The sequence below is a fragment of the Stenella coeruleoalba genome (genome assembly GCF_951394435.1).
Source record: "Stenella coeruleoalba genome assembly, chromosome: 9".
NCBI classification, from domain to species: domain Eukaryota; kingdom Metazoa; phylum Chordata; class Mammalia; order Artiodactyla; family Delphinidae; genus Stenella; species Stenella coeruleoalba.
The window spans coordinates 99,368,411-99,438,174 of record NC_137155.1 but is presented as its reverse complement, the minus strand read 5'-3'; the positions used below and the strand labels follow the sequence as shown (position 1 = coordinate 99,438,174).

The following is a 69,764-nucleotide window of genomic DNA, read 5'->3' as shown; positions in this document are numbered from 1 at the left end:
AATGGGGCGCCCCCCAAACGGGGCAGCTGGTGGAAATCCTTTCCTGGGACCTGCCAGAGAGGAGCCTCTGAGACGGCAGGGCCCTTCACACAGAGAGGCGTGGGGCTCAAGCGCCACGACACCACGTGGGGGCTGGCTGCCGGGGCCAGGAGAGTGTCCACCTTCCTCAACAAATCAGATGGAAAAGGTATATGACGGAATCATTGGACTTTTGAAAAAGAAGAAAAAAGGTGAGGCCATGGTAAGGTTAGCTTCCACAATGCTCTATGTAGCAAGCAAACTCCAGATTCTTTGCTGGAGAGGGACCCCGGACTGGGCCAAAGCAAGCAGGGAAACAAGATCGATTCCATGAGGCCAAGTCCAAGAGATAAACCCATTTCCCCAGAGAAGCACAGCGATTCCTGGGACTCCGGCCAGAAATGAATTTCTTCCCTGGGTCCTCAGGACCCATGCTGATCATCACAAGCTGCGTCCTCAGCAGATCCCTCCCGCAAAGAAAAGAACAAGTTTCTTAGGATTTTTTTGCTAATCACATCCCATAGGGGTAGGCCAGTGGCATCATGCCAAAGTAAACTTTCTGTGGGGGAGAAGATTTTAACATCACTTGTTTACATAGGAACATTCAGCAAATTCTAAGCGAATCTAATCGGGCTGTTGAAGCAGGGCCTGGCCATACTTGGTTATCAGTAAATACTAGTAACGACAACACAGCGAACATTTATTGAGCAACTACTATGCCCAAAACACTGTGCTAAACTATTTTTTACTTATAACAAGGTGGGTATGTGGCTCTTGTCTCTTTTACAACTAAAGAAGTAGACTTAACAAGGTAGCAGTAACTTGTCCAGAGCTGCACCAGAAGTGGCAAAAGCAGCAAAGAGCTCCAGCCGGCCGACTCCAGAGCCCGTACCTAACTCCTGCCATCAACCACAGCAGAGGTTTTCCTAGATTTCAGACCCAGACACTCACATCTTAAAAATATTCTTCTCTTTGTTAAGTAGTGTGGGGTTTTGGTATCTGATTTATCATTTAGTCCATAGGTTATAGAAGATAAGACAGTATCTCAAAACAGAGTGACAGACTGAGAGAACGACCTTATGGTTTCCGGGGGAAAGGTGGAGGGAAGGGATAGTTAGGGAGTTTGGGATTGACACGTACACACGGCTATATTTAAAATGGATAACCAACAAGGACCTACTGTGTAGCACAGGGAACTCTGCTCAATGTTATGTGGCAGCCTGGATGGGAGGGGAGAATGGATACATGTGTATGGATGGCCGAGTCCCTTTGCTGTGCACCTGAAACTATCACAACATTGGTAATCGGCTCTACTCCAATATAAAATAAAAAGTTAAAAAAAAAAAAAGACTATCTCGATGCGAGTGAACATGCCTCATGCTCTTGGACTCAGAGACCAGCCACCCTATCACAGCACTTAGGGGCATGGGAAGCCGGGTGGGCGGGGGCTCTTTGGACTGTCATCCGTTGGGAGTGGGGCGATGCATTGAGGTTCCCACAGGGCGGTCCCTGGGAGGCAGGGGCCTTTTTCATCAGCGACCATGGAGAGAAGGGTGTTTGTGTATGAGCAGTGGGCAGCAGTCACAGGGTCCTGCCAGAGGGTCGCCGGCAGGGAGCAACTTGGACCTACTACAGCTGCCGTGATTCTGCTGAGGCAGCAGTCACAGGGTCCTGCCCCCAAACAGATGAAACTCGAGGTAGGGCAGTTAATTCTCTCTCCTTGGAAATGAAATCTGGTACCAAATCACCCCAGGAGAGAGGAGGGCTGGGGCCAAGTAAACTCACAGCCACATCCCAGAGATGCATTCCTCAAGTTCTGGCTGCCGAGACGTTGGCTTTTCCCGAGTTCTTGACCTTCTTTAATCTGGGTGTTCATCTCTCCTTCACTCACTATCCTTCCAACAAATCCCCCTTTCTTGCTTAAACTCCCCAAACCCAGTTTCTTTCGTTTCAGCCAAAGAATGCTGACTGACACCCCTGGTCGACCACCCTTTCTGCTCCCAGCAAAATACAGGCAGGTGTGGAGTTAGGGGTGAGCTGGCCCTGGTCTCCACTCGAAAGAACCCGAAACTCATGTAAATACCCTTTGTAGGATTAGCAACCCCGGTACGAATTACACTTGGCTTCAGAATCCACACAGAGAGCAAGCAAATGCATGGTTTTGAGGGAAGCTAGAAATCTTCCGGAATGAGTGAAAACAGATGTTGCTACAGCAAGCTCCCTGACGTTCCCTCCGAGCCACACACAAACACACATGCAGACACACACACACGCACACACAAACACACATGCAGACATGCAGACACACACACGCACACACAAACGCACATGCAGACACACACACACACTCTGACCAGGCTGCCACAGTGTGTCAGATGCAGAGCACGGGGGCCCACATGCAGAAGCTCTGAGGTCTCTGACGGCAAGTGTGTCCGCCCGGAAACTGACTGTCGCCTTGCTCATCTCATCCTCAGAGAAATGCTCTTAGGATATCACCCACATCTGAATATTCGGGGAAAGGCACTCTTGCCAGATCTGTGCCCAAGATCTCTCTAGGAAAATTCAGCGGGACTGGAGCGAAAGGCAGGACCACCAGCCTTCTATGTGTTAGCACAGAGGGTGGGCCTGCTCCTTCCAAGCCACTGACTCTGTCATTTGGTGGACACGCCCTTAGACTTGGCGATAACAGATATGCAATCTCCACTCACCAGCTGAGCGACTTTGCTTAACCTCTCGAGGCTTCAGTTTCCTCATCAGTAAAATCAGGAAGATGATAATTATCCTGAGAAGTCGTTAGGGAAGCCAAAAGTTATTACCCAACGTGTAATTGTGCCTGCCTTAGGACTGTCACTCAATTATAGTGGAATAAAATAAAGATTACAAAAGCACAGAATTTTTGTTTGTTTAGTGCTGTTTGGGGGTGGGGTGGGGAATATGTCAGAAAGTTTCTACCACCCTTGTAAATCGTCACTTTCCCATTGGCCGGCGAATACAGAGACCTGGTTTTACCTCTTCGTAAGCTGGTGCAAGCAAGATGCTGGTGAAGAGTATGAATGATGGGTTAGTTTCAGGTAATTACTTGCAAGGAGTTGGCAAAGTCGGTCTGAAACCATAAACCAAAGATGGCTGCCACCTGCGCAGGGAAAAATCAGGATGCTTGGGAAAGCCTCTCTGTCTCAAATATCTCTCCTTCTGAGGCTGAAATCTGGAATGTAGGGGGAAGAGCTCCCTTGGCCCCCTTAACAGCAAATGGAAGCCTAGTAATTCCACTTCAAGAATAATTGTGCTATATTTAATTGTTGAGTAATGGGAGGGACCGTGGGCTGGGGCCGGAAAGGGTAGAAGGGATCAGACCAGGACCCTGAGGGAAGGAGAGACGGGCCCCCTGGAACAGCAGGAAGGTCCCTGGAGGCCCCCCGGCCAAAAAAATGGAGGCTGAGGCAGCATTAGCTCAGCTAAACTCTTGCCTTGACATCTGGGGGTGTTTCCAGTTTTGACTATTGGAAATAAAGCTGCTATGAAAATTCATGTGCAAGTCTTCACATGGACAGATGCTTTTGCGCTCTTGGCTAAAGAGGAATGGATGAGTCATATGGTAGGTGTATGTTTAACTCTCTAGGAAATTGCCCAACTGTTTTCCGAAGTGGTTGTACTGTTTTATATTCTCATCAGATGTGCAGGCACGCCTCGGAGATGTGGGCTCTGAACCAGATCACTGCAATAAAGTAAATCTAACAATAAAGTGAGTCACACAAATTCTGGGGTTTGCCGGTGCATATAAAAGTTATGTTCACACTATATTGTCATGTACTGTGTGCAATAGCATTATGTCTAAAAAAAAAGTACATACCTTAATTTTAAAATATTTTGTTGCTAAAAAATGCTAACCATCATCTGAGCCTTCAGCAAGTCATAGTAACATCAAAGGTCACTGATCACAGATCAGTGTAATAAATATAATAACAATGAAAAAGTTTGAAATATTTCAAGAATTACCAAAATGTGACACAGAGGCACAAAGTGAACAGATGCTGTTGGAAAAATGGTGCCGACAGACTTGCTTGACACAGGGTTGCCACAGACCTTCAGTTTGTAAAAGGCAATATCTGGGAAGTGCAATAGAACGAGGTGAGCCTGTATATGAAAGTTCCAGTCGTTTCGTATTCTTGCCAACAAGAATTCTTGAAATGATCAGACTTGTTCATTTTAATCATTCTAATAGGTGTAGTGGTATCTCATTGTGGTTTTAATTTGAATTTCTCTAATGATTAGTTTATGTTGAGCATCTTTTCATGCGTTCATTGGTTATTTTGTATTCTTCTTTGGAGAAATGTTATTCAAATCCTCTCCTCATTTTTAAATTGGGTTATTTGTGTTTTTATTGTTGAGTTGTAAGATTTTTAAAAAATACATTCTGAATACCAAAGCCTTGTCAGAGATATGATTTGCAAATATTTTCTCCCATTCTGTAGACTGATTTTTCACTTTCTTGATAGTGTACTTTGAAGCACAATCGGTTTTTTTTTGGCTGCGTTTGGTCTTCCTTGCTGCGTGCGGGCTTTCTCTAGTTGCTGCAAGCGGGGGCTACTCTTCGTTGAGGTGCGCAGGCTTCTCATTGCGGTGGCTTCTCTTGCTGCAGAGCACGGGCTCTAGGCGTGCAGGATTCAGTAGTTATGGCACACAGGCTCCGTAGTTGTGGCTCGCGGGCTCTAAAGTGCAGGCTCAGTAGTTGTGGCGCACGGGCTTAGTTGCTCTGCGGTGTGTGGGATCTTCCCGGACCAGGGCTCGAACCCATGTCCCCTGCATTGGCAGGCAGATTCATTTTTTTTTTTTTTTTTTGCAGTACGCGGGCCTCTCACTGTTGTGGCCTCTCCCGTCGCGGAGCACAGGCTCCAGACACACAGGCTCAGCAGCCATGGCTCACAGGCCCAGCCACTCCACGCCATGTGGGATCTTCCCGGACCGGGGCACGAACCCGTGTCCCCTGCATCGGCAGGCAGACTCTCAACCACTGTGCCACCAGGGAAGCCCTGAAGCACAAAAGTTTTAAATTTTGATCCAATTAAAAAAATTGTTTGCTTTATGCATCATATCTAAGAAATTATTCCCTAATCTAAGGTATGAAAATTTACACTAATGTTTTCTTCTAAGAGTGTTATAATTTTAGCTCTTACATTTTAGGTCTTTGGCCCATTTTGAGTTAATTTTTGTATATGGTGTGAGGTAGGGGGTCCAAATTCATTCTTTTGCAGGTGGCTATCCAGTTGTCCTAGCACCATTTTTAAAAAAGATTGCTCTTTCTCTCATTGAATTGCCTTGGCACCCTGTTGAAAATGAACTGACCATACTTGTGTAAATTTATTTCTGGTCTCTCAATTCTATTCCACTGATCTATATGTCTATCCTTATACCATACATTGATTTTTTAAAATAAATTTATTTATTTTATTTATTTATTTTTGGCCACATTGGGTCTTTGTTGCTGTGCACAGGCTTTCTCTAGTTTCGGCGAGCAGGGGCTACTCTTCGTTGCAGCTCGCAGGCTTCTCATTGCAGTGGCTTCTCTTGCTGTGGAGCATGGGGTCTAGGTTCATGGGCTTCAGTAGTTGTGGCATGCGGGCTCAGTAGCTGTGGCTTGCAGGCTCTAGAGCACAGGGTCAGTAGTTGTGGCACATGGGCTTAGTTGCTCCGTGGCATGTGGGATCTTCCCAGGCCAGGGATTGAACCTGTGTCCCCTGCATTGGCAGGTGGATTCTTGACCACTGAGCCACCAGGGAAGCCCACATTGATTGATTTTTTAATGTTAAACCAACTTTGAATTCCTGGGGTAAATCTCACTTGGTCTTGATGTTTTATGTTTTTTATATAATTGTTGAATTCGATTGCTAAACTTTTGTTTAGAACTTTTGCATCTATGCTCATGATGGATAGTGGCATATAATTTTATTTCTTATAATGTCTTTGATTTTGATATCAGAGTAATACTTGCCTCACAGAATGAACTGAGAAGCATTCCCTCCTCTTCAATTTTCTAGAAGCATTTGTAGAGAATTGGTCTTATTTCTTCCTTAAATATTTGGTACAATTCCCCAATGAAGCCATCTGGGTCTTAAGTTTTGTTTGTGGAAAGGTTTTAACTACAAGTTCAGTTTTAAAAATAGATACAGGGCTATCAGATTATATATTCTTCTTGATGAAGCTGTGTCTTTTGTGTTTCTTATGTTTGGGGTTTGGTGAGTTCCTTGGATCTGTGAATTTATAACTTTCATCAAATTTGGAAACTTTCAGCCCTTATTTCTTCAAATATTTTTTTCTGTTCCCTCCTTTCTCCCCACTTCTTCAAGGACTCCAATTACTCACATATTAGGCTGCGTGAAGTTGTCCCACAGCTTACTGATACTTTTTCTGTTTTTAAAATTCTTTTTTTCTCTGCTTTTCGTTTTGGATAGTTTCTACTGCTATGTCTTCAAGTTTACTAATATTTTATTCTGAAATGCCTCATCTGCTGTTAATTCCATCCAGTGTTGCTGTTGTTTAATATCAGACATTGCTTTCATCTCTAGAAGTTCTGTTGGGACTCCTTGTTTCTACATCACCTTTTGAACACATGGAATACAGTTACAATAACTGTTTTCATGTCCTTGGTGCACTACTCTCGACCCTGTGTGGGGTTGGGCAGTAATCCTTTTCCCACCTTGGGTAGTTTCCTCCTGTGCACGTGTTAATCTGTCTCCAGCTGCATACTGGAGAGGGACCTTCCATAGGTCTCCAGGGGTCTCCGCTCTCTGGTACTTTATCCAACCAACTCTAGGCACTTTGTTTGTCCTGGTTGTTCAGCTGTTTCTGAAACTCAGGGAGTCCACTGGGCTCCATCCAGGCTCCCCCTTCCTGCTCTGAGGTCTGGAAATTTTCTCAGGGCAGTAAGTTGGCCTCTCATAGGACTCACCTCATTTGTCCCTGTCTCTCAGGAACTGCTGTCCTTTGTTGCCAGATGCCCAGTGTCTTAAAAACCATTTCACATATTTTATGTGTCTGGTTTTTGGTTGTTTCAGGTAGGAAGCAGGAGGGTAAATCCAATCCCTATTACTTCACATTAGCCAGACTTGAAGTCAAAACTGGTGAATTCTGAAAGCTGTTGAAAAACTGCCTTTCTTTGTCTAGTTAGCCTCTGATATTTCTCCAAAGCTGCCAGGAAGAGTCTGTGGGGGAGATAAAATGAAATTTGGAGGGATGGGATGTTTACCAGCTGGCTTTAATACTACAGAATAGCCACGTCTTTACTAACACTGCCCTGGTCAGACACCCAGGAAAGGCCCAGACATTCCAGTGCCGGATGTGGGGTGAGCTTGGAGAGCCATGTGCGTGTTGAGTCTGTGAACCTTCCTCTGGGCCAGTCCCTGAGTGGCAACTCTCTTGTCCAGACAGCCTGACTCCTGACTTTGGGGGCCAGCAGTGAAACAGTGGCCAGTAAAAGAGATTTTCTTGTCATGAGAGGGAGATTTGGTTTTTGAAGCCTTCTTGTTTTTAAAACTTGACTCTTTTGAGAATGGACAGTGACTCCTTGGACCAGATTGAGAGCATGTCATCCTGGGAATGAGGGGGGTGGGGAGTGGGGAGACCTGAGCCCAGCGGTCCAGCGCATTCTGCTTCAGGACCCTTGCTCAGAGACTAGGGGACTCTCTAATATCCAATGCTGGTCCCATCCTTCTCTGGACCCTGGCAACACTCATAGTGTGGGACGTGTATATACAGGGTGCTAAGGGTATATGGCCATGTATTATTCCCCAAATAATTTTAATTCTCTGATAATCGTCTTCCAAGCATTAATTATAATAGTAATAATACTGAGGTTTCACAAAGCCCTCTTTTTTCTTCCAATAATACAATATGTTTTGTGTTTGTGTGTGGTAAAATACACATAACAAAGTTTATCATTGTAACCACGTTAAATTGTACACTTCAGTGACGTTATGTACATTCACAGTGTTGGGCAACTATCACCACTATCTAGTCATACTTTTTTCATCACCCCAAATCAAAACCCAGTACCTGGGACTTCCCTGGTGGCCCAGTGGTTAAGACTCTGCGCTCCCAACGCGGGGCCCAGGTTCGATCCCTGGTCAGGGAACTGGATCCCACATGCAGGCCGCAACTACGAGTTTGCATGCCACAACTAAGGAGCACGCCTGCCGCAACTAAGACCCAGCGAGGGCTTCCCTGGTGGCGCAGTGGTTGAGAGTCCGCCTGCCGATGCAGGGGACACGGGTTCGTGCCCCGGTCCGGGAAGATCCCACATGCCGCAGAGCGGCTGGGCCCGTGAGCCATGGTCGCTGAGCCTGTGTGCCCGGAGCCAGTGCTCCGCAACGGGAGAGGCCACAACAGTGAGAGGCCCGCGTACTGCAAAAAAACAAAAAAAGCAAAAAAAACTGCATGCATGAGCAGTTGGGGCAAACAGCTAGAAAAGACCAAAAAACCCCACAGACTGCCACTTTTGAAGAGCCCGGAGCAGAAGATGGGAGTCAGGAGCAAAAGCAGGGTACTCTGCATGCCCCCTGCACACAACGCCACCAGAAGGGTGGGTAAAACACCTATGCCACCCCTCCAGCCTGACCCCCAGACCCCTACCCTCACCCCATATAAGGAACAAGCTCACCCCCACACACAGGGAGCCAGAGAGCAAGGGACCCTGTTGTGTGTTCTCCCTCCCTCCTGCTGCAGCAGGGGCCCCAATAAAGCCTTGCCTGAATTTCTTGTCTGGCCTCTAGTCAATTTCTATTGCCTGGGGAAGGCCAAGAACCCTGGTCTGGGTATCAGCTCCTCTCTGTGTAAACTCTTCCTATGTCTTCTCACTCTTCACTTCACCTTCACCAAGGGCTGCAGCTCCCAGGCATGTTCATGACTCCCACCCTCTCTGCCTGGCCTCAGCTGTAAGCCACACCTGTACGGCCAGATGCCCATCAGTCTTCACATCTGGACGTTGCAATGGCCCCTTTAAGTACACACGTCCTGAAATGAACTCATGATCAGCCTGGAGAAGCATCCTCTGAACGGGTGTCATCAGCCACCATCTACCCAGTCTCTCGGCACAGTGGGGACTCCCAGAGTCCCTCCCTTCTCCCAGCAGGCATCTAGCTTCTGAAGAGTCCACCTCTGGAATATCCCTGCCCTTTCTGCCTTCCTCTCTCCTGCTGGATCCCAGCAGCCCCCTCCTGCCTCCTTTCAACCCACCTCCACCAGTCTTTTTCCAAACGTCTCCAAACGTCTAACCCCCCCCGCCCCCCCCAAACCCTTCAGTGGCCCCCATCGCCTACGAAGTTAAGTTCCCACTCCTTAAGCAGAGCTGCAAGGTGATTCACAAATTTGGGGAAACAAAGAATGTGTTTCTTTAGTTTTGACCACTTGGAGAATAAATGGCCCAATGCCCCATGGGACCCCATTATGGGCTTTTCTTTCGGAGTCTGGACATGGTCAACCATTAGAAGGTCCGGTCGTCGTGATGAGGGCTAGCTTTCCAAAGCCACCCTGCTCCCCGCCCCCCAAAACACACAGATACAAATCCGATCTGAGATCGCCTGGCTAGCTTCTCTAAAGAGCCCTGGAGGGTTCGGGGAAATCCTGCTACCTTTAGGACCTGGAGGAGCCGCGTAGGGGGGTCACCCCGCTCCCCCCGCCCCCACCCCCACCCCCACCCCCGGCCGCCGAGCCGGCACCGGAACTGCCTGCTGGGAACACGCAGACCCGCGCTCCAGGAGGTCTCGCTGCCCGGGGCGTCGGATTCCTGCAGAGATCTCGGTGGACAGTCAGAGAGATGCGCGCCGAGCCTGGGAGCGCGGGGGGTGGGGGTTGGGGAGGGGAGGCTCCCCCTCCTCTTGCGGGATTTATTTAGGATTCGGGGTGTGCACGTGATTCCCCAGCGAGGGCGGACTAAGGGCGCTCTCCAACAAGCAGGGCCGACCCCAAGTCCCCCGAGAGCCCCTCTGGCAAGGGTCCTTAGGACTGGGAGCCTGGAAGGAGCCGACTTGCCTGGTGGTGGCGCGCAGCCGCGGGCCCGGGTGAGTTCCCGGCGTGAGCGTCTCCCCAACCCAGACCCTGCAGTCCACCTCCTTCTCCTCTTCCTCGTCCCGGCCTTTGGTCCTGGCGGGGGTGGCAGGGGGCGGGAGCCCAGAGGCGCAGGCCGGGCAGCCGGAACCGTCGCACGCCGAGCGGTCCGTAGCGTCCCAGGGGCGGGCGCGGGGACCGCGGGCTGAGGTCCGTCCCGAGAGGGCGAGGGCGGGGGCGGGGGCGAGGGCGGGGGCGGGAGCGCAGGCCAGGAAAGTGGGAGGGACAGGTTGAGGGGTGGTCTCTGAGGAGGAGCCAGGCTGAACTGTATTGTTCGCCTCGGCCGCCCGGAGCGCGCGGAGCGGGCCGGGGAGCGTACGCGGGGCGCTCCGCTTCCCGTGTTCTCCCCGTCCCCGGCGCCCCGAGAAGAGGTCCGGGCTTTCCCGCGCGCCCCGGGACGCCTCTGCTCAGGTGGGGTGCGGGTCTTCCCTGGGGGCGCGGGCAAGGGAGGCGTTCCGCGCCGGTGGGGCTGCGACTGCTGCACCCGGGGACCGGGAGTCCCGAGTGGGCCGCCCAGCGCAGCGCAGCCCCCGCCGCCTCCGCGGGCCGGGAGGCCGGGTGGGCGCACGGGGAGCGAGCGTCCGGCGCTTCACCCGCGCCGCGTGCTTCCGCAGGAGCCGGGGGCCGGGGGCCCCGCGATGGCCGCGGGACGCAGCCACAGGGAGCCGCGGCGAGGATACCCGGGCGCCCCTCCCTAGTGGGGCGCAGCCTCCTCCTAAGTCCGCCGCCCGACCGGTGGGATGGGGGGCGGAGGGTCTGCCCTGAGGGTCTGCGCGGACCACCGCGGGGGCATCAACTGGCTCAGCCTGAGCCCCGACGGGCAGCGCCTGCTGACGGGCAGCGAGGACGGCACGGCCCGACTCTGGAGCACCGCGGACGGCCAGTGCTGCGCCCTCCTGCAAGGTAGACGCGCTTGGCCGCGTCCTCCGACCTCTCTCTCTGTCCTCCTCTCTGCCGCTCGCCTGCCTCAGACCTGGGCGCTTTTGTCCGCAGACCCCTTCCCCCAAGTCCAGCCCGCGCCCATCGCGCTGGGTGGGGTGGGAGTGCAGAGGGGGCTGCGATACGGGCCAGTGAGCCGAGGGGCGAGGCTGCGAGGGCGCAGATCACCTGTCAACCGCTGGGTGAAATCCCTTCCATCACGGCAGTTTTAACAAAAAGAAATCGCAGCTCTGCCCCTTTCAGCTTCCCTCGTCTCTCACTGGCCTTGTGATCTCTGGCTGAACATTTCCTCTCTCGGGGCCTTTGTAGTCACAACGGGGGCTTGTTAATCGGCCTGGGCACTGCGGAGTGCACTCCGCATGGTGTGGTACTGTTTTCCCACCACTCGTGCAGGCAGGGAAACTGAGGCACGGAGTTAGGTAGTTCGCCAGCGGTTTACACAGCCCATGGTGGGGCAGAGTCGAAAACCCCCTCCCTCAATCGACCCCCCTGCCCTGCTCTCTCACTGCCTCATTTCACCTGCAATTTGGCATGTTTGGAAAGTCCATGAAATAGCAGGAGGTACACATAGGCGTAAATATTGTTTTACGAAAGAGCCCTACCAGTCTACCCACACCGATTTATATTTGTGGCTTACTCAAGGGGAGGTGGACGTTTTTCTTACCTCGGGTCCCTGTCACATGCCTGCAGCACAGGAGTGTGAGGTCCCTCTGTTGTCTGAGTGGCTCCTACAGCCCCTTGTGGAAGCACCAGGCTGCCTGCACTGTGTGCACAGTTATTTTTCACTGTTGGTTTTTCCACCATAATCAGCAAATCCTGGGTGGCCTGCCCCAGGCCTCCTGGCTCATCTAGGCACAGGGAGTAAATTAGCTTCCGTATTCGCGGATCCTGACCCTGCTGGGTTTCTTTTTTTCATTTCATTTCATTTATTTATTTATTTATCTTTGGCTGGGCCATGAGGCTCGTGGGATCTTAGTTCCCCACGACCGACCGAGGAGCAAACCTGTGACCCCTGCAGTGGAAGCGCGGAGTCTTAACCACTGGACCGCTAGGGAAGTCCCACCCTGTTGGTTTTATTTTTATTTTTTATTTATTTATCTTTTGGCTGCGTTGGGTCTTCACTGCTGCCTGCGGGCTTTCTCTAGTTGCGGCGAGCGGGCGCTACTCTTCGTTGCAGTGCGCGGGCTTCTCATTGCGATGGCTTCTCTTGTTGCGGAGCACGGGCTTTAGGTGTGCAGGCTCCAGTAGTTGTGGCGCGCGGGCTTAGTTGCTCCCCGTCATATGGGATCTTCCCAGACCAGGGCTCGACCCCGTGTCCCCTACTTTGTCAGGCAGATCTTAACCACTGAACCGCTAGGGAAGTCGCACTCTGTTGGTTTTACATCAAAACTCAGTAGGGATGCATTTTGGACTGCCTGCTGTTTGGGAGCTGGTGTAGGTAATGGGGAGTTGGCCACCACGCACAGATAGTCACACACACTGCCAAGGCACAGATCTGTTAGAAAATTTAAATCCAGTGTGTATTGCTTTCCAAACATGAGAAGAGTGTCTGGAGGGCTTTCAGAGATGCAGGTTCCTAGGTCTGGGTTTCACTGAGCCTTTGGGGGTAGGACTCCAGAATTGGCATTTCTAACAAGCTGTGAGGTGACTCTGCTGATCGGCTGGCCCGGGGAGCCCTGGGCCTGGGACCCCTCGTGGGAGCCCCGTTTGTAGGCCAGTTTCTGCCTCAGGAAGCTCCAGTCCTTTCCAGGGTGGTTCTGGCCTCGTGGGCACCCGGCTCCGCCCCCAGGGCCCACAGTCCTGCCCAGCCCTGCCCTGCCATCCTCACCCGGCTCTGTGCCTGGCAAGTCCCCTTCACACCCACTTTAGTGACCCTCACAGCGGCTCGTCCCCGCAGGACACCAGAACCTGCTTCCTAGCAAGGCCACGCTGGACCCTCTGTTGCCCTAGTTGGAGGCCTTCCCACTCCATGGGAAAACGCTATCAAACGGAAAAACTGCTGACAGGGTCGTTTCTTTTATAAGCGTTTGCACTTTAAGAATTGTCAAGGACAGAGGGGACAAAAGTAACCTTTGCTTATCCTGAAATTGCACTAATAGACTTGTGAGCGAGTCATTTTGGGTGTGTGATAATCCTTGTGTGGCCCCCATGGTAAGCAAGGACCTGCCAACTGCTCCTCTGTGGGATTTTTTTTTTTTGGCTGCGTTGGGCCTTTGTTGCTGCACGCGGGATTTCTCTAGTTGTGGCGAGCAGGGGCTACTCTTCATTGCGGTGCGCGGGCTTCTCATTGCGGTGGCTTCTCTTGTTGCAGAGCTCAGGCTCTAGGCGCGCGGGCTTCAGTAGCTGTGGCGCATGGGTTGAGTAGTTGTGGCACACGGGCTTAGTTGCTCTGTGGCGTGTGGGATCTTCCCGGACCAGGGATCAAACTCGTGTCCCCTGCATTGGCAGGTGGATTCTTAACCACTGCGCCACCAGGGAAGTCCATAGGATTTTTTTTGTATGAGTGAAATATTAATAAAAATGTCTTGACATTTTAGTGCCCTGTATTTTATAAATACCCTTCTAAGTACATATTTCTTATGTTATTAACCCTTGCAACTGTGAGGTGGATAGAATTGACAGCAGTTTAGGGACTTCCCTGGCAGTCCAGTGGTTAGGACTCTGCGCTTTCACTGCTGAGGGTCTGGGTTCAGTCCCCGGTTGGGGAACTAAGACAAGCTGCGTGGCACGGCCAAAAATAAAATAAAATAAAATAACAATTAACAGCAGTTTATTTATTTATTTTTAAAATTTTATTGAAGTATAGTTGACTTACAATGTTGTGTTAATTTCTTCTGTACAGCAAAGTGGCTCATTTATACATCTGTATTTATATATATTCTTTTCCATATTCTTTTCCATTAGGGTTTGTCACAGAATATGGAATATAGTTCCCTGTGCTATACAGTAGGACCTTGTTGTTTATCCATTCTATATATAATAGTTTGCCTCTGCGAATCCCAAGCTCCCATTCCTTCCCTTCCCACCCCTGGCAACCACAAGTCTGTTCTCTATGTCTGTGAGTCTGTTTTTGTTTTGTAGATATGTTGATTTGTATTGTATTTGAGATTCCACCTATAAGTGATATCATATGGTATTTGTCTTTCTCTTTCTGACTTACTTCGCTTAGTATGGTCATCTCTAGGTCCATCCATGTTGCTGCAAATGGCATTATTTCATTCTTTTTGATGGCTGAGTAGTATTCCGTTGTGTGTGTGTGTGTGTGTGTGTGTCTGTGTATACACACCACATCTCCTTTATCCATTTATCTGTCGGTGGACATTCAGGTAGCTTCCATGTCTTGGCTATTGTGAATAGTGCTGCTATGATAACACCAGTTTATAGATGAGAACAGGAGATGCAGAGGTTTACCAATATGCAGCATATTCTAAGTGTCTCCTAGACACTCACATCGGGAGGCAGGTGCTGTTGTCAGCACGCCCCAAGCATGGTGTGGCTGCAGGGCTCGTCCAGGGACTTGCGGCTGGTCGGCGGCAGAGAGGCTTCTCGCCCACCGTGTGGCCCCTGCTCTGGGCAGCACAGAGTTGCAGGGAAGCTGTGCTCCCCCGGGGCCACACGGCTGATCAGCGGCAGACCCTGCAGGTCTCCTGACTCCAAATCCAGGCTCTTTCCACTGCCATTGTAGACACTGCCACCTCGGGGTGAGTGTCAGCTCCTTGCATAGCTTGGGGCCCACAGAAGGCTTCAAAGGAGAGCCTGTTGGTGGGTCAGACCTGGATTTCTCGGGCAGAGCGGCCTGGGTTGGCAGCTCCTGCCATGCGTTTTCCTTCTGCAGACGAGCTCACGGTGCAGAAGCAGTTGGGGGCCAGAGGATCTTCCCAGATCTTCCCGGACCAGGGCTCGAACCCATGTTCACTGCATTGGCAGGTGGATTCTTGAACACTGCGCCAGCAGGGAAGCCCTATTTATTTATTTATTTTGGCTGTGCCAAGTCTTAGTTGCGACACACGGGATCTTCATTGCGGCACACGGGATCCTCAGTTGCAGCATGAGGGCTTCTTAGTTGCGGCATGCATGTGGGATCTAGTTCCCCGAGCAGGGATCGAACCCGGGTCCCCCACACTGGGAGCGTGGAGTCTTACCCACTGGACCACCGGGGAAGTCCCGTGCCTCAGTTTCATCTGTGAATTGGGGGTGATGACAAGAGGAACCTAATCTCACAAGGTCATGGTGGGCATCAAGCCAGTTAATGAAGAGTTCCTAGCTCATGTATTTGCTGTCTTATCCTTCACGCCCGAAGTGAGTCACAGCACCCCTTGGCACTGTGCCATGCCAGCTCCAAAGCTCTTCCTCATTTGCCTCCCACAACTCTTCATCATCCCGTTTTGTAGATGAGGAAACTGAGGCTTGCCAGCCCTCTGCGCTCCTCCCTCTGGGCCCAGAGCCCTTTCCCCCTCACCTGCCTGTTGGCCTGACTGCGCTGGGTGCCTGTGTCGGATTCAAAGGTGCAAGAGTCTCGGATCCCGCCCCAGGGAATTTGCAGATTGGATTGAGAGAACGACTGCTTAACTAAGGGGCTGTGTGCACTTCAGAAGAGCAGGAACTTGGTGGGCTGGGGTAGTCAGGGTTCACCTCTTGGCCCAGGAGGACCTGGAACTGAGACAATTTTTAATTGTTATAAAAAACACACAGCATAATATTCACCATCTTAGCCATTTTTAATATACAGTTCAGAGACATTAAACGCTCAAAATGTTGTGCAGCCATTCCCACCATCACCTCCGGGGTTTTCTCCTCTTGTAAAACTGAAACCGTCCCCTCTGAACAATAACCTAGTTCCTCCCTCCCCCAGCCCCTGGCACCCACTGTTCTACTTTCTGCCTCTAGGAACCTGACTCCTCTGGGTGCCTTGTATAAGTGCAAGCACATATTAGTTGTCTTTTGGGAACTGGCTCATTTCACTCAGCACAATGTCCCCAGGGTTGTAGCACGGGCCACAGTGTCCTTCCTTTTGAAAGCCGAAGGCTGTTCTGCCGTGTGGATCTCATCTCTCTTCTTTATCCACCATCCGTCGGTGGACACGGGCTGCTTCCACTTCCTGACCATTGTGAGTGATGCTGCTGTGAACATGGCTGTGCAAATATCTCTTCCAGGCCCTGCTTTCCCCTCTTTTGGGTGTATACCCAGAAGTGGGATTGCTGAATCATCTCATACGTATTTTTAAACGGGCACGTGGGAGCACAGGGAAGGCTTTCAGACACAAACAAATCGTTATTAACTTTGTCCTGGTCGAGGAAAAATTCCATCAAAAAACAGTTTGTTTTGGGCTTCCCTGGTGGCGCAGTGGTTGGGAGTCCGCCTGCCGAGGCAGGGGACACGGGTTCGTGCCCCGGTCTGGGAAGATCCCACATGCCGCGGAGCGGCTGGGCCCGTGAGCCATGGCCGCTGGGCCTGTGCGTCCGGAGCCTGTGCTCCGCAACGGGAGAGGCCACAGCAGTGAGAGGCCTGTGTACCGCAAAAAAAAAAAAAAAAAGTTTGTTTTAAGTACGGATGTGAAGGAGGCCCATACTGGCAATTCACTCTGAAGCTCTGCGGAGACCACGGTCTGGGGCAGGTGAGCTCCCCTGTGGGTGCGGATTTAGGAGAATGGGGATGGAGGCCGGAGAGAGTTTGGTCAAGGTTGTGGAGCGGGTGAAGCTGGGCTGAGGACAGGCCCTGCGGCGGCAGCAGTGAGCAGAGCATCAGCCCGGGCTGGGAGCTCGGGGGCGGGTGGCCCAAGCCTGCATCCTCAGTGGGTTTGTCAGACCCCGTCCATTCCAGCCAGGGCTTCCGTGCTCAGATAACGGCAGGAAACAACTGGCACCTCAGAATGGTAACTCGAGGAGAGTCTAATAAAGGGACGCTTGTAGAATGTGGGCAGAGTGTGGGGAACCACTGTACTTACGGCGAGTACCAGAGGAGCTGTCACCATCCCCAGGCCTGAAGGAGGGAGGGTGGGAGCGGTCACTGCCGCCTGGAAACGGCTGGGGAGGGGGCTCCCTCCGGGGAGGCGTGACCGTGGTTTGAGGGCCTCGGCCAGCGCATCCCGAACTAGAGACCCCTCCTGGGGCTCCCGACCGTCTGAACCCTGCGGGCAGCGGAGGAGACCGGGAGCCCACAGCGGGTGGGGCGCGCTGCAGGGCGCAGGCTGGAGAAGACGAGGACCCACGGGGGCAGACGAAAGACGCCAGGGGCAGCAGGGCGAGAGGAGGCCCCGCTTTTCATGCTGAGTGGAAGGCGTGTTCAGCTGGGCCGTGCCCGCTCCAGGCCCCTCTGCCCCTGCAGACCCTGGTCTCCAGCGCGGCGAGCTGCTGCTGCGTGGGGAGGGGGCACTTGGACTCTAAACCTCCGGCGAGTCCAGGGGCGTGCAAGCCGGGAGACGGGGCCGGCTACCTTGGCAGGAAACCCTGAGCCTCAGCGTATTCTTTTGAACAGAATAACCGCATTTTATCTGCGTTCTATATCCCTTCAAAAATATTTATTTTTAGTTTGGCTTTCTTGCTTATTCTGCACAATTCCAACAGCTTGTGGCCGAGGCGCTGTGGTCCCTGGAGACATGATGGGCCCTCCCTTCTCCGAGCCCTCACTCCTCCACCCCTGGTGATCCTGCCGGGGCGGTGGAGCCCTGTCGTTGGTCTCTGGATTATAGCCTGTGGATTATAGTCAGGGGCGCGCTCCGCAGCCCCCAGGGCCCCTGTGCTGCAAGGGCTCTGAGCCCGGATCGCTTCCTTGGGTTGTCAGATGTGAGATGGGCGTCTTGGGCTGGAGAAGGGGCTTGTACGGGGGAGAGCCTTGAGCGATGCAGGGACCCCCGCCAGCTTGGCCAGTCCCCTGAGGGGGCAGAGGATCAGCCGGGCCCAGCTTCGGGGATGAGTTTTTTTACATTGAAAAACTTCTTTTTATTCTCACGTCTTTTCTTCAAGTCTGTTTATATTTCTGTTGATTTGCAATCAGTGTATACATCCGTGCTTTCACTTCTACGTATCAGAAAAGCCGTCCCGCTCCCACAGTCTTGGTTAATGGCTGTAGTTCCACCGAGTCTAGGTGCCACGCTTGGATTTTCAGTGTTTTTCTTGGCCTGGTTGACGGGTTCACATGACGCTCTGCCTTCCTGCCGTCAGATGCTGCTGAGATGGGACGGAAGGAGCTGGCATGGGAGTGACACCCCGAGGGAGCCTCTCCTGGCCTTGGTTAGCACTGGGGACTCCTCATGGTGCTGCGTCCTCCCGACCCCTCCTGATGGCTGATCTGGTCTCGGGGAAAGCTCGTTGAGAATCCTCAGATATTTTATAAACATTTTGGGATTGGCAAAAAGCTGGGCTGTGTTTTGCCAAACACATTTGCCCTCGACTTTTTGTTTGTTTGTTTGTTTGCGGTACGCGGGCCTCTCACTGTTGTGGCCTCTCCCGTTGCGGAGCACAGGCTCCGGACGCGCAGGCTCAGCGGCCATGGCTCACGGGCCCAGCCGCTCCGCGGCATGTGGGATCTTCCCGGACCGGGGCACGAACCCGTGTCCCCTGCATCGGCAGGCAGACTCTCAACCACTGCGCCACCAGGGAAGCCCTGCCCTCGACTTTTAAACTGATGCGCACTTTGAGGGAAACAGTCTGCAACCTCTTCCCGTGTTTACTTAATTTACGCAAATGTTGTTTTCCTAGAGGCCTGGTATGTGCTATCCAAGAAGACGGGAAAACGTTTCTTTCTTACTTTAAAAAAAAATTGTTTCTTAGAACTCAGGAAGTTGGGTTCTTCCAAGAGAAACTAAGCTTGACCCCAGGGCCAAAAAAAAAAAAAGTAAGTGTGAATCAGCTTGAAACTACCCAGGAGATTCTAAATCCCCGTCTACAAGATAGCAGACATCTAGATGAAATTTTAAAATCTGATCGAAATCCTTAAAGTAATAAATATGACGCTCCCATGTGTTATTATTTGAATTCTTCAGTCTCCTCGTCTGTGAAGTGGCTCTTAGGTCTAACATTCCTCTGCTTCCGTTGATTTTCTGGTCCCTGAATTCTTCTCCAGTAGAGTCAGCTTCAGTTTGCTGTTGGAAGTGCTTATATCCGAGATGGAAACACTTTTACCTGAAAAACAGGCCCTACTGTGTCCAAGGATGCAGGATTCCTGGGCTGCTTAATAATGGTCGAGTGGTAAACATCGACCCCACAGCCAGGGTGAGAGTCAAAAGATCTGACAACTGCCCCGTAAGAGGATGACCAGGTGCACTTGGCCGAGACCCCAGACTGCGGGGCCCTCCCTCCGTCCCAGACCTCCACCCTCACTGTGTCTACTTAATCCATCGTTTCTGCCAAATGCCTGAATTCTGGCCCCAGGGGCCCGTCCTGCTTTGGTGTGTGCTAGCTTCTCTCCCAGCTGCTCTTCCTCTTCTCCCGACAGACACGGGTACTGCGTAGACCCTTCCTTGCCTGCCAACACCCAGGCTTCTGCTCTGTCGACCCTCGTCACGCTCTGTCCCAGCACGTATCAAGCTCGACTGACTGTCCCTCCTTCTGGGCTGGCTGCTCTGTTTGAAGGCAGGGAATGTGTTTTAATTATGTCTGTTTCTGTATTTGTGTCCTGCAGCTGCTGTGACCGGTGATCACACTGGGTTTCCTTAAAACAAGTTTATTCCGGCACAAGTCTGGAGGCCAGAAGTCCAAAATCAGTGTCACTGGGATGAAATCAAGGGGTTGGCAGGGCTGGGTTCCGTCTGCAACCTGTAGGGGAGAATGCCGTTGCCTTTCCAGCTTCTGATGGCTGCTGCACCCCTTGGCTTGTGGCCGCATCACTTCCATCTTCAGGGCCAGCACCTGCAAATCTCTGCTCTCTCTTCACGGTGCCTTCTCTGTGTCCTCAGATCTCCCTCTGCCTCCTCTATGTGTGTATTTATTTATTTATTTGGCTGTGCCGAGTCTTAGGTGTGGCATGAGGGATCTTTAGTTGCAGCATGTGGGCTCTTAGTTGCGACATGCAGGATCCAGTTCCCTGACCAGGGGTCGAACCTGGGCCCCCTGCATTGGGAACATGGAGTCTTAACCACTGGACCACGAGGGAAGTCCCTCTGCCTCCTTCTTACAAGGATGCTTGTGATGGCGTGTAGGGCCCACCCTGATATCCAGGACAATCTCCCCGTCTCAAGATCCTTAATTAATTGCATCTATAAATGTGTCTTCTTCCAAGAAAGGTAACATTTCTAGGTTCCAGCAATTAGGACCTGCTCTCTTCGGGGCCAGAATTCTGCCTACCACAGTGTCTGTCCCCAAATGTAAGAACAGCTCACGCCTAGCGTTTACACAGCCGGCACAGGAACACCGTGAGATAGGCATTGTCACTCTCCCCATTTCAGGTGAGGAAATCGAGGCACAGAGAGGTGAAATAAGTTGCCCATGGGCAGCCAGTAGCAGCACCAGGCTTCTAGCCCAGGCATTCTGGTTCCGAAGACCATGCCCTTGGCCTCTGTACTTCCTGCGTCTGTAACATGGGGTTTGTTGAATGACGGAGTGAATACAAGTAGCTGAAAAGTTTGAAGAAGCCTAAAAGGAGACGACTAAGAAGGGGGAGGGAAGGAGAGGAGGGAGGAAGGATTCCAGGGCAGGCTAAGTGCCCCCTGAATTGCTCCTGGCCCCCACGATTCCTGAGATTCTCCCAGACTTAAAGCATCATTTCAACACGCTAGTCGCTACTGGACTTGCTGCAAACACTCGCCGCCCCCTGCTTTCTTCCCTTCCTCCCCATCTCAAACATTCTCAGAGAAAAACGGGAGCCGGCATGCCCTGCTGTGCTCACATCTCCCCCGCTCATCTGCAGGGCACGAAAGCTATGTGACCTTCTGCCAGCTGGAGGACGAAGCCGCCTTCACGTGCAGTGCTGACTGCACCATCAGGAAGTGGGACGTGCTGACCGGGCAGTGTCTGCAGGTGTTCCGGGGACACACGTCCATTGTGAACAGGTCGGTGTGCCTGCCAGGCGGGGAGGACTCGGCCTCTCCTCATGGTACCCGGCCGAGTCCCAGGGGACAGAGATGTAGGCTGTGGGGCCCCTGCCCTGGAGGAACTTAGCTTCCCTGGGGAACACGTGTGGACATGCGGGGAGGTGGTCCAGAGCAACAGCAGTGGAAGGACAGCAGTGTCCCCAGCGCAGCAAGCGCTAACTGCCCGGGGCTGCAGGTTGGGGGGCTGGGAGGCGGAGGCGGGGCAGGGAGGCACTACCAACACTTAGACCAGAGCCTGAAAGCCCCCCCATGGTGCCCCCAGCGGGGTGCAGGGAAAGGGATTGAGGCTGCAGCTCCCACCAGGGAACAAATTCCACAGGAAGTGGCTTAATTGGCACCTGATGGTGGACTGGGGGCTCGGAGGAGGGGCAGAATGGGGATTGTGCTGAAGAGGGAGTCGAGGGTGTTTTTAAACCTCTCCTTTCCATGTTGCTGTTGAAGATATCCCAGACCTGCCTTCTCATGGAGGTTTGAATTTTTGCAAAAATGTATCGAGTTTGGGTCTGAGCTGAGCCATGGAAATTCCTTGGTGATCAGATCAATTGGACACTATCTCTGCAACTTGGGGCCCGTCGCAAACTCCCGAGGGAGTGCCCGGTATGAGCAGGAGTCTGGGCACCGGGGCCCTCGTGACCTCACTGACCAGGAAGGGCAGCTGCCTGGGCAGCGAACTAAGCAGGGAAAGGGCCCAGTGCAGGCGGGCATTTGGGGGGGTGGGGGGCAGGGACGGAAGGATGTTCTCAGGCAGAGGGGATGCTGGCAGCGTGAGCTTTGTGGAGCCTGGGTCCAGGTGGGACCCGTCCGGCCTAATGTTCCAGCGCACGGTGGGTGGAAGCGGTGGGTCAGCCCGATCATTAACTGCCCGGAGTACCAGCTGCCTGTAGACGGAACGGTGCTCCTACAGGGCGGGAACAGGGGAGCATCGCTGAGCAGAGAGGCACAAGGCTCGTGTTGGCTCGATGGTTCTGAGTGGGGAAGGACCCCAGTGGGGACCCCATAGAGCTCTGCCCCAGCCCCCGCCTCCTGCAGCTGAGCTTTTATCCCACCTACACCCCTTAGATAGAGCAGACGAGGCCCGGGGTCCTGGGAGACCAGCCAGCACCACGCAGGCCGGGGCGGAGGAGGGCTGGAACTGGGACCCGTATTTCAGCTCTTGCTGGCCTCTTCCACACTCTTTCTTGAGAAAGAAGTTTGTGACTGAGGAGAAGTGGGGGCCTGGGGCGCCTCCTCTAGGGAGGCTGTGAGTGGCTGGAAGGGCTGACAGAGGATGGGGTGGGTGGGAGAAAGCCACATCTCAGGTGACCAGCCGGCCCTCCGGTTGTACCTGGAAACGAATCAGTGGCTCCTCAAAAGGAAATTTGGACAATTAAGGCCGGGAATGACGCTCTGCCGGGTGTAGACACTCCCAAGTACACACATGTTCACACACACACACACACTCTTTTGAGCAGTTGGCTGTTCTAAACATCTCTGGGTGCATATCTGCATTATTAAGTAACTGCTCACAAATGCGTGATGGCCCTGAGGTGAGAACATGGGCTACAGTTCTCGTGTTTTCAGAGCCGGGCCAGGTGTGTGAGCTTCTGGGGGCACTGGCCCGGCCCGGCGTCCCTGCCGTCACAGGCCACACCCGGCAGGACTCGGGCCGCCAGAACATCACCCGAGGCACCACGTCGTCACTTTCCTTTAGAAACACACACGTGGTGAAGACCGTACCTCCTGGCATTAGGGAAGAAGCCATCAGTAGAAAGTGTGCTTTTCTTGTGCTGCATCCTTAATGACTTGTGGGACGTGAGAACCGCCCAGAGGTGAGAGGCCGCGGAAGGAAGGTCTGCTCTGTTCCGTGTCCATCTTTCCTCCTGCCCGTGCTAGGCTCCCAGGCAAGACCTTTTAAAAGAGGGGTGCCTCTGAGACTGAGATGGGGGTCCTGACCCCTCTGTGGCCACACAGACGACACGCCCCATTCCAGGTTCAGGCCGCAGCCCTTTGGGGGTGGTGTGTAAATTCGGGTCCACCCTCATGCCCTTTGAAGTTATACACAGAGTTCTGTGCTAGAGACAGATGTGCATTTTCTGCAGAGAAGGTCTTAGCATACATCAAATGAATAGTTACTGTTTGGCAGGCTCTGCTCCCCCCCCCCGCCCCCCCGTGGGCTCTCCTGGCTCCCTCACTGTTCCCCTGCTGCAGGGGGCCTCAGATTCCTCAGCCTTGAGATTTTCTCAGACTCTGGGCTCCCAGTCACTGGGGACCATTCATTCTTCTCACCCATCACCTGGGCTCATTGAACACGTAAGACGCCAGCCTGCCGGGCAGCCCTGTGCGCTCTGACCCCTGACCCTTCCCCTCTTGCCACCAGGATCCTGGTCGCCAACAACCAGCTCTTCAGCAGCTCCTACGACCGGACAGCTCGAGCCTGGAGTGTGGACAAGGGGCAGGTGGCCCGGGAGTTCCGGGGCCACCGCAACTGTGTGCTGACTCTAGCCTACTCTGCCCCCCAGGACCTCCCTGGGGCTCCGTGCACGGAGGAGGCCGTGGCCAGGGGGCTCCTGGTGACGGGCAGCACGGATGGCACGGCTAAGGTCTGGCAGGTGGCCAGCGGCTGCTGCCATCAGACACTGCGGGGCCACACAGGTGCCGTGCTCTGCCTGGTGCTGGCCACGCCTGGCCACACGGCCTTCACTGGAAGCACAGATGCCACCGTCCGAGCCTGGGACATCCTGAGTGGGCAGCAGCTGCGTGTGTTCCAGGAGCACCAGGGCTCCGTCATCTGTCTGGAGGTGAGGCCGGCCTGGCTGCCAGGGAGGCCCCTGGCTCCTCCTCTGAGCTGCCGCCCCACCCAGGGTACCAGTCAGCTCAGGCTGTGGAACAAAGTACCACTGACTGGGCAGCTTAAACAGCAGAGATTGATTGGCTCACAGCTCTGGAGGCCGGAAGTCCGAGATCAAGGTGTCAGCAGGGTTGGTTTCCTCTGAGGCCTCTCCCCTCGGCTGGTAGACGGCCATTCCCCTGGTGTCCTCACACCGTCTTCCCTCTGCTTCCAGATTCCCTCTTCTCGTAAGGACACCAGTCATACTGGATGAGGTTCCACTCTAATGCCCTCATTTTAACTGAATTACGTCCTTAAAGGCCCTATTTCCAAATACAGTCACATTCACAGATACCAGGGGTAGGGCTGTTGCCAACACATGAATTTTGGTTTCCGTCCGTGTGAAGTGAGGATTACGTCTACGCACAAACCGTGGTCCATAATTCCTAAATCCAAAAGTTGAAAAAAAAGGAAGGTTTTTTCTTAGGCTTGGCATCAAAACTCATTTTGATATGAGGCTGGTTGTAGTTAAGTTTAATCTCACTTCCTGGGACTACGTGTACCTTTGCTGTGGAAACACGAGTGTGTTCCTCAAATCCAAAAACTCCCGAAACACATTGGCCGAGGTTTGGATTAGGGATTACGGGCATGGAGCTGTGCCCGCCCCGGGTTGTCGTGAGGATTTAGTGAGGTGACAGCGGACGCAGCGCCTGCCGCAGAGCCTGTTCTTGACGCCCGTCAGCCTGTGATACTGTTGCTATGAAGCCTGTGTTGCTATGAGGATGTGTGGTCTGCACTTGGCGGGCATGCCTGCAGCATACGGTCCCTCCCTCTATCTAGATATTAGGGTCTGGATGTTCCTGGCCCGGGTCGTGGCCACAGCCCTTTCCCTTCTCCAGGCCAGTTCCCACACCCGAGGTGAGCAGGTTGGGGTGCAGTGCTCAGAGGCACCGAGCCTCTGGGGAGCCACCGATGAAGCGATGGGGGTGGCCTCAAGGTGACAGGAAGCAGTGTGTGGCAGTCCCCTGGAGAGCCAGGCCAGGAGGCCCGTTTTGGGTTCTCGAGGTGAAGGGCAGCCCTAGGGCCCCAGGACCAGTGGAGTAGAGAAGGGCTCCACTTTGCTTAGACAGAATCATCTCTGGCCCCTGGTGAACGGCAGAGGGCCCATGTTTGGTTGGATAAATTGCATTTTTCTAGAGATGGGGGCAGGGCGGGGGACTGGTTGTTACTGAGCTAAGAGTTGGCCACCTGTTTTCTTTTTCTTTTTTTTTTTAACTTTGATTTTTTTTTTAATTTTTATTGGAGTAGAGTTGATTTACAATATTGTGTTCGTTTCAGGTGTGCAGCAAAGTGAATCAGTTATGCATACACATATATCCACTCTCTTTTAGGTTCTTTTCCCATCTAGGCCATTACAGAGTACTGAGTAGAGTTCCCTGTGCTCTACAGCAGGTCCCTAAGCCACCCGGTATCTGATCCCGGGATTTGGGGAGGCGAAGGGAGGACCGGCAGGCACCTGGGTGTGATGGGGAGAGGTGTGCAGGGGGCAGTGGGGATGCGTCCTGGGCGGGGCATGGAGGGACGGGCTCTGGGTTCCTAAGGGCGCGTGGGGTCTCTGGGCTCAGTCTCCTGGTACCGCCCAGGGGCAAGTCCGTCTCCCATGTTGGAGTCAGCCTGGAGGGCGTGGAGCCCAGCGTCGCGCACAGCAGTGGGAGTGAACGTGCCCGGGAGCAGAGCTGGTGGGAGCCCTGCGGGCTCTGCAGGAGGGTACTCAGGAGACCGTGAGCAGCTCGAAGGCCAGGCCAGCTCGTAGTGTGGGGTGCCACTGGGGTGGGGTGGGGAGCTCCCGGAGTGAAGTCAGTGTTGTTCCCATGAGCACACACCGGGGTCTGTCCAGGATGGGTCCCAGGCGGGGGTGGGGGGTGGGCGTGGGGGGAGGGCCCTGCTGGGCGGTGGGATGGGGTCGGGGCGGGGTGAGGGTGGGCACAGTGCAGTGTGTGGAGGCCCCTGGGGTCAGAGTTGGAAGGAGGCAGGGCCCGCGCTGTCGGCTTGGGCGGGGAGGGTCGCCCCCAGCGTCAGGAGCAGCGGGCCCCTTGTAGAGGCCGGTCCTAGCGCAGAGCCTGGAGGGACGAGCACAAAGGCAGCACACGTGCTGACGCCACGGCAGCAGTGGCGCTTGCCTCAGGAAACACGCGGTTATTTGGTTTGTTGGTTAGTTACTTCATTAGCTGTTAAGTCACAGCCTGCTTCGCCCCACGGCGGGACTGAGGCAGAAAAGCCCCTGTTTTTCAGAGTAGTTGGGGGATAAGATTCTGCTCGATGAGGTCCAGGGCCACCATCTCCACAGTAGATGGCCTGGCGCCTTCCCGAGAAACGGAGGACCTGCCGACTCCCGGCCGTCCAGGCTTCCTTTGCTTTGATATGACGTCCCCTCAGACGTCCCCTGTAGCTTGGATGCTGTATCGTCGCGTCTCCCTGCTGTGTTTCCCCGGTACAAACTCAGATCTAGGTTACCGCGACTTGGGAGACGCATGTGCGGGTGACCTTTGGGTGTGCTGGCCTTGCCCGCTTTCCAGGGTCCCTCCCTCTCCCCACCGTGGGGTCGGGGAAGACCCTTCCCCCCGCCATCTGCCTCTTTAATAGGAGGACTTCCCCACGTCCCCGCTGCCATCAGAAACTTGCAGGGCCACCTGCCAGTCTCGGCCCCAGCCCGTGAGACCCTGGCCACGTGGGGCCGTCCCTGGGACCCTGCTGTCACCGCTGGGCGCCACCCCCCGCCCCTGCTCACCTTACCTTCTCCAAATAGGTGACCCTCGGTTCACGTCTGCACGTCTGTTTGCTTCCTCTGTCCCTTTCCTGCACGTCCACATGCAGGTTGAGCCACCTAAGCCAGGGAAGGATCTCTCCTTGGGAACGTCCCAGAATTCCGACCCCCCCAGCTCGGCGAGCGGTGGGCTGCCTTCCCAGACGCCCTGCAGAGGCAGGCAGGGTTCCTAGGGGTCTCCGGGATGGTTCTGTGAGCCCTGCGGCCTGGCCTCTGGCATTGTTCAGGGAGGAAGCGCTCGTGGCGGCAGGTGGAGAGCGAGGGAGTTGGCATCCGTGGTTTCCCGTTAGGCGGAGTGTGAGGTGCCCGCTGGGACCCCGGGGGCCTGTTGCATGGAGCTGTGGTGTTTACTCCGTCCCTGGGAAACAGGTCAGGCCCTTTTGTGTGTTGAGATAAACTTGGGGGCCACCTTTTCAGAGGTTGGGGAGAAGAGAGGAAGCTCACAGAGCTATGCAGCCTCCTATGCCCGTCTCTGAACCATCGGCCCACTGCAGCATCCTGCCTCCTCCTTGCAGGCCTGCGGCCCGCTCTGAACTTTCCGGGAGCTGAGGCGAGGCCCAAGAAATCGGCCAAGCCTTGGGGGGCCTCTGCCTTTCCTCTTCACTGTGGGATGTGTATCCAGGGTCAAGCACGTGAACCCCAGAGGGTTCCAGAAGCCAGGTGGGGGCAGAGCAGGAGTGCACAGGCCTCCTACGGAGAAGGTGGGCCAGAGCAGAGGTGAGGGCTCACTTCCAAGTAACAAACTCAAGGTCAAGCCCGCTGACCGCCGAGGGGGACCGCTCCTTTACCCCTGCTCTTTGGAGGGGCTCCAGGGTTTAGGCTCAACCGGGGGGTCCTTGTGAAGAAGGAGAAAGTGGAGACTCTTTCCTGTCCCTTCATATTTTTTAATTTTTAATTATGAAACATTTCAAACGAAGTATAGCAAACGGTAAAAGGGACACCTATGTACCCACCTTTGAAATGAGATATTAAACATTTCCAGTACAGCCAGAGAGGAACAGGAAAGGCTCTGCCAGGTGTGGGGCAGCCCAAGGGCTCGGGGCACGCACCTGCCCATCTGCAGCATCGTCAGGCCCTCCGTTCTTTTCCTACAAAACACTGTCCTGCCAAAGCCCGAGGGGCTGGAGCAGAGACTGCTGTTGCCTTTTAGGGATACGTACCGGCTCCCGGGTTAGATCAGGCTGTGTGCATTATTGAACTTATCCTCACGGCCACCTGTAAGGGTGATTATTTTTTCTCATTTGGTACATGAGAAGACAGAGGCTCAGAGTGGGCAAGCAATTTGCCCAAGGTCTCACAGCTGGTAAAGGGCAGAGACAGGACTTGAACCCAGGACTGAGCATGCAACCTGTGCTTTTAACAAGCAGCTTTCATAAGGTGTGTCTGGGCCCAAACCGTGCTGGAGTCGGGGAGCCTCTTCCGACAGGAGGCTGAGTGCCCGGAGCCTGGCTGTGCTCTGCACCTGGCCCTCTGCTCACCACGTGGCCCAGCTGCTTCTTTCCCGCTGCCCTGTGCGTGGCCTGTCGTGAGTGGAGGGGAGGGCGAGGCCGCGCCCCTGGGGCCGCAGCAGCAGAGCCCCAGGCCTGCCCTCTGCTTGGGTGGATCACACGCAGGGAGATGGCCCATAAGCCCCGTCCCGTCCTCTCGGAGCTGCCTTGGCTGCTGGGAGGGAGTCCCGCTGGGCCGGCCTTTGTGACTCGCCCTGTCAGGATCTGTCCTGCTTTCCCCATCTGCCTTGAGCCTCTCTGGTCTCCGCGGGCTGCCCTGCTGCTCCCCGTGGGTGTCCTTTCAGGACACCAGCCAAAGCACGCAGTGAGGCGTCTGCCCGCTTATCAGCCTCAGGGCTCAGGATCTGTGCTTTGAAAGTGTGCTGCTTTTTAAGCGCGTGCGCCAGGCCCTGCGTCGTCGGGACACCCGCTGTGCACAGGAGGCGTCTTCCCTTTGTCTCGGCCACTGTGGACGCTCAGTGCCTCCTTCACGGGGCGGGGCAGACAGAGCTGCAGAGGCCGAGTGGCCTAGATGTGCCACTGGGGTCTCCATCTCACAGGCTGCCCGTACCCACTCCCCTTATAGGTCTGGGAGCCTCAGTGGGTCGTTTGGAGAGTGTGGTCCCTGGAGGTCTGGGGCTGCCTCTGGGAGTGACACTTGGTGGGGGGACAGTCGAAACACTGGGGGCCAGTGGCAGTTGGCCTCGGGGGCAGGATGCAGACAGTGCTGGGCAGCATGAGGAGGGGTCCTGGAGGGTGGCTTTCCCCCAAAAGATGAGGGGGGATCAGCACAGAGAGGACTTTTAAAGGGGAGCACAGTACGTGTGCAGGGATCTCAGGGCACAGCGAGGACACGTGTGCACCTGGGGAAGCCGGGCCACATTCAGGCTCCAGGCACAGGGCTGACGGGGGCGCCCCGAAGGCCGAGAGCAGGTGGGGATGCCAGGCAGGTCCCCCTGCCCTTCTCGACGGTGGTGCAGACGGAGGGCGGACTGGGCGATGTTCTGCAGGAGCCCTCGGGTGTGCAGACATCGCACGCGGCCCTGTCCTCGGGGAGTGGACCGCCAGCGGGAGAGGCCAGAAGCCAGGCTCCATTGGCTGGGCCAGTCGTAACCCCAGTAGGACCAGAGGGCGGGGCCTGAGAGACGCAGGACAGGCCTGTCGCCCACTTGGTCCGCCCTCGGTCTCTGCCTCCAAGAGGTATACGTGTCCCTCGAGATTCCACCCCCTCTGCCGTAGCGATTGGCCCAAGGCCAAGTTTGACCTGTGCTGTGGCTGTGGGGTGGAAAGATGCACTGGGCCAGAGTCCTATTCTCCGGGATTTAAACTGGGAAGTAATGTGGGGAAACTGAGTCAGCTGTGGGAATTGGAGTGGAAAGTGGCCGAGATGGGTAGGTAGTGTGTGCTCGAGCTAGGAGGACTCGGGATGAGTTAAGGATGCTCATTCCAGGGGCTTCCCTGGCGGTCCAGGGGTTAGGACTCTGCACTTCCACTGCAGGGGGCACGGGTTCGATCCCTGGTCGGGGAACTAAGATCCCGCAAAACAAACTAGGCCCGCCACCTGCTGCCCCTGGGAGAAGGACCTCATCTTTCCTAAGCCTCCAGCGGCCCCTGGGCCCCAGCGGCGTCCTGGATGGCTGTCTCGGGGGCTTGTAGCCTGCCCTCCTCTTCCTGGGCCCTGCAAAGTGGGAGGAGCCCTGGTGCCGTCAGCCAGCTAACGGCAGCTGAGTACCCCACTCCGTCAGCCTTCGGTTCTCGTCCGTGTCTCCGATAACCAGAGGTGCTGTGCTGGTCGGGAGCTCTCTGGGCTGCGTGGTGTTTGCTGTAGGGAAATTTGCAGAATTATTTCGATTGTCTTTGGGCCTCCCTCACGCTAGTACCCCGTCCCTCTTGGCAGGGGTGCTCCTGGGAGGGGGACTTCCTCATGCCCTTCCTTTGTCTCCCAGCCCCTTTCCTAACCTCCTGCAACGCCGAGAAGGGGTGTGAATGCCACTGCAGCTGGCAGCGGCGAGCGGGAAGTGGGGGAACCTGTGTCCAGGGGCAGGGGGGAGGACCCCATGATGGCCCCTGGGTGTCCAGCTCCGGTCCCAGCAGAGGGCCACCCTACACACACCACGGTCAGTCAGGTTACGTCTAGAGCTTTCTCCTATCTCCCTTCCCCAAGCAGAAGTCCAGTGTGAAAGCCCCGCCCTGGGTGCCCTTTTCTCAGCTGGAACAGTACCAGGGAACCGAAGTAGCTACAGGTGGAGTCACATTGACCTTCCCGGGGCCAAGCTGTAGGAAACTGCTGAAGAGAGACCCCTGGCAGGAGCAGCAGCAGTGCTGGCCGACACTTTCCGGTCCTTGCTCTTAGGGTGCTGAGCGCTGTACGGTCGTGTCTGAGCAGCACGGAAGGGTCTGGCGTGATCCTTGTCTGCGGGTGAAGCCGCTGAGAGCAGAGTCACTGACTTGGCCAAGGGCCAGTCAGGATCCGAAGCCGGGTCTGCCTGAGCTACACGGCCCTGAGGGGAAGAGAGGAGCATCGTGACCTTGGGTGCTGGAGTGGGTAGTGGTGGGGGGCGACCCAGGGGCAGGGGCATTTCTGGCTTGTCCACAGTGTCTCCACTGAGACCTGCACGTGCCCCTCTCCACGTTCCAGAGAGAGAGGTTTGGAGGGGCTTCCGGGGTGCCCCCTACGGTCAGCGGTAGCCGTGTCCGGTGCCGACCCTCCCTTCCGCCCCCCCCCCCCCCCAGCTGGTGAACCGGCACGTGTACTCGGGCAGCGCCGACAGGACGGTCAAGTGCTGGCTGGCAGACACGGGCGAGCGTGTGCGCACGTTCGCGGCCCACAGACACAGCGTGAGCGCCCTCAAGTACCACGCGGGCACCTGTAAGTGACCCCGCCCTCCCCGTAGCCCCAGCCTGCCTGTCCCCTTCACGCCCCGCCCCGCAGCACATCCGCTCTCGCCCAGACCTCTCTGCACTCTTCCCTCTTTGAGCCTCGGCTGCCGCTCAGTTTGGTCAGCGGCCAAGGGCGGCGGCTGTGGCCCCTCAGTGCACGTGTTTGTTCCTCCAGCAAAAGAAGTTCCAAATAAGGGTGTAGGGGCTCCTTCCCACCTTCACCCCGCTAGGACGTGCAGCGACCTGCTTGTTCAGAGGACCTCAGGTCAAGAGCAGGTCTCAAGGACACATTCTAATTCTCGAGACAGTGACACCACTTAACTCCAGTCAGACTTGAGGGCCGCATGGGTTTGGCTTCACTCGGCATTAGGCTTGACTACAGATAAGAGAAAGTCCAGATGACGGATTTATATGAGATAGTGGTTTATTTTTCTCTGAGGTAGAAGAATTTCAGAGGCTGGCGGTCTAGGCTGGAACGGATGGCTCCACAAAGTTGTTAGACACCCAGCTTCCTTTTTTCACTTCACTTCATCATCCTTAGCATGTATCGGCCATCTTTAAGGGGGGGCCTCATGGTTCAAGATAGCTGCTGGAGCTCCAGCCATCATACGTTTTAGGCAGGCAGGAAGAAGAGGAGGGAAGGGCAAAAGGTTGTGTCTCCTAGATGAGTAGGCCCCTTTAAAGATCCTTCCTGGAGACTCCACCCAAAGACTTCTGCATACCTCTCTCTGACCACTGCCTGCAAAAGAGACAGAATAATAAAAACCCTTATCTGGGGATACTGCCACCAGGATTAATCAGGGTTATTTTGGAAAGAAAGAAGGGCAGTGTGGCTTACTGGGTAGTCAGCAAGCTCTCTGCCCCACAGGTCTCAAACTGTCACACATCTGGGCTTTCCTGGCTCTGTCCAACTAGCCAGTTGTTTACATCCCAGACACATGCAGAAGACAGGCACTGTTCAGGGGAAGCAAAACCCACAACCTCACCACACCTACATGGGAGTGGGGCTCCCAGGTCCCTGGACATCTCCTTCCTAAAACGATCCCCAATGTTATATTTTGCCATCAGTGTCCTCCCTCTCTCTCTCTCTCTCTCTCTCTCTCTCTCTCTCTCTCTCTCTCTCTCACACACACACACACACACACACACACACACACACACACACACACACACACACACACACACACACACACACACACACACACACACACACACACCTGCAGCAGGAAGCCAGCCCCCCTAGGCGAAGCTGAGCCTGAGAACCATCTTCCTAGCACAGCAGTGAGGGAGCAGACTGGGGTGGGGGAGGAGCCACAGTGGAAAATTCAAGTTGACTTCACAGCACAGGTGTTAGATGAAGATAGAATGGATTTCCGAAAATAGAGCATGAGATGCCCTCAGGATTTAGGTGTCTGACGCAGAAAAATGATTTTTTTCCTGTTCCTGTGTCCAAGCCTATAAGTGTGATTATGGCTCTGCTCCTGTCGGGGACCTCTAATTTAAAGAGAAGAACGTTGCCCAGAGCGCCTCCCCGTGGCAGAAGCTGGGATGAAACCTGCCGCTGCGGCAAATCCCACAGACCCTACCTGCTGCCCGCTGTTAAGGAACTTGGTCTTTGGTCTTTGTCAACAGGCTACAGGATGATCAGACCTAATTCTGAGCCCTCTTCCCACCCTCAGGATGCCCAGTAACCACAGTGCATTGGTGGAGGGGAAGGCAGGAAAGGAGCTGAAGAGAACGAGAAGTGAAACTTGTCCTCCAAGTCCACATTCACTAGTAGCTTTAGCAGCAAACCTGGGACTAGGCAGGTGACACAGGAAACGGGATTAGGAATAGACACCCCAAGGACAGGGGGCCCCCAGGGGGTGCTTACTGTGGCTCACTCAGGCTGCTGGGTGGCTGTAGCAGATGCTATGGGTACCACGCTCAGGGGCACTTCCTGCTGCAGCACCTGAGGTCCTCTGCCCGAGGGTGTTTTCCTGTGAGGCAGGTCATGGGAGGGCTGGGAGTTGACGGATAAGTAGCCCAGTGTCCTTGTCCCTGTGTGGAACAACTCTGAGACCCGATCCGCCCCTTCTCCCAAGGGCCCCCAGCGGTCACCTGCTCCCTTAAACACCTGCATGGGAGTCCTTCCTTCCTGTTTCTCTCCCCACTTCCTGCAATGCCCTGCCAGATGAACTTTGCACTCGAAACCTAGTGTCAGGGTCAGCTTCTGGGAGAACCCGGGCTAAGATGATAAGTGGACCAGGGAGTTTCTCTGGCCAGTGCCGTCAGTGTGGTCCCTGACCAGCAGTATCAGCATTACTTGGAATTGGCTAGACATGCAGGTTCTCAGGCCCCACCCCAGACCTCCTTAAATCAGAAACTCAGGTGGGCCCAGCCTGCGCTCGGGAGTTTGAGAACTCTTGGACTAAGTTATAATGTAGGAAAAAGCCCAAGGGAGGCAGAATCGGGAGGTTCCCCCTGGGAGAGGTTGGGCAGGGGCCCTGTAGTGAACCCCGGAGGCGCTGGGTTGTGTTTGGAGGGCCAAGTTCATTACCGAGGAGGGGGAGAAATGAGTTTCTGGTTGGTCCTTGCCCCAAGAGGCTGCTCAGACGGTGGGGGGGGGAGGGATGACCCCCCGAGGCAGGGGCTTAAGAGCTGCTAGAAACGCCCGGCAGGGAAGCTAAGCTTCACCAAAGGTTTCCACCAAATGGCCTGAGTAGGAAGCTGGGCCCAGGTGGTACTCGGGAGGGGTGGAAGCACCTGGAAGGACTTGGGAGGCTGACTTGACCCAAGGGCGGTGGGGCAGCCGAAGTCCTGCAGAGCCGGCTGCAGCCCACAGAGGGCGCCTCCGGGACCCTGGGCGTCACCCTGAACTCACAGGAAAGTACTGAGATAGGGAAGGTGCCGCCTCCTTCCTTTAAAGGGGCTTCTGCTGTTTCCCATTTGCAATTATGACATCCCTGGGAGGCGAGCGGATGGGTCCCGGAGAGGGTTCCCGGCACTCTCCGCGCCCTGTCCATCCACGCCCCCCGCCCTGCGGAGTCCCGAGGGGACGAGGGCTCTCGGGCGGGAGGCGAGTGCAGCCGTGTGTTCACAGTGTTCACGGGGAGCGGGGACGCCCGGGCGCGCGCCTTCGACGCCCAGTCTGGAGCGCTGCGGAGGGTGTTCCGCGGCCACGCCTTCATCATCAACTGCATCCAGGTAGGCGCTCCAGCTCTCTCCGGGGGCCCGTGGCTGGTTGAGCGAGGGCGAGCCCGCCTGCGCCTCTGCCTCGGAGGGGAAGTGGGGAGCGGGAGGGCCAGGCAGCAGCGCTCCCCCGCGGGCAGCGCCTCCCCGGGGCCGAGGCCCGCTGGGCTGAGCCTTTCCCATCAGGCGGCCTGGGCGTTCGCGGCTCACGCCGAGGCCCGGGCCGCCGCTGGCCCGAGGCAGGGCGGGGCCTGCACCTACGTGACCCCGTAGCTGCGGGGAGGCGCGGGGTTGGGGGCCGGTGGCGCACCCCCTCCAGCGCCGCCCACGCCCCGCGCCCGCAGGTGCACGGCCAGGTGCTCTACACGGCCTCGCACGACGGCGCGCTGCGCCTCTGGGACGTGCGCGGTCTCCCGCGCGCCCCGCCGCCGCGTCCCGCCGCTCCCAAGCGCAGCCTCTCGCGTCTCTTCAGCAACAAAGTGGGCTGCGCCGCCGCCGCTCCCCTGCAGCCGGCCTGAGACACCCCGACCGGCCGCCCACGGACCCGCGGAGGGAACGCGGCTGTCGGCCTCGGGGGCTCCGAGGGCAAGGACCGGGGCGGCGGTGGTGCCTGTCCTCCGCGTCCGCTGACTTCCAAAGCCCTCGCCAGGCCGCCCGTGGGAAGGCCATGCCTGCCCGCCACCGCGTCCCCAGCCCGCCTCTCGGTCCCACTCCCTTCGGCCAGAGCCCCTGCGGAGCCCAGCCCTCAGCCTGCTCTCTGGCCCTCCCGGGACCCTCCCGACTCTCAGGGTGTCCAGCCCCACGGTCCCGGCGCCCGAGGTCCTCCGAGGCCAAGCCTTTCCTGCGGAGCGAAGCGGACGCTTCAGAAAGCCACAGACCGGGCCTTCCTGGCGGTCCAGTGGTTAGGGCTTCGCGCTGTCACTGTCGAGGGCCCAGGGTTCGATCCCTGGTCGGGGAACTAAGATCCCACAAGCCGCGCGGCGCGGCCAAAGAAAAAAGCCGCAGACTGTCGTTATTTTGGCAAATTGTCCATTTGTGAAGAACCAAAATACAGGTCCTTAACAGTGCTCTGAAACACGTCGTCTTTTGTTCTGCCCACAGTGTCCCAGCCCCATCTCAGAGGGAGAAGGGGTGCCGGGAAGCAGGGGCCTCACACTCGCCTGGGCCTGGCCCCCTGGGGTGAAATGAGGGGCTGTGTCTTCACAGCCCCTCCAGTGTCACAGCAGCGCCACTCGAGTGGGGAGTGGCATGGGAGAGGCCAGGAAGCAAGGAACCGGCTCCTCAGCTGCCTGGGTGACAGCGGGGACCCAGTGCTGCTCCCGCCGGAATCGAGGCGGCTCTTTCTCTCAGGTGTGGAGCGGAAGGGCACCCGCACAGGGGCCAGCTTCGCGCCCCGCGTGGTGAAGGCCCTGGAGGTGTACACAGGAGGCAGCTGGAGTACCTGCCCAGAGGGGATGAAAGGGGAAGTGGGGCTCAGACCCTAAGAGGCCCTGAGGGGAGCCGCCCCCAGCAGCCCCTCTTACACCGGGAGGGGCCCATGTTCCGCAACCACAGAGCCCTCCATGCCAGGCCCTGGCTGGCTCCCCGCCCCGTGCAGGAAGAGGAAACGCTGCAGAGGACAGTGTCTGCCCTTGAGAGCTCAGCGTCTAGCCAAGGACAAGCCTCCCCGGGCAGAGGCAGCCCTTGATGCAGAGGTGGGTGCGCCAGTGTCTTCATGCAAGATGCGCGGCAGGACGGGCTTCACCTGCTCGCTGGGGTGCCCAGGTCCATGCCTGATGGGTGGATCTCACCCCCTTGGGAACAGGTACAGGGTATTGCCACCAGGGGCGGTAGAAAGGGTCGCATACCTCTGTGATGGGCTGTAGGCCCGACCCCCAAACCCTGGGAACCCAGGGGCCTCGCCAGGAAAACTGGCTGGCTTGTGAGAAGAACCTGCAGAAGCGGCATCACCCAGCCTTCTTTGGGTGGGGCTCAGCACAGAGTACAGGTGAGGGGTTCCACGTGCGCGGCCTGTGTCTGGGAGCGCTCACTTCCTAGCGGTTCTTCTTCTCCAGGGCCCGAGGCTGCGGTTACAACGGCAGGCCCACCCCGAGGGGCTTTCGGGGGAGCTGAAGCGCACTTCAGGGAGGGCAGGCAGAGAGAACCACCTTGAGTACCTGCGCCGATTTCGTCACCTTCTCAGTCGGCTGTGCTGACGGAGGCAGTCCGAGTAACCAGACTCTCTCGCTCCTTGGGGCCACAGCTCGCGCTAGCAGGGCAGGCAGCTTATCCCGCCACTGGGGGCAGATCCTAAAACGGCTGCTGCATTCGTTTTCTCCAGCCTGCCTCTCCCAGAGAAAGAGTAAGAAGTGAAAAACCGCTAATTTGCATTTATATAGCATGACATATTTGGGTAAATTTTATTTCAGTAATTTTCTTGTGTGCTATCTTTGGTTTTGGCATCAGGGTGATGGTGGCCTCATAGGATGAGTTTGGAAGTGTTCGTTTCTCTGCAATGTTTTGGAAGGGTTCCAGAAGGCTAGGTGTTAGCTCTGCTCTAAATGTTTGGTAGAATTCGCCTGTGAAGCCGTCTGGTCCTGGGCTTTGGTTTGTTGGAAGATTTTAAAATCACAGATTCAATTTCAGTGCTCGTAATTGCTCTGTTCATATTTTCCATTTCTTCCTGGTTCAGTCTTGGGAGATTGCGCCTTTCTGAGAATTTGTCCGTTTCTTCCAGGTTGTCCGTTTCATGGCTGTGTAGTTGCTGTGGCGTCTCTTATGGTTCTTTGTATTTCTGCAGCTTTTCCTTTTTCATTTCTAATTTTACTGATTTGGGCCCTCTCCCTTTTTTTCTTGACGAATCTGGCTAAAGTTGTATCAATTTTGTTGGGTAATTTTTATTCCAGTAACAGAGGGCTTTGCTAGATGTTGAGGATATAAAGACCAGATAACCACAAGATGTTTCTTTGCCTTTGATGATACAGTCTTGCCTCTGATAAATACCTTCAGTTGGGTAGGGGAAGGACAGGAAGTACTTATAGGACATATGGGCAGGAAGACAAGGACAGGACACGGCAGTGTCACCAGAGTCAAGAGCAGACAGAAATTCATAAAAGTGATGGGCATCAGATCTGACCGAGTGCAGCACGTTCTCGCCGCAGCCTCCCGTCGTTGACCCCCTCGGCCTCACAGGCCTGTGCGTGCCATCCTGCTCGGAGCCCTCTCACGGCCCTGGTATTCACCACTCAAGTCTAGACCCCCGCCTGCCTTTCAGGGCGCTTTGTAGTTGGACTCGGCAATCCTCCCAGCCTCAATCTCTTCCCCCAGCACACCCTCTCTGGGTCTAGAACAGCCCCTGCGACCCCATGAATGTGGCACACTCAGCTCCTATCTCATTTGTCCCAGGTCTGGAATGTCCTTTCCCTCTGACTCTCCAAGGAGAACCCCCCCAAACCCATCTCCCCTGTGACTTCAGGCTGAGCACACTCCCTCCTGTGTAACAGCATTTTCATCACAAATGTCCTTTGCTCCTTCTCTTGCATTCCAGAGCAGGGAGTGATTCCGGAGCAGGGAATGACACTCAGTCGCCACCTGTCAAGTTTCATACGACCAGCTAGAGGCAGAGCCAGGACGGAAGCCCGTCTCCCAGTGCATGGGGAGGGTATAGTCTGCACTGTCCCAAGCTCAAGAACTGGCTTCTCTGTGTCTCTTCATAGGAAAATGGAGCACTAGACCTGCTAGTGTGGCTTGAATTCCCTAGCCTTTTCCAAGATCATTAGGAAGCACTCTGGGAAGCTAGAAGCCACACCTGGCCCAAGCCCAGGGCAGTAACTTGTTAGCCAGAAGCTGCAACCTAGGCCCCCAATCCAAGTCTGACATGGTCTCAAATGAGGCTAGAAACCCCTCATCGCCTCGGCCGGGCCGCTTCCAACGCTGAGGAAGCAAACCCCGTCTCCCCGACTCAGTCTCCCCTCCCCCACGTACACTTCATCTTTTAACAACAGACATCGATGGTGCTTTTGAGGGCATACATTTGACTTCCTCACAGAAGACAACGGAAGCAAACGTCTCGAACTAAATGAAGCTCTAGACCACCCAGACACTTTCAACACTCACAACAGTTCAGGAGTTTGAGTAACTCATTGCAAAGTTAGGCTGACAATTTTTGAATATATTTTCCACCTTTTATTTCCATCTGTATCATCCATTTTAAAAGAATGACAAGAAAAGATTTCCACCCATTCAAACTGGACTGCTCTCCAAGCTTTGTTGAAAATGATTCCTGAAAAAGCTGGAGCATTTCGGCCAGCCCCCTGACGGCAACCACGTGGCCCACCTGCCCTGTCACAGGGGCTTCCGGTGACTCCCGGAGGCAGGGAGAGCCTTGGGAACACACCTGACACTTGATTCATCCAGCAACCGGCTGCTGCTGGCTGCGTCCTGGTGCTGGACAGGCTTTTCATGTAATACACGTTTACGGAGGGATGCAGGGTGCAATGAGAACGGTTATTTGAGCTGTTAAGAGGCTAACAACATACCTTTACAAACAGTCTTCCGTAATATACCCAAGAAACCCTACAAAGACTTGGAGAAAATATACCTTAATTTCTGACAGGTATCTTACCTTAGCCAGCAGTGAATTTAATAGGACAGAAATGCATCTAAAAATGCTAATTAAAAATAAGTTGCTTTGGTTAGCATTTAAGACTTTACCATTTAATAAAAGATTTTATTTTTGTAAAGAAGAACTTTGAATACATATATATTCTGAATTTCAGCCTGGAATTTCAAGTGCCTACTTTACTAAGCTAAGCACAAAACACAGACGTTTCAGGCTGAGGGCATCTGCCACCGTTTGGTGTGGCTGTGGGAGCCGATGCCTCATCATCAGGCCCCCCAGAGCACCTGCAGTGGTTGAGGATCTAAAGGACGTTTTCGGGACGGGGCAGAGAGGCTGAAGCAGAAAGGCAGAGCTGCATCACGGGAAGGAGGAGACGATCGAGCAGTGGGCTCAGGAGGGCAGGAGAGCAGGGCAGGATGAAGAGGAGGAGACAGGGCCCGCTTTCGCTCCCATGAGCTCCTCCTGGATCCCTTCCCTAGCAGCCACCCTATCCCAGTCCTTCCCATTTCTGGGTGGGTAAAAAACAGAGCAGGGAGGCTGGCATTAGGGTTGCAGAACCTGAAGGCAGCTGGGAACTGCAAGATCTGGCCAGAGGCAGCTCAGTTCCCAAGACGGACCCTGGGGACCGGCACCTGCCCCCCGCCGCCGGACCCCACCAAGTCTCTTACTCTTTACATCCCTGTTCCCCGCCTACCCCTCCCGCCCCCAGGTAGGAAGCACTCTGGAGCAAAATCAGATAAAGCGTAAGAAAAAAAAAAGACCTGCATTACACTCTTCATAATGATAGAATTTATGAGCAGAAACTTAGTGCTCACTTCTGTTCATCACTTAGTTTCTCTTTGTTGCTGTCTTTATACTTTCTACATAGGATAAGTACTCTGCAATAATAATTTCTTCGTCTTCCAGAGTTGAGTCAAGGTAATCTTCTTCATGTTCTGGAATATCTTCCAGGATTTCATTCACAGCCTCTGTCTCCATATCTTCATCTGTTGAGGCGCTAGAGGTCCCTGCAGTAAAGAAGTGCAGCAACAGGGGAGCTGAGGGAGGAGGACAGAAAGAGAAACCTCCACGGGGACCAAAGGGACCCACGTCAGCTCCAGCTCGGCCCTCCCGCGCCACAGCGCCCGAGCAGCCCGAAGTGTGCACGTCTGCGAACGCCCCTCGCCGCCCCCGCGAGCCTTCGCCGCCCCAAGCCCCGCCTGCCGGCTTCCGCTCGAGCAGACAGTCCCTCCCATAGGTCGGTCTTCAGAGATCGCAGACCCACCTGCAGAATCAGACGGGGATGTGGGTGGCGTTGCTGAAGAATCTTCCGCCGAGAGCCGCAGGCCAGAAGGAAGACTTCCACCGTTGTGAGCGAGGGTCTGAGCCGCCAGCTGGACGTTTCCCCGGAACACCCTCAGGGCAGCCTCAGCCGCTGCCGCGTCGAAGCCCATGTACACCAGCTGGGAGAAGGCAGGACGGCACTGGCGAGGGCCCAGGCCACACGGCACAGCGCGCACCCGGCACTCCCGCCCCCACGCAGAGCCGGGAGAGCCAGGTCTTGGGGGGTACACGTTCCCAAAACCCACCGCACGCGTGTACCACCGGCCTTCCCGCGCTAACGTGCGCGTGAGGCAGCTTGGAAAGGAAGGAGGAAGACCTGAGGCGGCCACGTTGGTGCCCAGTCGCCTCAGAAAGGCAGCCGGCTCGCAAGCCAGAGGCAGCGCTGCGTGCACAGAGCTCGTTGTCGCCGGGACCCTTAGCTAGGTCTCTGCAGCACACTAGGCAGGCTAACGTGACGGGGGGCACACGTGGACATCCCTGCAGGTCACAGGCAGGGGAACGGGAGGCGACGCACCAAGAGGCGTGTGTAGGAAAGAGGAGAAAAGCCCGAAGAAAACCTTCCCATGGCTTCCCTGTTTCCTACTCTGAAGGAAATGCCTGTGCCCCGCGTCCACCGGCTGCAACTGCTGCACGGAGGCTGCGCCCTCGGGCGGGCCGGTCACACCTGGAGCCCCGGGCGCCAAGGGCTCGGCCCTGCCTGGCCTCCAGCCTTGTCCCGCCAGCCAGTCCCACACGAGGCTGTGCGGGCGGAGAGGGGCACAAGGCGCTTGCACTTACTTGGTCAATGGTTTCCCGAGAAGGACTCTCCTGATGGCTGTTGGTTTCCGGACCAGAATCGTTTAACCACCACATCTGAGGCTGACTGAGCAGAATCTACAAACGTACAGGGACACCCGTTACTCATCACTAACATCCGCTCGGTCACTCAGGCAGAGACTGAGCACCTGTCACGCGCTAGGCAGGCACAGCCGTGGGACACACGAACAGGTGTAGAAACTGTGGTGGACGAGGCTCAGGGTGCTGTGGAAGCAGAGAACGGGGACCCCTGAACAGGCTGCGGCTGGAGAGGCGGCTGTTCAAAGGCGGCTCCCGCCAAAGGTCGTGTCTGAGTTGAGGTCTGGAGGATGAACAAGATTATTCAGGCAAAAAGATCGCATCTGAGGAAGCAGGAAAGGATTTGAGAGAGCAGGCGGAAGGATTCCAAGAAAACACAAGCTTGTTGCAGCTCAGCCTCAGGGGTGACAAGGTCATAAAGAGCTATAAACGGAAAGCTATAAGCAGTCCAGGGCTGCCCAATGTGACTTCTCTTTGGAAGGTGACATGCTCTAGGTTTACAATGTCAAGGAGAAGAGCAGAGTTCTCTGGACCCTTGATTTCTCTGTCACATGATACTTACTCTTAACCTTATAAAGCCCTTTTGGGGAACTTCCCTTTTAACACTGAATACTTCTATATCGATCAAATGCATTTATGTACTATTTGTATAATTAAAAACAAGTTTTGAGCCCCATCAGTCCCTTCACATATTCAGAATTTTTAAATTTCTCTAAGAAATCAAATTAGATATTCAAATAACATTTTGAATTAAAAAAATATATTAATACATATATTTGAAAATTCAGTCGACCCTTGCACAACGCAGGATTTAGGGGCGCTGACCCTCATCGCAGTGGAAAACCCAAGTGTAACTTACTGTGGACCCTCGGTATCCACAGTTGCTCCGCATCTGCAGATCGTGAAGTACTATACATAGTATTTACTATTGAAAAAGGTCCACGCATAAGTGGACCCATGCATTTCAGACCCATGCTGTCCAAGGGTTAACAGACCGACTAATGGGGACCTCTGAAGAACAGGACGGGAGGTCTTGAGAATAAGAGGCAAAGGCAGGGCAGGCTCCCCACTGCCTGCAGGATTCAGTGTGAACTCCTCAGCAGGGCAAACAAGGTGACGCGGCCCACCTAGCCCCTGCCTACCTGTCCAGCCCCATCTCTGGCCATTCCCCACCCCGCCCCACCTCCAGCAGGTGTAACCCAGGCCTTGGCAACCCCAGGGCTCAACTCCCCCGGCCTCATGCTTCAGCCCTTAGCGCTGCCCCCGCTTCTCCTCCGTCTGCTGGGCCCCCTCCAGTGACCCGCCCCCCAGCTCAGCTTGCAGTTCCTGCCTCCCCACCCAGTGCTGCGCTCCCACATGGTAGCCCTTACGCCACTGTGTTCTCTGCGTCTGTCTCCCCACTAGCCTGTGGGCTCCCCCAGGGCAGGCGGCATCTCCGATGAGACTCAGCACAGCGCCTGCCTCATTAAGTATCCTGTCTGCTCCTTGAACAAAAATTGGAAGGACGTGGACCCGGGCAGAGTTACCACTAATTTGGATCCCAACCTGTTTAGTCACTTCTGAGGACTTCTTTAAAAAGCCCCTTTGCCAACATGTACTACTGACTAAATAATAAAACTAAATATTCAAAGAAAACATCTGAATTCAAAAAAATTACATTAAAACTTCAATCACCTTTCTTCCACCTCACTGTTAAACTCCCGCTGCAAACAGAAACCTCATCAAAGTTCCTGCCCTGCGAGCCCTGCGGCATCGTGGACAGGCACTGAGGTGGGTGCGGCTCGTCACTCTGGCTCTGCCACTGGGTTCGAGAACAAGAGAGTTCCGACCCTTAGATCCAAACCAGGAATGAAGAGGAAGGCCCGCAGCCGCGGGGCTCCTGGCGTCAGGAAGGACAAAAGAGCAGCTTCAATGAAGAAGTGGAGGGGTGGTGCCTGGGCCGGGAGCAGGGCTGCTCAGGGAGGCCAGAGGCTGGGGAGGGGTTACCTGCAGGGACTCCTCCAGGTTCCCGCTGGCCTGGTGGAGCGCCTGCTTGGCTGCACGAGCGGAGTAGCCCATTCCTTTCAAATAGTTTATGTTCTCCAGGCGGCGTCTTTTCTTCTCTTTTTCCTCCTTCCTTATTTGGTCCAATTTCTTTAGGAAAACAGCAGAGTTACCAAGTTAGGGATTGCGGTTTTGTAGAAAGCCTTTCTCAATCCATGCTCTATAGGAGTCTCAGGGTCACCAGGCAAAGTGAAAACCACAAGGTGAGGTGACCTTCTCTCTCCCCGTCCCACCCAGCATGAGGGCCACTAGGGCAGAGACCAGGGGTGTGCTGCTCGCGGGGAAGCCCAGCGGGAGCCGGAGACGTCAGGCCAGGGAGGGAAGAGAGCACCTCGGGGACCACCACCTGGCACCAGAACAGGCCCCTGGGAACCAGCAGGCACATCCTGAGGACCCCCGGAGAGGTGGACGTGCCTTCTTCTAGGAAGCAGGGGGAGGAGCTTCCTGCATGGGTGGGAGGGCTTCTCAGCCTCTGCTGAGTCACCTGGGATCTTACCGAAATGTGACTCTGAACGTGGGGGCCGTGGAGGGGGTGGGTGGGTCCTAGATGGCGCCCAAGCTACCGATCCACCCACCACTCCCTGGGTAGTAAGAACTTAGTCCACTTAAAACCCCAAGAATGCTCAATGCCAGGTGACAAAGGTCACCTACCCCCGTGGTTCTCAACCCCGAGGCTCAGGTGCCTGGCGTTGCTCCAAGAGCCTGAGGAAGGCCACAGGTTCAGTCTCTTCTCCTCCTCCCACCCCAGCCCTCATCAGGAGAGTTCTGAGTTTGTTTTGAAAGCAAGTATCACTTTATTTTATTTCTATTTATTTATTTATTTTCTGGCTGAGCCGTGCAGCTTGTGGGATCTCAGTTCCCCGACCAGGGATCTCCCCGGCAGTGAAAGCGCCCAGACCTAACCACTGGACCGCCAGGGAATTCCCACAAGTATCATTCTAAAAGGATTTCTGCTGATTAAAACAATAAAACTAAAACAGGTTTGACAACCACTAACTGAATCCAACCTCATTATTTTGCCAATGAGAAGACAGAAATCTCTCAAGACAGTTAGGTGCCCCAGTCAAGGTCATCACCGACAGCAGAGCAGAGAGACAACTTCTGCACATTCTAGAAACGGTCCGCCCTCGGCCCAACACAGGGAGAACAGCAGAGAAAACAGCTTTTCCCTTTGATGTATCTCCTCCTACCTCCATGGTTCAGTCCAAGCAACAAGGGTCCCCTCTACGTTCTTACAGCAAGAACACGGCCTCACCTCTTAGGAGAAGAAAGGAATCCTCACCACGGAACCAAATACTCCAAGCTGGCAGTAGGACTAGGCAGAAGGGGTGACTGCCCACAACATTTCCTGGGATGAAGACAACCTCAGCCTGTAATTTCCTGTTTACAACAGTGGAGAACCTACCTGTGAGCAAGCGGGGCTGACGACGGCTGGGCAGCTCTGCCATCCCGCTGCCCACCCCCTTCCCCGGGGCTGTGGTCCGCACCCCCACCGCGCCCTCTAACTGCCTCCTCTGGGCCAGTCTCCGAGACTCCGAACCCTTCTGCACAGGCCCGGCAGCTCACGCACCTGCTCCAGTCCCGCAGCGGCCCCTCCCCACACCCAGTCAGGCGCCAGCGCTCCTGAGCTCCAGCTCCCAGGCCCCAGCTCCGCCTCCCAGCTGACCCTTCCCGCTTCACCACAAGACCCACGCAGGCCGGCGGAAGTAGTCCGTATCACTCACATTTCCACTTTGATTCACACGTACACACCATGTAAAATGCCTCTACCCCGTCCCATCCTCTGCTTGCAATTCCAGCCTCTTCCACTTATATTTCAAAAGGCTAATAAGAAGGACGATTAACATTCAAGCAGAGAAAGACCCTCCCAGCCAGCCAGCCAGCAGACACGGGCCTCAGAGCTGACACAAAGTTGGGGCCTCAAAGAACACTTTTTTCTTATTACAAATGCCTAAGTCAGTTTTCTCTTAACCATGTAGATACACGTGATATTTCTCTTTATACTAGAATTAGGAAAATAAAATAAACCAAGGAAATGACAATAAGCATTGACTGCGAAGTCTTATCGACACAGTAGGGTCAAATGTTGTGAGAGAACTGGGTTCTAAAGTCACGGCTGTGTACAGGCAAAAAGACTGAACATCCCTTAGGAAGGCCACCACGCTGCCTCTCACGGCCTCGGAACACTTCAGCACTGTCAAGTGACCTCAGTTTCATTAGTCTGTTTCTTTTGCCAGATGAGAAACTGGCCCGTACTCAGGGCCACGAGGTACAAAAAAGCAAACTTTGAGGAATCACCTATTACCCTCTACTCAGTGAGACGTTCAAACCCGGAGCTTCAGAAACTGAGAGGACAGCAGATTCACGGGAGCTCACACGCGATGGGACTCGGAGCTGGTCTTCCCACCAGCCACCCCAGCTGTCCCTAGGGTGTGGGAAGCTGACTAGTTCCCCAAGTAGGCCCTGACCAGCCTAAGCTAAGCAGACAGGCTCAAGCCAGTCAGGTCTTGACACTCCCCTGGCCACGGCGACTGGCTCAAAGGTGGCCAATCAGTGAGCAGCTCAGAACGTCTCTGAGGATTCTGGGACCCGGACCATGCTCTTGGTGTGATGGGATGACCCCGGTAACACGGAGGAGGCAGAGAGACAGAAACTAGAACTCAGCGACAGGGCGAAGCCACTGAATCAACTAACCTGAGACCCAGCCCTCCTCTGGGCTCTTTACAATTAAGTAGGCCAGTGAATCCCTCCCTTACCCTCTTTATTGGGCGTTTAAGCCAATCTGAATTTGTTGCCTTCAACCAAAAGCATCCCAACTACACATCCACTGAGTGGAAGAGTGAGCAGGGTCAATTGCCCTATATACTCTGTTGTTTTTTTATTTTCTCCAAGGGCTTATAGTTTAATTCATTAAATGCACATCTGATAGGACACTACTATTTTTTTAAAAAAACTTATTTTTGCTACTTATAAAAAGTTAGGAAGTGAAGTGGTAACGTTTACCATTTTATATTATCTTTTGGCTTTTCAGAACCTTCTGTAAAAACTCAGAATGCTATTCTCAGATGGGAATTAGAAAGTTCAGGAGAAAACCAGAGCCTTAGTTCAGGTTTTGCCACCAATTTGACCCATGACCCCGGAAAAGACAACCTCTGAGCCTGTTTTCCTCATTTGTAAAACTACCATGTTCGATATGGTAACATTCCTTCCAACTCTGAAATTCTAAAGTTTTTTTTTTTAACTGTACTTATCTCTAATTGTTTTAAATGATTATAGTTTTGAATCTTTGCTTTTATAACATAATGTTAGTTGTTCATATGATTTGACTCATGTTTCCAGGCAAGGATGACATCCTGAACTGTAACAATGGCTCCCTGGAAAACACAGACCCCTTTAAAATGGTTTCCAGAAATATACTGTGATTAAAAAAGAGAGAGAGAGAGAGAAGACTGCTTGGATAACTGTACTTACGAGCTACCTGCCACCATAGCAAGAATAAAATGAAGGAAACTGCACTGTCTGAAAACTGATGCAATTAAAAAAGACAAGTTTTTCTCCTGACTTCCAAGTCTGAAGCAATGAAGAGTTCCTTGTTAATAATACCTAGTACGGAATTTTCTTTTTCTGTTCTTTCATATCTGAGAGCTAAGGCACTTTGGAAATAATTTTGCTATTGCCTCAAGTTTCACACCTACTCAAAGGCAAAGGCCTCAACCAAGCGTTGCCAAGACCACATTAAGGTACCTCTCTGCGGTTGGTGATGTGGGCAGCTGCGTGGTCCACGTTCCCGTCACATGCCCTTAGGCCAAGCCGAGCTTCCTGGGCACTAAAACCCAGCTGCATCAAACTGTGAACTTTTGATGGATCAATATATAGCTCTTTAAAGAGCTGACATGCCTACAGACAAAGAAAAATATAAGAATCATGTAACCATAGTAACATTAAAGCTTAACACAAAGCTAAAACCTAAAGGAAATTGGATTGTACCCAATGTGAACTAGGGTGTGTCAGATTTTAGATAAAACCTCTAAATGTGACCTATTATCAACCAGTGCAAATGCAAACAGACAACACCCTCTCTGCTCACGTGACTTATATGCAGTATAACATGAGAAAACAGGCTGAGGATTGTGGGAGGGGCTGGTATCCATTATCTCCTCCTTTTTGGTAATAAAGTCCCCTGAATTTGAGCTGAGTGTAGCCAGATGGTCTAGGCCAATGGCATGTAGCAGAAATGACAGGAGCACCTCCTGAGTCACCCCTCTAAAGAGGCTTGCCCTGGACTCTCTCCCTCCCTCTGCTGGCTGGAAGAGGCGCTGACAGGACACCAGCTGCCCCACCGCCCTGGCTGCTCAACTCTACAGCCAGATGAGAGAAATGGAAACTTCTAGCCAATTAAAGCCACTGACTTTCTGAGGTTTCCTTATTACAGCACCTTGCCTGTACTCTCGCAAATACAGATGTGTTTACGGTATACGTGAAGGAGGGACTGGGAGGGAGGTGCACTTTCCTCACCAGTCACACACCACTGAGTTCATGAAATACTTAACTTCTGGGGATTAAAAAACTAAGTAGGTGAAAATGGTCACAACTTTGGAGCATCCATTGTCTTACCTTGTTGAGATAGTCATAAGCCTCTTCACCATTTCCACTGTGATAATTTCGGATACCTTGAAGCAAGTAAAGTCTTAAAAACAAGACTTTCTCTTTTCCACAATTTCCCTAGAATTTTTTGGGGGAAAAAAGATAAAACTGTCTTATTTCTCATTACAGGTCTGTAATACTGACATTTATAATTCCCTTCATCTCCACAGGGGCAAAATGGCATTACTAAAATGTTTCTGTCTTCACCATCGCTGATGGCAAAAGTAAGGATCCCAGGGTACAACGGCATCGCCTGTCCCAAACAGAACACCTATCTCCAGGTGCCCAGGACAGGGGGCCCCCTCTGGTCAGGAGGGAAGTATGCAAACCAGGAATATCTCTTATGTTGCCCTGCAATTCCCAAGCAGAATTCTGATGACCTGTGGAAACTGCCTGAGAAAAATCCTTATTCAAAGCCCAGCTCTGGAGCTGTGACTCACTCATGTGAACTGTCACTGTTCAAAATGTCTATTTTCTGCATTTAAACCTTTCATTAGACTCTAATGAATACAGTCACCAGCTCTCTCGGTCACGGTCATCAATGGGTTTCTGTGACTAGAAAACTGTGTTCCTCTGGTCACAGGCTAACTTATAAGATGTTTAACAATCCCCTTAAAATATAGCTTAAAAAGAACACATTGCATACTACTATCAAATAAATCACCTTCGGCAGCAGTCTAAACACTTTAACAGGAATAAACTCAAATTCTACAAATGGGCTCACTAATACCTAAAACTAATTACAGCAACGTACTTTTATGTGGACCAGTCTCTGATGATTTTCTCCATAACAATTTTTAAAGCATCTCTGGGCCATGTTTAATTTCTTCTCTGCGTCGTCCAGGCATTCCAGCTGTCCCAAGCGGAAGTAGCACCATGCTATGTCCAGCTGGAGTACTGCATAGTTGTCCACAGTGTCCAGCAGTTCTCTGCAGCACTCGCTACCAAAGACAAGAAATGACATCACTGACAAGAAGCAGTAAAAACCTTTTTGTGAATTACTGGAATTTTTTTTTTTTCCAGTTTTTGGTGTATTTCCAAAGACTAAGACAGAGATCGCAATGTTTATGAAGGGAACTATATTTATAATCTGAGTCCTTCCAAGGGGAAAAAAAAAAGGAGTTAGGGCTCAAGAAAAGAAGCTCAACACCACCTTCCCTGGTAGGGGAGGGAGACAGACAGACAGACGTACACACACACCCTTGCCATGTTGGGAAAGAGGCTTGGCAGGAAGCGGAAATCGGGGCCACTGTGTCAGAACCCTTCAGCAAACGTGGGGAGACCATGCTTTAAAGCAGTGGTTTCCAACCCTGACTGCAAATTAGAATCACCAGGATGTGAGGAATTTTTCTTTCCTTTTCTATTTTCTTTTGTTTGTTTTTAAGAAATACTGATGCTGGGACCCCACTATATCAATTATAACAGAAACCTCTGGAGGTGGGGCCTGGATGTTGTATTTCTAAAATCCCCCTAGGTAAGTCTAATATATAGCCGAAGTTAGAACCCCAAAGCTTTAAAAGCACACTAAAAAAAAATAAATCCTTCCTTACTATGAACGCCTCAGTTGATGAAGACTCTGATGAGGCATTCACGTCCAATCACATTAAAGGAGGGGAAAAACCATCCAGACAAATGCCAGGCTCTGAATGCCTAGCTGACCTTGGGGCCCAGGTGCAGGTTAAATGCTACTCGGCAGCTGTCGCAGCAGGCTGAACCCAGATACAGAGGAAGGGAGAAGACAGCAAGGCAATGGAAGGTTGACAAAGATGGACATCGAGATAATTTATTTTGATTTTAAATTGTGATTATGTTAGAAATTCATAATGCAAATCTAGATCTCAAGTTTGAACTCTTTTCAATAGGAAAGTAAAATTTGGAACATTCACAAACTTTAAAGATCTCATCTGTTTTTGTTTGTATTCTACTAAAAGTAAGACTGCTCTGGTATAAAACTACAAAACCTGCATGCCCTCAAGCTTCCCATCCTGCCCATCAAAATCTGCTTGGGGTGGGGGGCGGGGAAGAGCTCTGATTCTGTCATTTATGTTTGGTTTTTTTTAATACATTTTAGTTAATTTATTTTGGCTGCGTTGGCTCTTTGTTGCCGTGCGCCAGCTTTCTCTAGTTGCAGCGAGTGGGGGCTACTCTTCATTGCGGTGCGCGGGCTTCTCATTGCAGTGGCTTCTCTTGTTGCGGAGCACGGGCTCTAGGCGCATGGGCTTCAGTAGTTGTGGCACGCAGGCTCAGTAGTTGTGGCTCGTGGGCTCTAGAGCGCAGGCTCAGTAGTTGTGGCGCATGGGCTTAGTTGCTCCGCAGTATGTGGGATCTTCCCAGACCAGGGATTGAACCCGTGTCCCCTGCACTGGCAGGTGGATTCTTAACCACTGCGCCATCAATGACAGGGAAGTCTCTGTCATTTATGCTTTAAAGCAGAAGTCTCCTAAGTGGAGTGCCTGCACTCCAGGGTACGTACAAGACAACCCACCGGGGCGTAAGAATAATCTCTCAGAGCAGGATTTTCCTATTTATTTGTGGTTTCTTTCTTTGAACATTTCTATTCCTTGTGAACGTTTTGTGACATACACACCATATTTTACACACATGCACACACATCCAGATGTATGACCAGGTGAGGGGCACCTTCTCTGAATCTTCTGCTTGGCCTGAGAACTTGACATTGAGAGGAGAGGAAGAAGTTCATGGACCATGGTCTGATCTTACACTCCAGGTGAGATCTACTGATCTACCTGTAGGCACCTTCGGTTTCTGGGAGAGAAGCCTACCCCACCATTCTCACGAAAGCAGCGGACATTTAGCCAGTTTTCAAAGTCTCACACATGTGAACAGGCTTGTTTGTGTCTAAAGCATCAAGAGTGAGGACAGAAACTGCCTCCTTTCAGTTAAAAATAAAATCATGCGTATAAGTTTGACCCAGAATTGAGTATTTGTGCAGCCAAAACCAAACCCAAAACCAAAACGCAGCACAGGTCTCACGTTAAAGACGTTCGTTTCATTCTTTTAGTTTAAACACATAACACTTTTTATTCATATATAGGCTATAAAAGAGATCATGACATCACCTGCATATAATAATTTTGAAACTGTTAGGACTATATTTGAACCTGATCACGTCACTCAGAAAAAAATTTAAAGACTTGTATAAAATTGTCTTAGAGTATATTTTTATTGATTTTGCTTTAGTAGCCTGAATAGTCAATAGCCAATAAATTTTCATGTTAAAAACATTAATTAAAATCAATGTATAACGTTGATTTAAACAAAATATACTGAGCCTAGCTTTAGAAAAATTAAATCCCATTTGGGCTCAAGTCAGTTATTTAACAGAAACTTATTACACTTGCCTCAAGAGTTTTACATTTTTTATATAAAATAAAGATATTAATTTCAAGAAAGGTAAGCTAAGCTTAGGTATCTGCTTTTTTTAAAAGGAAGGTTGGCTAAAAAGTCATTTTTAGTTTTATTACTGGCTGTAAGGAACTGGACTGTGTAGTTTTTTTGTGTGTTTCTCGATACATGGGTTCAATAAATACCATTAAGCGATGCTTGGGATGCAGTTAAAAACATGTTACTTGAAAAGAGTGGTGTGACCTTTTCAGGGCTTAGTTTTAAGCTTTGTTAGGTGGGACCAGAACAGCCTGTAGGGCAGAATTAGCCCTTCTTCCCACACCCTACTGAATTCTCTAGCCAATGCCCCGTTTCCCACAGGTTATTATCCGCCCTCTGTGATCTCTCTGCTTCTCTGAGGTGGTGCTTTCCCAGCCTGGGGGCAAGGCGGGCGTGACCTCACAGGCCTGTGCTGACCATCACTCAACAGAAGACTCCAGGGGCGCCCTGTGCACTCTCCCGCAGGCAGCTCTCTCCTCCCACCACTGTGGCCTCCCTGGATTCCGAGCTCCATCTCTTCCACTCAGGGGAGACCAGGAGGCTCTGCCTGGGTTTCTCCTCCGCACACTGAGGCCTGGGAACTCCAGGCAGTGAGCTGAAACAATTCACAGGGTTCCACTCGTTTGTTTCCCCGCCTCAGGGACCACTGTCCTGCATTGCCAGAAAACCACTGTTTTTACACATTTTGCCCAGTTTTTCAGTTGTTGCAGGCGAGAGGGTAAATCCGGTCCCTGTTACTCCATCTTGGCCAAAAGTATAACTTACATTTTTAGCTTTAAATAGGGGAAAGAAATTACTCTCAGTCATACTACATACCATACCACAAGATGTACAAAAGAAAGCTGTGATAGAACTTTGAGCCTACTTGGAGCAGGCAGGAAAAACATCAAGGGGCAAAGGAAGAACAACTTAAGTTTCTTCCACCTCCACCGCTGACTTGCATTAGAGTTGATCTCTTTTACGAAGAGAGGGAAGGCGCACAAAAATTATGCTAATAAGTTGACCTGCAAGAACAAATCCCCAGTAGAAAAAACCAGTATCTTCTACTTAAAAAGGCACTGACAATTATTATTGGATTATTATGTCCACTACTCACTGAACATGTTAACGTACCATGAACTGAAGAGGCAGTTATTTTTTACTCAGGGTCTCCCTGAGACCTGAAAATGATTACAAGGAGGTGTCCAAGGTGAAAAGACTGAGAAAGGCTCATACGGACAGATCAAGGTCAACCATGCCTCAATAACCGCTGAAGCTGGATTACAAGTGTATGGGAACTCAGTATATTAGCTGCTATTTTTATATGTTTGAAATTTTCCATAATAAAAAGTTAGAAACAATTATGGAAGCGAATAAAAAATTTACCTGAATTTAAGGACCTAACTTACAGCCTGCACTGCTACCTGTAGCAGAAGAGAATAAAACTGACACTCAGAAAAAAGCAAAGACAAAGAGGCAGAGGAGGAAAACCAGAGAGGCACCAAGCCCTTTTCTGGTTACTTTCAGCTTTGCCCCCTCCTCCCAAATATTTTAGACAATAAATCCCCCTTTTTGCTTAAATTTAAGTTTGTTCACTTAAGACACAAGGGTGCTGCCAGTACAGCTGGCAAACTATATATACTTACATTTATCTTCTTGAATGTACTGTATATATTGGGAGTTCCTCAAAACGGAAAAGAAAATAACACTGACGTTGTTACCTTTTGAATATTTCAAACATCAAGTCTATTTTTCAAATATTTCATCTGCCTGGATTATAGCTTCTCAGTACCGTTTCCCATTAAGAGGAACCAGGAGCCCTTGAGAAAGTGTTGGCTGTTGCTCTGGGGCAGGAACTATTCAGGATGAGTCTGGACCAGCTCTGGCCACGAGAGAGCAGAGACTACAAAGATTACCCCAGGATCGGGTCAAAGGGATGCAGCACCACCTGCCAGCTGAAGACAGCCAATTTAAGCTCTGAGGTGTGAAGTGTATCAAATGTGTTAAAATCCATGAGCTCATACTGATACTTAAAAGAAAAAAAAAAAAAGCAGGGAAACCTCACCGGTGATGTCATCTTTGGAAGATGCTAGGGAAGCAACTCATTTATTCTGAAAAGAAGAAAATAAAGAGAAAGAACCCAGCATTTTATTCTGTCTTTCTGTACAAATTGTACCTTAGGAGGACCAAGCAGCGATAAGGAAAAATATTTTTCAAAAGAATTCCAGCAATAAATGCAGAAGGAATAATACGTTATCACCATCTTGGAGCGCCTAATGAAACAGTGGATTTGGGGAACGCTCATCAACATCTACACCAAAATCACTAAGTGAAAAGCTGACAGGGACCTTATAACGGACAGTGCAGGCTGACAACATGTCATAAGAAAGAGACATGATACCCTACATGCTTGTTGTAAAAAAATAGTGCCTATGTTTATAAAATGCTTTACAGGGAAGAGAGATCAATTAGAAATCTGCGACGGGGAGAAACAGTTCGCAAATCAGTCTACACCATAACTACTCTTTTACGTTAACCATCTTGGGTGAAAATCCGAAGTGTGAAGTGCACGGGGTGGGGGAAGGGTGCTGTGTGTAACTCTCATCCTCCTTCAAACTTGCTTTCACCAGGTACAAAAGCACCTACCAGAAATATCTGTCAGCGTCCAACAGACACGGCAAGGCTATTCCATATTCTTTTCTTTTCAGGAAAGCTCTGCCCTTCTCATGATATCCCATGGCTAACATAAGGGCCTAGGAAAAAATAAGGATTTAAAAAAACATCACTTTAAACTATAATAAAACGAATTATATTAAAAGCATATTAAGCCTAAAGAAATCAAATATTGTGAAAACAAACAGACAAAAAACTCAAGATCACAACTAAATCTAAAAGCCAAAATTAAGGAAAACAGCATTAAACCTTCATTTCATTTAAACACTGAAACCAAGAACTCAATTTAACATGGCTGAAATGGTCAGAAACGGCACCCGTCCCTTCGTTTTCATCACTTTAATTTAGTATTGGCTGATCTAGATCTATTTCTAGTATCCGTAAGACTAAACATATAAAAAACCAGCCAGTAATGACTGTATCTTTTCTAAAAAGAGCATTCATTTCACTCTCTATTCTTAATCAGGTTTTTTTCTGAAGTATCTGTCAACTGTACCATTTCTAAAACAATTTTTGCAAGGTGATCCAAATTTCTTTAAAGTTCATTAATATTTTTAGATTTGAATTTGTATATAATTCCATTTTGTAAAGGTTTCCCCTAAAGATCTAAATATCATCATTTAATATACGAACGTAGTATCTGCAGTGGGCAAACAGTTGCCAAAAAAAATCAATTCAATGAGATTACAAAGCTCTCTTATTAAAACGTAACTTTAATCCTTAATTTTAAATCCATAATTCATACAGTGAAACCGACTCAAAAGTGTCCTTTAAAGACCAAAAAATTAAAATTAACTTGACCCACAGTCACTAAAGCTTTTCATGTAAGAAGCTACTGGACCCCAGCTCAGAGACTGATCTCATGGGCCAAGTTGTAGATGCTGCTAGAAAGACCCCCTTGGATATGTTCAAAGGTAAAACCACTTCACCCTTACTCCAAATTAGAGAACGGGGCTGTGGAGAGACAGGGGAAGAGGTGGCAGAATCATCTGTCACACTCTTCCCAAACTACCTAGCACCCCAGCCTCCCCTTCTGATCCGTCCCTTAGGGAATGAGGCCCCCAAGTAAAATAAACTACAGCAAAACAAACACTGCCACAGGAAGCCACTGCTCCAGGCCAGTGAGGTCCTGCCGTTCTGTACTCAGGCACTGAAACTCACAGGGTGAGCCGGCCAGATGAAGTGCTCATCATATGGTCATGTTCTCTGTTTATGAGCTGGAGACTGAAAGCTGCTTCTAATCCTTTATAATAACATTCCAAGATAAAACAAATAGAAAACCACTTCTGCTCTGACAGCAGATCAAAGAACAAGCCATAAATTTCTTACAGTACTTACTTTTCTTTCTGATGGAGGGATTCTGATTGATCTGCCCGTCTGGTTAGCTATGTCTAAGTATGGTGTGGTTTCTGGATCCACCACCATCTCAGCTGCAACAAAACCAAAAGGAACTCCATTAGTTCAATGTTAAAAAGCAATGATGGTGACATTAAAAATGTTAGACTGTAGGGGAAGAAAGGCCAACAAGAAATGTGATACTCCCCTCCCACGCACGCTCCCGCCCATCTGCTGCGTGATTTGCTGCCACCTTTGAGGACTTGAGCTGAAGTCTGAAGCTCTGTGTACCTCTCTCTGCCAGTATCTCCAGGCCTCTCTTAGTCCTCTGAATTCTTTTTTCTTTTAGTCTGGCTTCATTCTGCTCTTCTTCTTCCACCTGGGAGTTTTTCCTCACATCCTCTTCAGACTGTTTTAGTTCGAGCACCATAGCTTTTACATTGTGGGTCACTCCCTGTTCCTCAAGTGTCTTCCCTGTCAAAATCAGAAATGCACGTTATAAAGAGTCATTAAATTTACTGGGTAATAGGCCATCTTCTATGTTAAATGGAATCCTTAAGCCTGCGTCAGCACTTGCAGACCACCATGCCACATGATTGGTAAGAAGATGTTTAAATTTGGCTGTTTACCTACGTTATTGTTAAGCACTGGTTAAAATCAGCCAGGGAAAATGAGGTGACTAAATTAATCCTTTGTAATTTTCTTTATTCTCATCATAAGATCAAACTAAAGCAATCAACTGTTTGAGAATCTACTACAGAGAGAGACGTGATATCTCCCACCCTCTAGCTGGAGATATAATCCAGTTCTCAGCAATGGACTGGAGGCCAGAGTGCAGCGGTGCACTGTGAGAGGTAATTTACTGAAGTGGGTAAAAACAAACACCTTGGGTTCCATCCCTTCTTAACTCTATAGCCCTGAGTGAACCACTTACTGTCCACGTCCTCATATAAAAAATGGGAATAAAGACAGAGGTAGAAGTTAATGGAACAGAATGAAAGAGAATATGAACAAAATCAAAAGCTGGCTCTATGAAAAAAATTAATCAAATATACAAACCTAACAAAAATTAAGTCAAAGATGCAAAAAAACAACAAACAAAACGAAAAAAGGTAAATATAGATAGCAAACATTATAAAATACCAAAATAATATTATGAACTATAAGCATATAAATTTGAACACATTTCTGAAAACTCGAGTTGGACACACATTCATATGCATAGGTACATATACATACACATATATATATTTAGGAACTCGACAACCATTCTAACATTTATATTGAAAAATAGAGGACTTCCTTGGTGGCACAGTGGTTTAAGAGTCCGCCTGCCAACGCAGGGGACATGGGTTCGAGCCCTCGTCCGGGAAGATCCCACATGCCGCAGAGCAACTAAGCCCGTGCGCCACAACTACTGAGCCTGCGCTCTAGAGCCCGCGAGCCACAACTACGGAAGCCTGCATGCCTAGAGCCCATGCTCCGCAACGAGAAGCCACCGCAATGAGAAGCCTGCACACCTCAATGAAGAGTAGCCCCGCTCGCCGCAACTAGAGAAAGCCCGTGCACAGCAACAAAGACCCAATGCAGCCAAAAATAAATAATGAAAAAAAAGAAAAAGAAAGATCCATCAATGGCCAAGTTACCATGATAAAGAAGAGCCAAGAGGGAGACTCATCTTACTAGATTTTTTTTTTTTTTTTTTTTTGCGGTACGCAGGCCTCTCACTGTTGTGGCCTCTCCTGTTGCAGAGCACAGGCTCCGGATGTGCAGGCCCAGCGGCCATGGCTCACAGGCCCAGCCGCTCCGCGGCATGTGGGATCCTCCCGGACCGGGGCACGAACCCGCGTCCCCTGCATTGGCAGGTGGACTCTCAACCACTGCGCCACCAGGGAAGCCCATCTTACTAGATTTTAAAGCCACAACAACAAACAAACAAACAAACAAAAACCTCTGGTGAGACTATCCATGCAGCCCTGGGCTTGAGGAAAGAACTTCTTAAAACACAAACAATAAGGTGAAAAACTGATGGATTTGATAACATCAAAATCAAGGATTTCTGCCCAATGAAGGATACCACAAACTAATTAACATAGAGATGCGATGACAAACAGTGCAAAGATATCTAAAACAGGTAACAGGAAATGGCTAGAGGTGATGCTGGAAAGGACGACTAGGGCTAGGCTGCGAAGGCTGCATTACATCAGGCTGGGATGTGAACCTGACTCTCCGTAGGCCACAGGAACCTAATGGAAACCAAACAGACTACAGTGCTTGCCCGAACTGCTGCAACAGCTAACTGGTCTCCCAAGGCCATTCGTGTCTCCTTCGCATCCATTCCCCTACTGCAGCCAAAGTGATCTTTGAAACACAAATATAATTGTGTCTGCTCCCCAGCATCAATGGCTTCCCACCTCTCTAGAGAGAAGCCCTCTAATACTGAGTAAGGCTCAAGTCCAGGGTTCCTCAGCAGCACTACTGGCATCGTGAGCTGCATTAAGTCTCTGTTGTGGGGACCGTTCAGTGCCTTGATGTTCAGCACCATTGCTGGTCTCTTCCCATCAACTGTTATGAGCACAACCTCCCCTGGCCCCCTGCTACCAAGTCATGACAACCCAAAATGTCTCCGGACATCGCCAAATGTCCCCTGGGTGGCAAAATCACCCTTGGTTAAGAAGCACCACTATAATCTTTACAATGTGGCCTCACTGCCTGGCCCTGCATCCTTAAGAAGCACTACCCTCCGCTCACCTACTACACTCGGCCATATGAGACCTTTTCAATCCCTCGAATTCACACGATGGAGCTGTAACACGAGGCTCTCTGTCTGGAGCGCTCCCCACCGCAGCCTCCTCCCCGTCTTCACTCAGCTTTAGCTCTTCTCCCTCAGGGAGAATTTACTAGAAACTCTATTTTACTTTGAGCACGCCTAGACTTCCATTCTGTAACATTTCACCAGACCTGTACTGAGTATCTTTGGAAAAGTTGCTTCCTGCTTTACATTTTTATTTTAGTAAACTCTAAAATAATTGGTTTTGCATTATATACATGATAAAGCCACCCAAAATTTTTGAACAGAGGAAAAGTGAGAAAAAAAGATACAAAGTCATTATTTCTCTATTGACTTGATTTAAAAATTCTGCATACTTTGCCATAACATACCTAGTTGAAGTTGTTTCTTATTTATGACAATTTTGATATAATTTTCTTGAAATCCAAAGGTTTCAGCTATCCTGTAAAATAAACCCGAAAACTATAGGTAACCAAATTTGTTATTTATTATCCATTAAATAGATTTTAATCATGATAGCTATTTTATACATTCTTCTCAGAAACACCGAGTATTCCAATTTACTGACTCACAACATTACTTCAGATAAAGTCAGCTTACTAGATGGTTATTTGAAACTGTGTCAGAGACAGTGTCCTTTTGTAAACTATCTGTTTTACTATTTGGTTCCTTGTGAAGTAGAGACCACTGGTGCTGTGTATCTGTTTGAACAGGAGGGCCCTAGCTGCATGTCAGGAGAAAAGCCATCCTCTATACCTTCTGCGGTCTCCTTGGAGGAGCCCATAATAGGGGGAGTTGTTCCATACAATCTTCTGCTCATTGTGTGTTGAATGAATGATGCTTCCTGAATCCATCCCTAACAGCCCTCATGTAGACCAAAGAAGAAAATGAGAAAAATCACTTTAAGAAACACTGACTGGCTATCCCTGGAGGTATTCAAAATACTTACCAGTTAAAAATACACAAGCAGATGAAGTAATTGACCAGGTCTCAGCAGTTAGGTTTTCACTGGTATGTGACAGGCAGGTATTTTTTTTCTTTTTACAAATGGGCAAACAGCCTGAAACTGGCTGAAATACTTCACTGAACACCACAGCAAGCTATTAGTGCACTAAGGAATAAAATTCAAAACTAATGATCTGGCCAATATCAGGCTGTCTCCTATTTCTATCACTCACTCATTGATTCAAACACGTATCAAGTACATGCATCCAGAGTTCCCACCTGATCTCAAGTTACACCAGGAAGTGAAGAGATTGCTGCAAGTCCTGAGTTCTCACTTTGCCCTTAAATGCCAGTGTGAGCCTGAATAAGTCCTTCAGCCTCAAAGCCTCAATTTTCCCTTCCATTCAGTGACGATAATCAAACCTGCCCCATCTCTCTTACAGGATGGCCAGGGAGGATCAAATGAGCGGGTGTAAAAGAGCTGAGAGCACCTGGGGCACGGGGCACACAGATACTTACTTAGACCTCAGTTCTCTGCCAGTGACATGCAGTCGGGTCTCCAACAAGTTTTTCCTATCCTATTTAAAAATAAGACAAATAGAATACACTTGAATTTGACACTTTTTTGGAGCTGTTATTCTGCCTATAAAACCAGACAGGTTGATATCAGATGATGTAAATACTCGCATGCCTAGCATGAAGCTATTGAACAAAACCTGACGTGTGCTGACCCTGTGACCCGGAAGTCCTCAAGGGGGCAGCAGTGTGGCACCACAGGCAGGGCTTCAGTCTCTGGGGGAAGGTCAGCTGCTCACTGGGGTTTGTCCCCCGTCTACTCAAGGGAGCTGGCCTCTGCTCCACAAGGACCATCCCACAACCTCTGGCACTAGGGCCACCTCAGTGAGCAAAAGAGATAGTCCCTTCGGCGCTCCCAGTGAGGAGGGAGCAGCAAGACATGTTCCTGGAACCTTTCCTTCTCGGATGGCTGGGCTTCAGAGGAAAATACGGGACCACCAGCGACACCTATGAGACCATGCAAATCATCTGCTCTGATTCCATACTCACCAATCAGCTTTCTGACTGGTGGTCTGGTTTCCCAGGTACTTGATACTAGCAATGAAGAGTCCTGTATATACATACTGCCCTTTAAATTCCCAAACTGGCATTCTGAGATAGATACATATATAATTTCCTTCTTCTAATAAAGCTCTTTGCTTTTCCTAGAAATTTTTAACAGCTTTATAGAGAGGTAACTTACATACCTTAAAGTTCCCTGTCTAAAGTATAAGAGTCAATGGTTTCTAGTATATTTACAGAGTTAGACAACTGTTATCATAATCAAATTTCAGAACATTTTCACCATCTCCCCAACCAAACATGTGCCATACCTCCTATTCCCTCCCCTGCCCCCACCACAGACAACCATGAATATATTTTCTGTCTCTACGGATTCACCTACTCTAGATATTTCCTATCAATGGAACAACACAATATGTGGCTTTTTGTGTCTGGCTTCTTTCATAATGTTTTTGAGGTTCATTCATGTTGTAGAGTATCGGTACTTCGTTCCTTTTTATGGCTGAATGATATTCATTGTATGCGTGCACTCCATTTATCCACCGATAGACATCTGGGTTGTTTCCACCTTTTGGCTATTGTGAATTGAGCTGCTACAAACGTTCATGTACAAGTTTTTGTGTAGACATAGTTTTCATTCCTCTTGGAGTAAAATAGCTGGGTCATATGGTAACTCTTAAACACACTTATTTTCATTTCTTCTGAGAATAATTAACATTGATAAGTCAGAAGAGGCACCCTTGGGTGCCCTGCCTCAGTAACATTTCTGGACTTCAACTACTGAGGACGCGGCCCTGACACAGGTGGCCCAGGTTACGGTGGCCCTGCTTGGGCACTCAGCTCTGCCTCTGGCTTCCACTGGCATAGAAAAAAAAGACGAATTCCTTTGTGATGTGTCCTACACAGTTTTAGAAAATCTGAAGTAATCTTGTATTCCCCATTTTTGCTAAATGTTCATTCAAACTCTAGAAAATGTAAGAATGTTGAGGCACAGCTCTGTGAAGCCTGCAGGCCAGACTACTTCGTAAACGTTTCAGCTTAAGAATCCATAAAATTGACTTTTAAGTTTGTAAATGTTCAACATGTAAAGTAACTGAAAGGAATTTTATCTTTGGATTGTATCTTCAAAAAGAACTCATCATTTATTTAATCACATCACTAAGTTAACTAAGTATTAGTAACTATGTAAATTTGGGGAAACTACTCACTTTTTTTACCCGGGGAGGTAAGAAGACTTCGATTGTAGCAATTCCTGTTGCTTTATAGTGCTCATTGCCTGTGCCGCGCTCCACTGCTTTGCAACGTATTTCTTCTATTATCTTTTCTACTTCATTTTCACAACATTCTAGCTTGTCAGAGTACTTCTTAGCAAGGTCCTATAAAGAGAAATTTAAAAACACAGATCAATACAGTACCAACTCAAAAAAAAAAAAAGAACAGTGTACGTGGGACTCTAAGGCAAAATAACTAATGAGTGGTGTTATAGTGAAATCCAGACTGTGGCTTGACATCTTGAGAGGTGTAGAGTTTAGAGAGGACCCAGGGAAACATCAAAACCAGGAAAGGACAGGAAAATAGGCCCAAGAGAGAAAGTAAGACCAGTTGGGATTACACTAGGGGCGAAAAGCAAGGTGGGCTGTGACTTATGTAACTGCAGTATATACACAATTATTTTAAGGACTAATGAACTGTTCAATACCACTAAAGGGTGGGGACAAAAAAACCAAAAACACAAACAGAGGACATTCTAATTTTCCTAACTTGTGAGAACAAGTCAGGTTATACGACGGTGTTAAGTATATATTTATAATAGGGGAGATGTTCATGATACACATAAGTTACAAAACAGATCAGAGGACTTCCCTGGTGGCGCAGTGGTTAAGAATCTGCCTGCCAATGCAGGGGACACGGGTTTGAACCCTCGTCCGGGAAGATCCCACATGCCATGGAGCAACTAAGCCTGTGCGTCACAACTACTGAGCCTGCGCTCTAGAGCCCGTGGGCCACAACTACTGAGGCCCGTGCACCTAGAGCCCATGCTCCGCAACAAGAGAAGCCACCACAGTGAGAAGCCGGCGCACCACAAAGAAGAGTGGCCCCCACTCACTGCAATTAGAGAAAGCCCGTGCGTAGCAACTAAGACCCAACACAGCCAACAATAAATAAATAAAATAAATTTAAAAAAACCCGAAACTTTCTGTAATTCTCTAGAAAACATAAACATAATCACTCAGTGAGGGTTTTTTTCCCCCTCCTGACACCAACTGGATGCCCTACAATTCAATTCAGTTCTGTCATTACGATCTGGAGTTAGAGGCAGACTCCACAGGCTAAGGGCTCAATCCCACAAGTCTGCCTTCATTTCAGGCACCAGGTTACCCACACTTCTGTCTGACTTGGCTACAAAGTCAAGGGTCCCTACAACCCCTACCCCTTCAGGCTTGGTAATTTGCTAGAACAACTCCACAGAACTCAGGAAAATGCTCTACTTATTATTACAGTTTATTATAAAGAGTACAAATGAACATCTAGATGGAGATGTACATGTGGCAAAGTCTGGAAGGGTTCAGAGAGCAGGAGCTTCTGTTCCTGTGGAGCTGGAGTGTGCTACTCTCTGGCGCAGGGACGTGTCTGCCAATCTGGAAGCTCCCCAAATCCATCATTTAAGGGTTTTTATGAAGGCTCCATTATGTAGGCACGATTGATAAAATCACTGGCCGCTGGTGAGTAGCTTGATCTCCAGCCCTCTGCCCTCACCAGAGGCTGGAGGGTAGGGCTGCAAGTTCCAAGCTTCTAATCAAAGTCTGGTCTTGTAGGCGAGCAGCCCCACCCTGAAGCTCTCTCCAAAGAGCTGCCTCTTAGAACAAAAGATGCCCCTGTCACCCTTACCACTCGGGAATTTCCAAGGGTTTTAGGAGCCCCGTGCCAGGAACTGGGGACAGAAAGCAGCTTTCTTATTATGCCACACCTAGTTTCTAAGCCAAGAAATTATAACAAGCAAATTCAAAAGAAAGATCAGAAGGTTTGCAAAAACTAAAAAGTGAGTCCTGTCAGGAACAAGAGAGACAGGAAAACCCTAAGACCCTGACACAGCTATCACTATCACCTCCCAAGCACGTCATTGTGTCACAACACAGGACAATTTGATGCCCTCCTGACAATCCTTAGTCCTTGATAAATGTTACACTGTTTATCTCAATATACTCAGACTGAGAAAACAGAGAAGTACATTCTAGGATATTCCAATATAATAGATTTCTATCAAAAATGATTAATGTTCCTCAGCTTCGAAAGGCAGGCAAACTTCAATTTCTAGAAGTTTCACTTATGTAAAATGATGCCATTTCTGATGATACCATAAAAAACCAAGGCATAATTATTAGGAAAATATATTTTGGAAAAATGAACAGATAGCCATAGTGTAAACAAAGCTGGGGGAGGGAAGCATTGTTTTACAGCAGACCACAGTAGCAAGGAGGGCTGAGAACCCACCAGGACACTAACGCTGAACAGGTCACACACTAAGCTTCTGGCACTGGAACTGCCCTGCTAGCAGGAACACCCAGATTAATAAACTTAGGTAACATCATGAAGGTATTAGAAATGATATATGCCAAAATAATTAGATACCATTCTCATATAAATAAAATCTTTTTAAATAAAAATAAGCTTGCCAACTGCTAATAAAATGTGGGACCTGCTTTTCACTCATGTTTTTGGTTATGCCAAAGGTTTACCTGGTTGTGCCTGGCAATTTCTGGTGACTTCAGAATTTTACTTACCAAGGAGACTTACAACACTACTAATTATTAATGTCTTAAAAGGAAAATACCTTCAATGCCAAACCAACTTTTTTATTTTCATCTGTATATGGAGGTTTCCAGAGTTGAATTCTGTCTTCCCTTAAAAACTGGGTCAATTTTGCTTGGAGATATTTCTTTTGCGCCATCCTTGAAAGCAAAACAGTACATCACTGATACCCCATGCCACATTTCAAAGTGTTTTATAACTTACCTAATACACTGATGGGTTTTCTAGAGTAAGCAGAGGTCTCCTCCACTCCTCCTCCAGTTTAGTCTAAATTACTTTTAGACTAGGTTTTAACTAGCTCCAGGCTTCTCTAAAAGATATATATATTATATACAGACTGAAATATGTATTACATATGCAATTATATATATTACATAAAAATACATATTTCAAAGTTGCTAATATGTAGCAAGGTTTATTACACTTTTCTATTTCTTAACCTGCTATTATTCTCTAAGAGAAAAGATAAGATAAATCCCTAAAGTAGTGAACTTAAACAATTCGATGCAGAGCTTATCAATTCTCCTGTATATTGGCTATTTCAACACAAAAGACCAATCACCTTGGCAGGTAAACATGAAGAAAAGCTAGCTTGAACCATGAACTACCCATAACAAATATTTTCTATATCTGAATTTTTTAAATTAAAAATTTAGTGTTTACAATACTAGAAAGTTATGCATGCTATTTTGTGATAAAGCATAAAAGCAAATCTACATATACTATTCAAATCAATACTGGCTGGGTCATCATTTTACAGATGAGAAAACCAAGGCCCAAGTTTGTAAAATGACTCAATCAAGGATGCAAAATTAGGCAGCAGCATAACTAGCACTGGGACTTCTACCTACAACACCGGACCACTGGATTCTGCCTCCTATCGCGAAACCCCTTGCTGCTTCTCTGTCCTGTGCATGTAACTACTCTCTCCCAAAGAATCACACACAGCAATGGAGCTGTCTACTCAACCTTCACTAGCACACCAATTCAAAGGGGTGAGTGAGGCGGCTAGAGGATCAAACAGCTGACAGGGGCAGTACAGCCAAAACAGATAAGCAGCAAGAAAAGTCAAAAGCTATTACCCTTGAAGGATGAAGACACATTCTAGAGAGTGAAAAAATATGGAAGAGTTAATGTAACCCAGATAAGTAACTTTCTTTTTTTTATTCAGGGCCTGTATCCCACACTCCCCAAAACTCAATTCACCTGATTTTTAAATCAAGTTTGAGAACTTAAGTGTATTCCATAAACAAGTGTTTTAAAAGAAAGTTCAAATCTATTTTATATCAATTTGGAGGCAAGAAAGAGGGTAATCAGGATAGCGGGGAGAAAAGGGTTAAAGAAAAAAAACACATCAAAGAGGGGGCTGTGTGCATCCAGGTAACCTACAAAAGAACCCCAGATTTTCAAGCACTAATAAACTGCTTCTCACACAGAAACGCATATTAGCACTTACGAGCATTAGCTTTCCAAACACAAATAACTTACAGGACCACTACACAAAGTTAGTTCTCTACTGATAAATGTTCAGAAATTCCCACGAAAGTATCACTTGTGGGGAGAGGGCCATTTACTGGAGCCAAGCTATCTGTAAGGCTGAATGCACAGCCCTCTGCCATCCAAGTAGCTACCTGACCAAAGTCTCAAGGGATTTCCTAAACCTAGTGTGCGGCCCACACTCCACCCAACCAGCAAATAAACAGCAAGGAGGGTCTATGAACCACCACTTATGTTTGAGAAAAGATTACACCACTGTCTTGAAACTTACAAAACTTCACTTCCAGACAACCGAATAAACGAGGATACATATTTTAAATCAAAAGGGAAAAAGGTTTAATAAATCAGTTTCCGATTTTAACTGGAGAACTGAACGTTTCATGGATGCCATAGCATGTTCGGCAACACAGTCCCCACCAAAAGCAGAAATTCATTAGCACTACTGCTCTAAACTGAAAGCGAAAAGGTATAAAACGTTCCTTTAAAATTTCACTTTCACTTTTGTAATAAATCGACCAACGCTACCTTTCCCCAGCGCTTTTCAAATATATATCTATATATATATTCATTCAAAATACATTAATTCTTCTCTTAGGCAGACTATTACAAGAATCTTGTATTAAAAAATAAGAGTATGGGAAAGAGTTGAGAAATACAGAATCAGATCGTCAAGGCTGGAGAAAATGAAGTGTTTTCTCTTTAAACAGCAAAGAAAATCTGTCTTTGCAAATAAATCCCAAACGGCATATCTGGAATTAGTGTTATGACTCAAGCTTTTTGTATGGCTAATTAATTTTAATATATACATATATTTCTCTTTCTCCCTCCAAAGACACTATTCAATCTTCTTTTTAAGTACCCAGCACCTCAGCCCAGCCCAGAGCAAACCTAGGGCGCGGCGAAATGCCGGCGCAACCTGAAACCCCGGCCCGCCGACCCCAGTCCCGGCCGAGCCTCCGCGCAGGGCGCCCACCTCCCGCCGCTGCGGTCGCGCCCGACCCACACGGGGTTGGCGTCGGGGTCGCGCCGGGGGAGCGGGGGCGCCAGGCGGCGCGGCTGAGACCCGGGTCTGGGACTCGACGCTCGGCCGCCGACTCCTCACCTGCGCCACCGCCGCGCCAACCGTAACCCGCCGAATGCCCGGATGCGCCGGCGGCCGCCGTTTGTTTTCATTCCGGGTGAGGCCGGTCCCGCCCCCGCAGCCTCTGTCGCCGGGCCGCCCCGCCCCCACGCGGCGGAGAAGCAGGGTTGTGGGCGGGGCTAATGTGGGGGCGGGGTTGTGGGTAGGCTGTGGGCGGGGATAAGACGGACCGGGGGGTGGTGGGAGTGCGGGACAAGGGTGGGGCGGGGTTGGGGCGAGGACGCTGGCTGGAGGCTGGGGGAAGATGTGGGCGGGCAGAGGGAAGAGCGAGAAGGAGCTGGGGCGAAGACCCCACCCCGGACTTCCTGGGGGGCGGGGGCGGGGCTGGCGGGAAGACTCGGACGGCTAGATGCTGCGGGCCTCAGCCGGGAGCTGGGGAAACCGCCGGCCTAGCCTCTGAGGGTTGAGGAACTGTCAGGGCGGGACTGCTGGCCCGGCCCGGTTTGCCTGACTTCAGAGGAAATGGAGCCTGGCTTCGTTTCTCCAGAAACCTCGAAAGAGGCCAGAGCACCTGGCAGGAAGTCCCTTTTTCCCCCCCGAGGGAGAGTCTGGACCTTCTGCAGCCGGGTCCGCCCCCACCCCCCACCCCGCCAGGCTGGGCCAGATGTGATGTTCCCCCTAAAGTCGGGCTTTTCATCCCGCCGTCCATCACCCCGCCGGGGCCTCCCCTGGGTGAACTTCCCAGTCCCTTGCCCTCGCGCCTCTCCGCTCATTGCTGGCCCTCCTGACCCGGTCCCCACACGCTGTCGGCGACGAGATCTGTGGAGATCCGCCTGCTGCCGAAGTGCTCTGCCGTCGGATGTGGCAATACATGTAAACCTCTGCGCGGCCGATGTCGGATGTCTAGGTGAGGAAATAAGACCAGGGTGCACAGGGGCTTCCCTGGCGGTCCAGGGCTTAGGACTCTGCGCTTCCAGTGCAGGGGGTGCGGGTTCCATCCCTGGTCGGGGAACTAAGATCCCACGTGGCGCGGCCAAAAAACAAAAATACAAGGGTGCATAAAATCTTGAGGGCATTGTGTGAAATGCTCAGAGGTCGAGAGCAGAGCCTGGGTGGTTGAGCACAGGTCCTGGCCGAGCTTTGAGAGATGGTTACACCCGCCCTTGGCAGGACCCGGGAATGGAAGCTAGAATCCACCTCAGACCCCAGAAAGTTTACTCCGGTGAGGCTGTTGGCCCTTCCATTGCGAATCCCAAGGCCCTTCCTTGGACCCGCTCTAGCACTGCCGAGGGCTGGGGCTTGAGAGCTTGGGCCCGGCACCCGGCAGCCGGTTCCAGCCCTGGGTACCTGGGCAAGCTACCTGGCCCCCACCTCACCCGGGACGACAGTACCGCTGCCCGCTGGGGCACTAGGACCTGGTCCTCTCACTACACCGGGACAATCCCCACGACACGAGTATCACCTTTCCCAAAATGGATGTGTTGGGTCTAGAATCACACCAGGAGCCGCGGATGGTCTGAAAGAGGCTTTGCACACGCTCTGACACCCTCCACCAGGAGAGGGAAACACGACCCCCCCCTCCTGGTGCCCTCCCACTCTCTGGGGGAAGCCTCGGGTGGGATGTGCGCCTAAATCCATCTTCGGGCAGAGAAACGTGTTCCCAAAGGTGCCCTGTGTGCCAGTGTTCCTGGCCCCACCGGGAGGACTCTGCACACACCATGCGAGCAACATCCGTTCCCTTTTTTCCTCTGCTGACCTGCAGGCGTTGCCCACGGGCCTGACAGGGCATAGGAAGCAGGCAGGTGGCTGTGTCTTTCCAAACAAGAGTCTCCTACCTCCGTAGCCTCCTTTGAGTACACAAACACTTAGGAAAGCCTTGAAATTAAAGTTCTTTACCTTGGGCCAAATCAACTTCTGAGTCAAGGCGAAAGACAAATGGCAAAACGGGGGAAAATATTGCCAGTTCACATCAGAGACAAATCTCTTTAGTACATAAAGAACTCTCACAGTTTGATAAGAAAAAGACCAAAATAGAAAACTGGGCAAAAGCTACTAAAATATGATTCACTGAAAAGGAAATACAAATGGTTTGTAAGCATACAAAAAATTACTCATCTCATTCATGATGAGATACTAAATATAAAACTATACCAAAATACCACTTTTTACCTCTCAGACTGAAAAAAAATTGGATACCATGCTATGATAACAAGGCTATGTGGAAATAGGCACCCTCATACCTTACTTGTGGAAGGTTAAATTGGTCCAACTCTTAAGAGGGCGATATAGCAGTATCTATCAAGATGAAAGTGCATAATTCAACGTTTATGGTTCTTACTGTATTTTATTAATCTGCCTCTTTTCTGTTGTTCTTACATGTAGTGGCTTCAACTGCAATTTCTTGAGATGAAGAATTCTTCTTAATTTGTGTATGTGTTTTGGTTGCTGTGGGTTTTGTGGTGATAGAGAATCAGGGGACTTCTGCATAATTGATCCTACTTCCGGTGGAGTAAAACCAGAAAATCCTTACACATCCTTTGCATGACAGTGAAATTTAATGCTAAATGTTACCAATTCTTGCTAGAAAAAATGAAAAGAAATAGGAAGTTTTGGCAGTTCAGCTTTATTTATAGTTGCTTGGATCAGAACAATATACATGCAGTGGGTTAAGTTGTGTGGTAAACTAATTTTTTTATAGATGGAGAAATGGATTTAAAAAGAAAATAACTTCATTCTTGATTTTTCTATTTATAAATGGGAATTTCCGAGGAGTGGTTATAAACTAGAATTTTGGGGGGAATTTGAATGATGATTCATACTTTCAGTCTGATAAGTTTTCAGTCTCACTGATATTAGGAGATATGGTCATTTTATTCAGCATCTTGGCTGGATGAGAGGAATGTAGAAGGAACAGAGAAAACAAGCAGGTGGAGAGGAGGTTTGTTCCCATCTGATTGGGAATACATAATTTCATTCACCCTTGAAAATGATAGAAGCTGAAAGAAGTTATGGGAATATCAGATGAGAGTTACTCCGAGGCTCAGGAAACATGGGCTGGGAGGATAGATCTCAGGTACTATCAGAAAGGACCTGACCTGCTCACCTGTGACTCGGGTAGCATCGTTCTAGAAGCATTTAGCCCTCATGTTCTGTGTCCTGGTTTTGAATCTCTGACATATCCTGGCCCCAGATGTTTAACACAAGTACTCCATTCGTCTGTCTCCCAAAAGATGCGTACGTAGGCAATGTACTAACTTTGAAAAATAAAATAAAATAAGGGCAGAGATGATGAAGTAAATTAAACCATGGTATCAATACTATTGAATTAAGTTCTGGGTAATCTATCTGTGTTCTACTGTTTAATCCATTTTTAAAGTTAAAAAGAATTCTATATACAACATTTGTTTTGTGATTTGAATTTAGGGATGAATTAAAACTAAGGTGACTATGGAGGCAAGAAAGTAGCTAATCATTGCT

At 50.8% G+C, this 69,764-nt stretch overlaps 2 protein-coding genes across 5 annotated transcripts; one reads left to right on the top strand and one right to left on the bottom strand.

The window, feature by feature from the left end:
* The first annotated feature begins 9,814 nt into the window (after positions 1-9,814).
* WDR86 (WD repeat domain 86) lies at positions 9,815-34,896 on the top strand. 3 transcript variants are annotated; one of them, XM_079930999.1, is made up of 7 exons: positions 10,403-10,527; positions 10,731-11,019; positions 20,899-21,040; positions 23,439-23,859; positions 30,933-31,068; positions 34,162-34,265; positions 34,595-34,896. In XM_079930999.1, exons 2-7 carry the CDS (start codon positions 10,857-10,859, stop codon positions 34,766-34,768), a joined length of 1,140 nt encoding a protein of 379 aa, XP_079787125.1. In that variant the 5' UTR covers positions 10,403-10,527; positions 10,731-10,856; the 3' UTR covers positions 34,769-34,896. The 3 variants fall into 3 exon arrangements, with proteins under 3 accessions (XP_079787124.1, XP_079787125.1, XP_079787123.1); XM_079930998.1 differs by lacking the exon at positions 10,403-10,527 and adding an exon at positions 9,815-10,070 and having other exon boundaries at positions 34,162-34,706; XM_079930997.1 differs by having other exon boundaries at positions 34,162-34,706.
* A 3,471-nt stretch (positions 34,897-38,367) lies between these two features.
* NUB1 (negative regulator of ubiquitin like proteins 1) lies at positions 38,368-66,388 on the bottom strand. 2 transcript variants are annotated; one of them, XM_079930995.1, is made up of 15 exons: positions 66,309-66,388; positions 63,732-63,849; positions 61,108-61,275; positions 59,342-59,400; positions 58,249-58,319; positions 55,378-55,560; positions 55,090-55,181; positions 53,725-53,831; positions 48,449-48,635; positions 47,665-47,772; positions 46,795-46,947; positions 42,994-43,140; positions 40,951-41,046; positions 40,115-40,292; positions 38,368-39,857 (listed from the first exon to the last, which is right to left on the bottom strand). In XM_079930995.1, the coding sequence occupies exons 1-15, from the start codon at positions 66,377-66,379 to the stop codon at positions 39,679-39,681; spliced, it is 1,917 nt and encodes a 638-aa protein (XP_079787121.1). In that variant the 5' UTR covers positions 66,380-66,388; the 3' UTR covers positions 38,368-39,678. The 2 variants fall into 2 exon arrangements, with proteins under 2 accessions (XP_079787121.1, XP_079787122.1); XM_079930996.1 differs by having other exon boundaries at positions 66,180-66,312.
* Positions 66,389-69,764: the final 3,376 nt, after the last annotated feature.

What these genes read in the sequence shown, in the direction of transcription:
- WDR86 (XM_079930998.1), top strand. Translation starts at nt 10,857, where the DNA reads ATGGGGGGCGGAGGGTCTGCCCTGAGGGTCTGCGCGGACCACCGCGGG. An exon ending in GTGCTGCGCCCTCCTGCAAG is followed by an intron (nt 11,020 to 20,898) that starts GTAGACGCGCTT and finishes GCTCATCTGCAG; the next exon opens with GGCACGAAAGCTATGTGACC. An exon ending in CACACGTCCATTGTGAACAG is followed by an intron (nt 21,041 to 23,438) that starts GTCGGTGTGCCT and finishes TCTTGCCACCAG; the next exon opens with GATCCTGGTCGCCAACAACC.
- NUB1 (XM_079930995.1), bottom strand. Translation starts at nt 66,379, where the DNA reads ATGAAAACAAACGGCGGCCGCCGGCGCATCCGGGCATTCGGCGGGTTA. An exon ending in TAAGAAACAACTTCAACTAG is followed by an intron (nt 55,561 to 58,248) that starts GTATGTTATGGC and finishes TGATTTTGACAG; the next exon opens with GGAAGACACTTGAGGAACAG. An exon ending in CTCGGGAAACCATTGACCAA is followed by an intron (nt 40,293 to 40,950) that starts GTAAGTGCAAGC and finishes GCCTTCTCCCAG; the next exon opens with CTGGTGTACATGGGCTTCGA.